The sequence below is a fragment of the Olea europaea genome, chromosome 22 (assembly GCF_002742605.1).
Source record: "Olea europaea var. sylvestris chromosome 22, O_europaea_v1, whole genome shotgun sequence".
Taxonomy (NCBI): domain Eukaryota; kingdom Viridiplantae; phylum Streptophyta; class Magnoliopsida; order Lamiales; family Oleaceae; genus Olea; species Olea europaea.
Genome location: NC_036258.1, coordinates 6,737,892 through 6,804,640, shown reverse-complemented (window position 1 = coordinate 6,804,640; position 66,749 = coordinate 6,737,892). Strand labels below are relative to the sequence as shown.

Sequence of the window (66,749 nt, the reverse complement as noted above, 5' to 3'; positions counted from 1 at the left end):
TATATATATATATATATATATATTTAACTTCTTATAAAAAGGGAAAGGAGAGTCTATTAATCCAATTTTACTATGCATCATGTCATTTTTTATTTTCCATTTTGTTTATGTCAAACAAATGTTCTTCCACACATCATGCTACTAGCATTAAAAAAATAATAATAATTTTAAGAAATATAAACTGCCATGAGCAAAAAAAAAAAAATTCTCTCCGCATAATGCAGAGAGATGGCAAACCATGTGCGCAGAGTTGGCAAACTCTCTGTACAGTGAAAAGTGTAAAAAAAATTACAATATATATATTTTTTTTACAAATAACATAAAAAAATCATTTTTATCTTAAAAAAAACACATTTAAAAATTAGCAATTTCATAATCACTTTTTTTTATTCCCGAAAATACAATTATAAAAAAAAACAATATTGAATTACAAAAATCAATATCTGCCAAATACGGTATCTAAAGACAATATGTGTAAATACGGTATGCTGTAAATATGGTATGATGCAAATACTGTATACTGTATATATGGTATGATACAAATACGATATGCTGTAAATACGGTGTGCTGCATATACGGTATAATGCAAATACAGTATGATGTAAATACGGTGTGCTGCATATACGGTATGATGCAAATACAGTATGCTGCATATACGATAAGCTGTAAATACGGTATGCGTAAATACGGTATGTTGCATATACGGTATGAATGAATCTGGTTTCGTCCACTACAATAAATTTCAATACTGTATATGCTGTCTACCGTATTTGCAGTTTATCATATATGCAGCCTACCGTATTTGCAGGCAACTTACCGTATATGCTACTTACTGTATGTATAGCTTACCGTATATACCAATTTTTGCACTTATAAATACCGATAGTGCAAAACACCATACATTCACTTATCAAACCGAATGTCAGAAAAAAAAAATTTCAGATTTTTATTTTTTCAACATAAGCATAAAATAAATATTAAAATATATGAATGACAAAATATAAAACACATATGAATATGCAAGTCGATTTATAATTATGCAGTGGCACATATTATACATTTGAAATTTCTTATGTCGGTGCAAAATAACTTTGAAGTCATTCTAAAGCGAATTAAATCACTGCAATGTCTATACTAGAAATACAATTGTGCAAATTAATATGAATTAAATCTACATTACATGGGACTTGGATTTATTTATAACAAATGTTGGTGATTAGTCTAAATACAATATGTGCAAATATAGTATGCTATAATACTATATGTTATAATTAAGATATAACATACTATACATATATATTATAATTCAATGTTTATAATGATAAATTATTGCTGTACAATTTTTTTTTGTTATATTATAGCAATATGCATATTACAATATATAACTTACCGTATATGCTATAATACAATCTGTGCGGTCATGCAGCGACTTTTTATTTATTTTTTTAATTTAATCATGCAACCTGATATTTGTTTAGTTTATTATTTTATTAGTTAAAAATATGCATTAAATCTAATAAAAAAATATAATTACAAGAATAAGTTTAATTTCAATATAATACAAAAAAAAAAAAAACTCAAAGAAATAATCATTGTTAACAACAAAAGAATCTAAAAAAACGAAGAAGAGAAAAACGAAAAAAGTAAAATTTGTGAAAAGAAGAAAATGAAAGCATGATGCCAAAAAGTTTGATATTATTGTTTGAATGGGAAATGTTTTATTGATACACAAAAGACTTTTGCAGTCACCGAGTTAAAAATATGGATTTATTGTGTTGTGATTTTTTTTTTTAAATAATCGTGGTAAATCTTCTTATTACGATAATAAAATTACAATAATTTTTTTTTTTACAAATAGTATAAAAAAATTATTTTTATCTTCAACAAAAAACACATTTAAAAATTAGCAATTTCATAATCATCTTTTTTTTAAAAAAAAATTCCCCGAAATAAAATTATAAAAAAGAAAACAATCTTGAATTACAAAAACCAATATCTGCCAAATACAGTATCTAAAGACAATATGTACAAATATGGTATGCTGTAAATACGGTGTGCTGCATATACGGTGTGCTATAAATACGGTATGAATATGCTATAATTACAGTCTGATACAAATACAGTATGCTGCATATATGGTAAGCTGCAAATACGGTATGCGTAAATACAGTATGTTGCATATATGATATGTAAAGTGCATATACGGTATGAACAAATCCGATTTCGTCCACTACGATAAATTTTAATACCGTATATACTGTTTACCGTATTTCTAGTTTACCGTATATGTAGCCTATTGTATTTGTAGGCAACTTACCATATATGTTACCTACCGTATTGCAGCTTACCGTATATACTGATTTTTGCACTTACAAATACCGAGAATGCAGAACACCATACATTCACTTACCAAACCGAATGTCTGAAAAAAAAATTCAGATTTTTATTTTTTCAACATAAGCATAAAATAAATATTAAAATATATGAAGGACAAAATATAAAATGCATATGAATATGCAAGTCGATTTATAATTTTATGCTCAATCTTCAATTTTTCAATATTGAATTACACAAAATTTAGAAACATAATCATCACATTCAATTCAATCATATCAACACTATCAAAGAATACAAGCAAAATAGTTTGTATAATCTCGTATATTTCTTATTTAAGTATGAAATATACAAGCATTTTTTTTAAGATAACACAATACTTTTGCAATTGTAAAAATAATTTGCAATCATTTTCTTATATCATGGAAATATTTTTATATATTACTTCAAAAACTTTCCAAAAAACTAAAATTCATACGCTAATAAAAATATGATATATACAAAATTCGTGCAACGCACGTGATAGCGACTAGTTTTCTTAATTTATGTGAAAATGAAATCATATCTTTATGGAATACAAAGAGTATAATAAATTATAAATTTTGAAGTAATAATCTCATCTTTTCATTTTGGAGTTATAATTTGAATTTTTCTTTTAAATTTCATGTTTATGTGCCCCCGTTTGAGCCCCATTAAATTAATAATATATTGAGAAAATTACACACATCCATACTTTTAAAGATCCAATTTCAAAAATCATATCCAAAGTTTGTTTTAAAAAAATGAGATATTGATTCAAATTTTTAATATTAATAATATTCAATTGAATATTAAATATAATAACACAAATTTCAAACAACAACTCCCCAAACCCTAGTCAATTTCATCTTCTCCTATTTCTCTCACAATCGTTAGAAGCAACGGCTGGAGACCATCGTAGTAGCGAAGCAGGTTGCGACGATGACGTAGTTCCAATGACTTGAGCATCGTTGCACTGTGTGGATGGCGTAGGAGCGATGAAGTCACTACGGGAAGAGTGAGCGTCACTCCGCTATTTGAGGAAAACATGGTGGGGGCACGATCTAGGAAGAATATGATTTTTTGGGTTTTTGAAAAGGTTTGGGATGGTGATCGTCGTTGCATGAATCAGGTAGTGGCGAAGATGGTGCGATGGTGGAGTTTAGATGAAACGGGGTGGTGATGTTTTGTGTGGTTAGTACGATGATGGTGTTTACAATTGTTTATGGTGATGGTTGTAGTGAGGGCAGTGATCGTCGCTGCACGAATCAGGTTGTGGTGATGGCGTCGCGCGCGACGAAGATGGTGCGGTGGTGGAGTTTAGATGACACGGTGTGGTGGTGTGCTATGTGGTCAATACGATGATGGTGTTTGCAGTTGGTGGTGGTGGTGGTGGTGATTGTGGAGGTGTAGGTGTATGTGGTGGTGGTAATGGAGTAGTGGTTGGGTGATATGTGGCTCGTTGTTCAGTTGGTGCAGTGGTGTTTGATGGCGGTGAAGCATTGGTTTTGGTTGTTGGAGTGGTGGTGGTGATAGCTTCCATATTTTGGCGATGGCGGGCAATTGACGATGGTAAAATTTCAGCCCGATGACAGTGATGATGTGGTGGTCATAAGTGTTGGATGTGGTCATAAATGACTTGATTGACTATGATCATTCAATTGGTTAATCTGTAACCAATGAAAATGAAAATTGTGACAAAAAAATAATGTGTGCCTAAAAAATTGTTAATTTGTGACCAATAATTTGATAATTTGTGATTGTATAATAAGTTGTGACTTATTATATTTTGATTTGTGATCGATTAATAAATCATGACTTATAAATGTTTGACTTGTGACCGATGAACAAATTGTGACATATAAAATTTTTGAATTATGGCCGTAAAATAATTTGTAACATAAAAATATTGATTTGTGATCGAAAAATAATATGTGACTAACTAAATCGTTAATTTGTGACCAAATTACGTAGATCCATGACCTTAATATATTTAATTAGTTAATTAAATCATAAATAAATATTAATAAAAATATGATTTTTGAAGTTTGAAACTTGTTTTCTTGAATTTGAAATGTGCGATATTTAAACTCTTACTTATGAATTTTTTTCATATTATATTTTTCTCTCTTTTTTTTAACCACATATTTTTCAATAAAATAATATTGTACATAAACCAAAATTTTTTTCTTCTTTTTCAACCACTATTCTCCAAAAAACACTATTCCCAAAATTATAATATCAAATAATCAGGCCAAATGGGGAAGTTTAACATTCTTAAATTCATAGATAATAACAAAAGATGAGTTTCTTAAACTCTCTGGCCTCATGAATGTGAAAAAATAAGTAGGCGTATTCAATTGAGATTTTTAAGGACTTACATAGATTTTTTAAAGTTGGTGACTTTTGTAAATTTTTTGGAATTTTAATTGACTTCTATGAATTTGTTAAGAATTAACTAAAGTCTTTCATGGAATTCTGTAGACTTTGTTTAAAGATTTTTCATTTTGCAAATTCATTATATATCTGAAATATTACAATCTTGCTTACTATATTTTGGAGAACCATGATGCCCACAAATTTTCTTGGGTAAAGTGATTAGTCACGGTTCAATCATTCAATTTTGGAGCAAAAAAATAATAATAATAAAAATTTACAACAATTTCTAATAACATAAACAAATTTTTTCACGAAATTAACATAATTTCTAATAACACAAATTATATGGGGCCGGCCCTAGCCCAATGCGAACTAGGCAGCCGCCTTGAGCCTCATCATTTGTAGGGGCCTCTTAAAAAAATTCAGCCCAAAACTTACCTTAAGAACCTGTCCAAAATTCACCCATTTACTCAAAATAAGCCCTAGGCTGGAAGAGAAGACGTCAGAAATTCAATTCAATCCGACTAATACTTGCAGCAAAATCCTGCTTTCTTTTTGTAATTTTGTCTTCCGAATAATGGAATTTTCATCCGATTTTGGCATATGCAAAAATGCTTTTGGCTAATTTCTACTTCTGCATATGTTTGCAATTTAAGGGCACACTTTTGGCTCATTATTAGGCTATTATTTTTCCCTTTTGCATTGGTATGAGTTTCTTGATTTATTGAATATTATGTGTGCTTGTTTGTTTATCTTTTGTTTGATATTATTTGGTTTTGTTATGTGAAACTTCATTGGAATAGCATTTTCTTTGATGAAATGAATTAATTTGTGTACCAGACTTTCCTGTTATACTTAGAAATTTGAAGAAAATGGACATTTGGGCAAATCTCTGAATTCTTGAAAGAATTATTTGTAACTGGAAAGATAGAAAACTATATCTAGTTTCAAGGTTTTTAAGCCTTGTAGCGATGCTCACATAATTGGTTTTGGTTTGTAATTAAAGATTTTTCTTCGACTACTTGAAATGATTAATGTTATATTACATGAATATGGGATTGGTGATATATACTTTATGCCCTTTGTTTGGTAATGTTATAAAGGGTAGGAAGAATACAACGAAAACCTGGTTCATTCAAACTGTATGGTCAAGAAAATAGGTTTTAATAATTGATGAATTATCACTAGTAGGTGCATTTTAAAGATGGGCTTGAAATCTAAGACAAGGGTAGAGAGGTAATAGAATTAATATAGGCATTTGGGAGTTTTTGGACAGTTTGAATGAAGAGAGGGAAGTAAAAGTGGCTGCCAAGTTTTTATTTTGCAATTATAGATTTTAGATTACAAAAGTCTTTTGTATATATATACACACACTTGTAAAAAATAAAAAATAAAAAATAATAAAAAATAAAAAAATAAAAAATAAAAATTATAGGGCTTCATAATAATTAGCCGGCACTGATTATACTTTACCAAAATAATAATAATAATAATAATCATGATGATGATGATGATAATAGATCGATTACATGAAATTCTCCATTTTATAATAATTGCATATAATTTTAATTCAAAAGTAATTATATACATATAGAATAATCATAAGTTGGTTAAAACAAATAAACTAAAGAGATATGAGAAAATCCTAAAATTGAAAGATAAGGGACGCTTTTTTTTTTTTGGGATCTGAAATTTTCACAAATTTCATAGTATATGAAAATTGTGGTGTTTTTTTTTTTTTTTTTGGGTGCCTTTGAAATTTGCTATTTATATTTTTCATTAAAAGCTCTCCAAAATCCAGTAAGTAGAAAATTTTCCAAAATTTACAATTTATTTGAATACTTCATGACTTACACAGACTTCTAAAAAGTTTCAATTGAATACCTGTGACTTTTAGAGACTTTTTAAAAGTATATAAAAGTCCTAAATGAATATACCTAAACTTTTAGAGAATTTTTAAAAATCTCAATTAAATACTTTTTAAACCACTTTGGCACAATAGTCACAATACTCTCCAAAGTGACACGTGTACATTCGAAGTGTTTCCAAAGTGATAACAATTCCTGACGACCTCAACATGGTGCGCTGCCAAGTGAAGAGTAGATCCAATGAAGCAACTGAAGTGCCCCTCACACCGAAGCGTTTAAGGATCCGAGGCACTTCCTTAACAGATCATTCCACCGCCACTATCAAAAAGATATCTTTTTGGATCTTAAAGTGACGTATCCATGGGTCTAGTTGATATGACATATCGACTTTATGTCAACTCAAATCAGAAGAATTAATTGCCCGCCTACACTAAACACGGCTGATTGACGCTTATGAGCAGACACCTCACACAGTCAGATGCATGCACATGTCCCACATCCAACGGTACTCTACATCTATAAATACCTAAGGTTTAGTAAGAGACAAAGGTAATGAGACTCTTTTAACTTAGTTTTCCATACCAAGAAGTATATATTCTCCTCCGTGCATAACTTGAACACTGTTCCAATCACCCAATACTGACTTGACCGTCGGAGTGTATGAGACTGTCACCACCACTGTTGGTTTCGGCCGTGTTCTTCTGACCGTGCGTTGTTGTGCGCAGGGAGAATTACATGGAATAGCTATCCGTTGGCCACGTGGAATGACCAATTCCTGAGGTCGACAGATTGTCATCATCTGTGGGAAAGTTCCGTCCAAAAGTTCCACATTGTCTACCGGAAAATCATCGAGCACGTTCTTGAAAAAGAACAAAGTCAACCTACAAAGTTCTAAACACCCTTGAAAAGGTAGACAAAATGAGTTATAGTAATGAAATGCCTCTGAAGAAGAGGTAATTATGATCAATGTCACGCATCAGAGACCCCATCACCGACGTCACCGAGGTAACAGGACAGCAGCGCTCATTGAAAGAATGACTCAAATAGCTGCTAGAATGAGGGACATTGCTGCCCAGAATGTGGCGACGCATGAATTCTTCATGTAGGCTCGAGGTCATCAGGGCTTCCAGATACCTCAAACATCATATCCAACTCAAATTCCTGTGCTTCACGGCTGAGGCCATTCGAGCCAGTATCGGGAGCACCCCCTTGAAAGAGAAGTGGGTATGGATGTCACATCCTACGCGTAGGAGAGCCAACCAGGAGAACCACCGCTAGGAGAGAACTTCCAATTGGAATATAAACCCCAAAGGTCTGTCAATGTCTTTGATAGATTAGGGCAGAACCCTAGCAATAGGGTCCGCTCCGTACAAAGATTAGTTCAACAAAAGCAGAAACAAGGACAAGTACCTCCTCTACCTAGAAATAGAAACCTAGTGGATTGGGATATTTGAGAAGAGGCACCTTCACATCTCCAAAATGAATTAAAGGGGGAGGCTTACGAAGGGCCATGTCACTCCTACGAAATTGATGACGATGATGACAACCTCCCATTCTTCAAAGAAATCCGAAGCTTCCCGATGCCTGCAAACTTCATGCCCCCTAAAATCCCAAAATATGAAGGAAAGAGGGACCCATAGAAACACTTGACTAAGTACATGACGCAGATGAGCCTCAAAGGAGCCTTGCCGGCACTGAAATGTGGGGCCTTCCATCTAACCCTCACCGGAGCCGCTGAAGTGTGGTATAGCAGATTACCACCTTTAAGCATCAGAAGCTGGCCAGACTAGAAAAAGGCATTTCTAAACCAATACCTTTCACGAAGGAAATGAGAGGCCCCAATGCAACGCCTGCAAGATATGAGACAAGCTCCTGACGAGGCACTGAAAAGCTATCTCGCCAGATTCATCGATGAAATCACATAGTGCGAGTAAGTCACTGACAGAGAAGCTCTTTCAGCTTTGAAAGATGGCCTCAACATGAACACTTTGTTCTGGAGAGATGTACGCAGCAAGAATCCTAACACCTACGACAAGCTAGTTGAAATGATGAGGGTGAAAATCGTCAACGAGGAGATGATTGACCATCGAAAATGTGCGGCTTAGGGATTTCCCTCACCTCAGAGGCAAATGGGTCAAGGACCAGCCGCACACCTCGTCACCCAGCAATGGACCTAGGCCGGTCACACAGTAGCCCCATATCTGGACGGGCATTGGCTTTAGCCACTCTAAATGCAGTGCCAGTGCTGGCATATGAAAATGCTACTACCGAAGCAGGACCATTCGGGAGAACAAACAATCGAAAGAAGAAGAATAAGCGATCAAACAGGCCATTGGAAGGGGCAAGGTTCTTCACCTTTCACCAACTTTACGGACACGACACCAGCGAATGTAGGGATGCTCCTCGATCCTCGAACCGAAATAACCCACACTCATCAAGGAGTGAATACACACGCAGGTCCACCTCTCCGAATAGGGAAGATAGGCGATATAGAGACCAATGCCCCCGGAGAAGAGAATCCAGGGACAGAGAAGAATTCAGGCGTAGGGATCAGGCCCCGTTTGGAGGCCAAGTTATCAAGGAAATTGATACAATCATTGTAGAACCTAACATCGGGGGCAACACCAGGAACACCCAGAAGAACTACACAAAGGAAGCAAAGGATCCTCCAATGATTACTTACATAGTCAATCAGACCCAAAAGGCCAATAGGATGACCCCGATCACTTTCTCTCAAGAAGATGCACAAGGAGTTCACCACCCCCATTGTGACGCGTTGGTAGTAAGAGCCGTAGTGGCTCGAGACGGACTCAAACGCATACTCGTCGACAATGGAAGCTCGGTGAATATACTGTTTGGATCCACATTTGATAAAATGCATATTGAACATGAGTTGATCCCCATGACTGACCCGCTATTTGGATTTACTGGTGACAGCATCATCCCAAGAAGGCGAATTACCCTACCTATCGAGATGGGGTCATCCCTCCTAGTGGCCCACCACTTGATGGAGTTCCTGGTGGTGGACCACAGATTAGCTTACCATGAAGTATTGGGTCGACCTGCCTTGAAAGATTTTTGGGCAGTTACATCTATCCATTACTTGTGTATGAAGTTCCCAGCTGAGCATGTGATTGCTACAGTGCGAGGCGATCAAATGGGCTCAAGGGTATGTTACTTCAACTCTCTGCGAAAATTCGAGCCCCGCACTGTTAATGTCATTATAACAGAAGTCGCCAACGACGCCGACATGAACGTGGAAATGCTCGACGCCCCTGAACAAGGGTGTACCTCCGAACAGGAGGGAGACGTCAACATGGTAGAGGCCCCTGAAGAAAGGCACCCTCTTAATGAGTTGGATCCTCAAATTATCGAATCAGAACCAAATACAACTCCAATGGAAGAACTGAAAACTTTCCCCATCAACCCTGAAGACTCAACTCAGGTCTTGCGAATAGGGAAAGCATTACCCCCCGAGGTGAAAGAAGAGGTGATGAACTTCCTGAAAAGGAACCTAGATGTCTTTGCCTGGAAACACGAAGACATGGCAGGAATAGACCCCAAGGATCAATTGCCACTACCTTAACATCAACTCCTCATGTACCCCACATTGGTAGAAAAGACGAGCCCTCAACTCGGAGCGATATGATGAGCTCAAAGAAGAAGTTGATAAACTCAGCCGTAGTGGCTTCATCAGAGAAGCTTTCTACCCAAAGTGGATATCCAACCCTGTCCTCGTAAAAAAACCAAGTGGAAGATGGAGGCTGTGCGTAGACTTCACAAATCCAAATAAGGCATGTCCTAAGGACAACTTCTCTCTCCCAAGAATTAACCAACTGGTAGACTCCATTGCTAGACATGAGCTCTTGAGTTTCATGAATGCATACTCAGGGTACAACCAGATACCCATGTTCCGACCTGATGAAGAATCCACATCGTTCATCACAGACAGGGGATTGTATTACTATAAGGTGATGCCATTCGGATTAAAAAATGCTAAAGCCACTAATTAGAGGTTGGTTAACATGATGTTTGCCGAGCTCATTGGCAAAACTATGGAAGTCTCCGTGGACGACATGCTAGTTAAAAGCCTCCAGGCGAAAGAACATGTAAGTCACCTCGAACAAACCTTTCAGATTTTTAGGAAGTACAACATAAAATTGAACCCCCTCAAGTGCACATTTGGAGTTGCTTCGGGTCAGTTTCTAGGATATATTGTGAACCGGAGAGGAATCGAGGTGAATCCGAAAAAGATAAGGGCCCTACTAGAAATGAGGTCACCTCAGAAGCTAAAGGAGGTACAAAGCCTCAACGGTCGAATAGCCGCGCTCAGCTACTTCGTTTCCAGGGCCATGATAAGAGCTTACCCTTCTTCAAAGTCTTGAAATAAGGGAAGAAATTCTAATGGACGAGGGAATGCGAGGAAGCCTTCCAAGCACTGAAGAAGCACCTCTACTATCCTAGCCACAACCACAAGAGTCACTGCTGCTGTACTTGACGGTTTCAGACCAGACCATTAGTGTAGTCCTTGTCAAAGAGGAAAGCGCGCATCAACTGTCGGTGTATTATATTAGCAAGGCACTCCTCCCAACAAAGGCGCGCTACCCAGATATGATGAAACTTGTACTCTTCCTAGTTACAGCGTCGAGGAAATTGAGGTCGTACTTTCAAGCCCATTCAATTGAGGTTTTCACCTACTTCCCCTTGAAACAAGTATTGCAGAGAACAGATGCTTTGGGACGTTTGCTAAAATGGGCAATCAAACTTAGCGAGTTCGACCTACTGTTCCGACTTCGAAACGCCATCAAAGGCCAAGCCCTCGTAGATTTTGTGGTTGAGTTTGTCAAAGCCCCAGAAATGGAGGCGACAATAGAACCAGCCGAGCCCCTAACATGGAACCTATTTGTGAATGAAACGTCAGGAGAGACTGGCTCTGGAGCAGAAGTTATTTTAGAAAGCCCAGAGGGCCATAAATTAAACTGCGTAGTCAGGTTCGACTTTAAAGCATCGAACAACGCTGCGGAATATGAGGCCCTCCTAGCAGGCCTTATACTAGCAAAATAGATGTAAGTGAAAATGCTCCTAGCAAGTAGCAACTCGAATCTTGTAGTAAGTCAGGTCAACGGAAAGTTTGTAGCCAAAGACAATAGCATAGCTGCGTATTTGAAATTGGTTATGAATCTAATCCCTCACTTCAAGAGATTTGAATTAGTTCAAGTCCCACGCCTCGAAAATACACACGTCGGCGCCCTGTCCAAACTAGCCAGCAGTAAGGATTCGGAGCTACTAATTATTGTTCCAATTGAGCGTTTACCGAAGCCCTCTATCTCTAGAGGCGAATAGGTACTATGGACTGAAGGCACCCCACTTTGGATGCAACCCATCGTGGCCTACCTCAAAGATCAATCACTGTCAACCTCGAAAAGTGAGTCGAAGAAATTGAGGAGGAGGGCTGCTCACTTTGTTCTCCAGGATGGTATGCTCTACAAAAGGGGTTTCGCTTCCCCACTTCTCCGATGTGTGGGAGGGGAAGAAGCCATGTATATATTCAGGGAGATTCATGAGGGCGTCTATGGTAACCAGTTTGTTCAAAGATGTGACAAGTGCCAGCGCTTCTCAAACATTCAAAGGCACCCTTCTTAAAGCCTCTCCGTGGTCACCAACCTGTGGCCGTTCGTCAAGTGGGACATAGAATTTATCGGTCCACTCCCAAAAGGAAGAGGAAGCGCCACTTTTGCCATTGACTACTTCACCAAGTGGGTTGAAGCTGAACCTCTAGCAAAAATCACTGAAGCGAACACCACAAAGTTCATTTGAAAAAATATCATTTGCAGGTTCGACATTCCCCACTCTTTAGTGTCTGACAACGGAAGGTAGTTCGACAACAAAAAGATGCGAGACTTATGTGACGAACTCTGCATAAGGAAGGACTTCTCAACATCCCACCACCCCCAAGCAAATGGGCAGGTCGAGGCAGTAAACAAAACTATCAAGCATACCCTGAAAAGAAAGTTTGACGCCTTGAAAGGGGCGTGGGTCGATGAACTCCCCCATCTCCTATGGGCCATTCGAACAACCAGCCAAACTGCAATAGGTGAGACACCCTTCTCCATGACCTATGGATCCGAAGCCATGAGTCTTATCAAGGTGGGTATTCCCTCTTATCGTCGGATACATTTCAATGAGATCACCAACGACGAAGCTCGAGTGCATGAACTTCACCTCTTTGAAGAAAGGATGGATTTCTCTCAAATAAAATTGGCAAAGTATCAAAGAAAGATGACCTGTTATTACAACTCTAAGGTCAGAAATCAAACTCTTTATCTGGGGGATCTCGTCCTTAGAAGGGTCTTCCAATCATCGAAGCCAATTGGGTCTGGAGTGCTTGGACCGAACTGGGAAGGTCCTTTTCACATCTGCGAAGAGTCTCGACCCGGCACTTATGAAATAGAAGACATGGCATGGAAGGTATTGCCTCATCAGTGGAATATTGAACACTTGAGGAAGTACTATCAATAATATGTCCTGATCCGATCTATATTTTGTCTGTTATTGTAACATTCCTATCTTATAAGTGTTGAACTGCCTTGGTAAAAAGATAATGTAAGTTATAATACATCAGTTCTCTATTATGTTATACGGGTTAATCAATTGGTACCTCAGTTTTCCAATATTTTACGTGGATCAGATCTGTCATCGACTAGTTGGTAAACAATGTTTAAGATTTACTTAAGTCCGTAACTCATCAAGATACACAGTTAAGCATAAAAGTAAGAAACAAAAACACTTAAGTCCGCTGTTATTTCTAATTTATTAATGATTTTTAAAAAAAAATCAGTTATAACGTGTGGGCACTTGCATGGTATACTTTATGATTATTTTCATTTCTTCTGTATGTCTATTGTGTAAGTCTTATTTCTGATTCATTCACTAATTAAGGCCTCAAAATAGGGAGAATTATTTTATCTTTTGTACAATAATACCATATGGTACCAAAAATACTATGGATTTCGTATGGTATATTGCATTAGTTTTAAACCAAAACACGTCGAACTTGAATGATTTAGACAATACAATGCACAATATTTCAAAATTTTTCTCCTTTAATACTCCAACTAGTAGTTTGTGAATCTACATAACTTAAGTGCTTGTTTGGTAGTACTCTTAAATGCTTATAAGTTGTGGGTTCAACAAATTCCCGAATATGGGGTTGGTTGACGAATGAGACACCTACAGGGTACGGTTGGGCCCACCGACCATTTTACACCCCTAGTCATGCCACATGTAATTCACTTCATGACCAACTTCCTGAGCAAAAATTCAATCCCAAGCAGAATTTGGGCAAAATACTGTACACACTATTACAGTAATGCAGGAGTCAAAAGATTGGTTTCACAATAGACCAGACGCTACGCACTTGGCGTGTATACCTTTTTGGTCCGTAAACATACTAATTTCCTGTGTGCTCACCATTGCTTCTTTCCCTTTTTCTTTCTCTTGTTGCCTACGCTGCTACTATTGCCACCCCCGGTTTTGGGAACATTTCGGTTAGGTGGGCTCTCAGATGTACTAGTACTACCAGAAAAATTTTCAAACATGCCAGATTGCATAGCATTTTGGAACCACTCGAAGAATTCCTCCTCTGTCATCGCCTCTTCCATATTATGTGTCGGAATCCCACCTCTGCTTTGTCCCGAACTTGATCCCTTCCCATTGCTATTCTTTGACATAACACTTGTGTTTACATGAAAACTAGGCTTGTGAGTGTTGACTGGGCATCTCATCCCCTGCAACCACCACCAAGGAGCACATATAAGTAGCATTTTTTGCTTGAAGTGTGTGTACATACATGTATATATAAACATGTACCGAATTAAAGTCTCTTAATCGGGACTTTTACTTCCGTAAAAGCTTAGCCCAGCATGCTTCTCTTTGGGTGTATTAAAGTCTTTTTTTTTCTTTTTTAAAAGCCGAACAGGAACGGGGTCCATCTCTTTGGTTACTGCTGGGCATACCATTAACGTTGTTTCATGCCTACTACATTTTACCTTCACATCTAACCTGTACTCTTGATTAGTGACAACTTTTATCTTCTGTTTCTTTTGTTATATCAGGAAGTTACTAACAATTTTCCATCTTTCAACTCTCGATTCAATGTGGAAAATGCTATTTCTATCAAAATTAGACTGCCAATACCTTCACCAAATTTTACACACTTCAAACAAGTGGTCTACATTCAATATTTCTATACTACTCAATTATAGTGACAGCAAAAAATGCAACAAGTCATTATCTTTATACAGTCAAGCGAGAAAACCGTACCTGACATATATACCATTCAGTTGCATCGTAAATTTTGCCATCAGCACAGACATATGCAGCAGGAGGTTCTACCTGCACATATAATAAGGAGTTAGAAGCAAATAAACCAAGAAGCTGAAAAATTGAACCTTTATGGCTCTTCTTCTGGTACATACCTTCTGCAGTATTCCGAAGAAGAGAGGCTGTAAGGACTGTTCGACCCATCCGTCCCCATCTTTAGCTTGATGAAAATCTTTACAATCCTTGGGAACAGAAAATACAGAAATCAAAATGCATGTAAAAATATATCTTTGGCAATGACCCCGATGAAGTTTCTTTAAATGCCTTTTCCCATGGAAAACTAAATCCACAAATCTAAATTAGAGAATGGAAAACCTGGCACCATCTTGCTCTAGATTTTGGTTTCTTGGTGTGAACCCAGACATGAAAGTAGCCACACTTCCTGCACGCAATTCTTCTCAACTCCCCAAGCGGGTCCTCCCCTTCTGCTTCTGGGCGTGCAAAGCTAGAGGTAGTGAAGCCCCGCCCCTGGAAAAGCAACATGAGAAAGCATGAGGCAATTGAAAAGAATGATAAGTCTGCAACTAATTAAAGTAAAACTAACAATATATAAGTTCATAGATGCTGGAGACAAGGGCAAGCATGCTAAGTCAGCTATAGAAGGATTCTTTCCACGCTGCATAGAAACCTCATTTTCTTTTCTATTTGTGTGGTTGTGAACATTGAAATAAAAAATAATTAAAAAATGGTTCAATCAACAGAAACTAAATCCATAACTACTATTGCTGCTGAAGGTGTAGATTGAAACCAGAAACTCTAATTGTGAAATCTCAATTAAAATGTGGCCAAGTAAGACTGGGAACAGAAAATATGATGTTTGGTACAACGGAATCGCTATGTTTGGCATAATGGAATGACCATTCAATGCTTTTATTCTCTGAATTATTTTATCAACAGCATATCTTGACAGGGATAAAAGATTGTCAGCTGGTGATGACGAAAAGAAGGGCATTAAAAGTCTCGTATCTAAGTAATAACAGCATGGAACATTGAAGTCAATATGCAAAACTACAGTTTTTTTTAAATGATTAGGTTTATGTATCATTAACCACCAGATGCATGCAAGGCACTGGGTGCCGTAAGGGTTCCTGGGAATTTAAAAGTCATTTCAGGAAAGTGGAATAGGTTATAGCTCAAACCTCTTGAGAACCATTCTGGATATTTCGGAAAAAATTCAGCAGCTCTTCCCTCTTCAATTCATCATCATATTCTTTTCGCTTGGCGGAATCCAGCAAAACCTTGGAAAACAAGATGTAAGATGTATTCAGGCACAACAATTCAGTTAATAGAAACAATCTAACGAAAGAGAACAAAATTAAGAAAAAGAGATACCTCATAAGCATTTTGAAGTTTCTTGAAAGCTTCTGCAGCCTTCTCGTTTCCCATATTTTTATCTGGATGGACAAGCATTGCCTAATAACCACAAACAAATGTGCAATTAAAAAGCCAAAAGAAAAGAAAGACTCTTGATTCTTTTGATTTCTTTCTTTTTTCTGAAGAATTTCCATTAGACTTGAGTTATTGCAACAGAACGAGATCCATACTTGTAGATCATGTTTTGCGAACTGTAATGGACGATATCAAATAAGAAAAAGAAGTTAAAATCTTGTTTAGAGAACACTCTAGCCTTGTCTTACCAAACATGGTGGTAGAGCACTCAACTGGACCACACTGTAAATTTCTCAGGTAAATTACCCGATAATAAAAGTGAAATATTAAGACATTCACCTTTTTCCTGTATTCCCGCTTGATTATGGAGAGGTCTACGTTCTGAAACCGGAACAAGCCCAATGCAGCATAATGATCTTTACAGTTCAACAACCTAACAACTTCATCTTCAGATGTCACTTCAGAATCAGATCCACTAGTTGAAGGTATTCCAGGATTACGATCATCTGGTACATCTGTACCAGTTCCACTGGATGAAGCATGCATCGACTCATGGGAAAAAAAGGATGGTTCACCTTGCATTCCAGCTGCTTGTTCTTCATGAATGTTGGGCCTTCTTTGTTCTAAAGTATTCCTTAGGACGTATAGAAGAATATCACTTGAAATAAATGATAAATTCAGGCCAATAAGCACGCCAAGCCATCCAACATATGTCCATGCACAATACATTGAATACACGGTCATAATAGACAATGCAATGCGATCATGGCTCAGTATGAATGCCAATCCTGCAGTTCCATAAACCACCAATATCAGTGCCAATAGTAATTAAACATCATGCCAAGTGATTTTATGTATAGGAGATAAGGGTACGAATCTAGATGGTGAAAATTGCCAAGTATTCTGAGATAAATGTTCACCTGCTGCGAAAGTCATAATAAGTCCACTTGTCCAAAAGCTTCCATATAACCACAAGAAAGTCGCTCCAGAGAAGAAAATAAACACACTTGCAAGGGCAAAACCAGTGAACAATCCAATTACAGCAGTGATTACCTGAACAGTCCATAAAAAGCAAATAAGAAACATACTTGATAGATAATTCACAATTAAACCTTCAATTAGCAGCTATTCCCAACATAATAGAAAATTGAAGCAGAAAACTAGGCAACTTCTAGTCCACATCTTTTCTGAGGTTTTTCCTTCCAAAAAGATATAAGTATAGGTCATTTTTAAAGATTACCGCTTACCAGTATTATGAGAAACTTCGTCATTCCGACCATTGCAACTGTTGAGAGGACACCAAACCAAATGATAGAGAAAACTGATGTTGTCCCCATGCGGAGCAAGGATTCCATGCCTCTGATAAAACAGTCCAACCAAGCCATCAACAGAAGAAGCATTGTATTACCAAAATACATAATCAATCTGAAGACAATTGGTTGCACAAGCTCAATCATCCTTCGACCATAATCATGTGCCCTTAGTACTTCAGTTTTGAGAGTGACAAACATTGGTTTGTACCTCTCTGCCCATTCAATAGATGCCTTTGATACGGCAAAAGCACATGTCCTCATCCACTTAAAAAGCTCAGTATCCAGAAACTCTGCATTACCCATTCTGTTTTCTGCATGCAATTCATTCTGTGAATCAACAAAACTATTCAAATTCTGAGGGCTGCGATTACTCTCAGGAGCAATTTCATTTTTGTCTCTCACATCAGAAACTTCAACTGTAGGCATACAAGTCTTGCCTTCTTCAGGTGCCGGCTTTTCATTCTGTGCTGCATCAATGCTTCTGTTTTCCCTTCTAAAAGATTTCTTAAATTTTTTCTTACTTCTCTTCTCGTCTGGTACGTGACTTGTATCAATCCTGCTCTTTGTTTGAGGCATGACTGTGTGGTTACTATTTGGAAGTGCCTCTCCTAGTGTATCCTTCTCATTGACTCTTCCTTCTGTATTTTTCACTGCAGGTCCAGTATCTGAAATTCCTTTCTTACCTTCGGATGATCAACAATCCAACCCATTCTTTTGTTGGTTCCCTTTCTAACCATTAAGCTTATTGCTTTCAGTTAACATAGAAGTAGGTGTAAAAGTGAATTCATTGCTAAAGCATTATCAGATAGACACCTGTTCCCATAAACGCATGGACAAGTCAATTCAATGCATGGCACTAAAGTATACATGATGACCAAAATGGAAATGAATCTTATCGTCAAAATGTGATCTACTTTGAAAATTCGGACACGCATTATATAGTTTTGCAAGAAAAAGAAAAATCAGCCAAATCAAATTGGCCAACCAGGAGCTATAGTCTCAAGGTTTCACACCCCTAAACAGTACGAATAGCGTTTCAAGACACTTCAAAGAGAATGGTTAGGTTCTTTAGGGGTGGTACTCCTCAGTCCTCAACACTGGCCTAACACTTGGATGCAACTGCAAGGTTGGTGACGAATACCTAAAACAAGGATCGAAGAATTGCAGTCTTTATCTATTCAACCGAAAAACTTTACATAACCATTTAATTGATTTCTTAATCACCTTACACTTGCTGAAGTTTTTGTAAAAGCACTCAAGAACTCAAAGATCACAATTTAAGAGGAACTTAGTCAGCATTATGTTATGGAAACTGTGATAAAATCTTTCCGACATATACTTTACGTCGATATCTAACTTAGCCTCTGTTTGAGCCCCATTTTTTTGGGGGAAATATGTTTTGCAATAGTGAATTTTTATTTTTTTTTTTGAGAATGTGTGGTTAAAAATTAGGGAAAGACTTTGGGTTTGGGAGAACGTGCGGTTGAAAATGAGTTTTTGGAAAAAAGAGTTTTAGAAAAAAGGAGGCTCGAACAGGGCTTAAGATAGCAGAAATTATGGGCATACTAAATTGTAGTTATACATTTGAATTTAGTAAGACGAAAAAATAAAAAGTGAGGCAGAGAACTTGCTTCTTTAGCTGCAAGTCGTGCCTAATTTGGAAAGAAAATAAACAGTTGCATGCCTTTAAACAAAAAATGCATTTTCGCACCAAGAAATTTAATAAAATTATATAGAAAATCTACAAAATTACCAGATGAACTGCTTCAGAGGTAAAACATCTTGAAGCAAAACTTAAGTTGCATATTTCGTATAGAAAAACATAGTAACATCAATCAGTACAATTGTGCATTTCAATATATGTGTGTTTATCTATGCATCAAGAGATGTATAAAATCATACAGAAAATCAACAAAATTATCCATACCCAAACCCAAGCTGGTAAAACAATAACTGTGTATCTGTGCATTTCTATCAATATGTGTATTTATGCATCAAGCAATACACAAAATTAGATAGAAAATTAACAAAATTATACATACATTTGAAACAAAAAAATGCAGAAAATAACCAAATGAACTGCCTCACTAATAAAATATTTTGATGCAAAATTTTAGCCGCATATAGAACAATTATACCTTGTTGCCAAAGCCCTAAAAACCTAATTTTTGGGTACTTCACAAGACTAATAAAAAGCCTAAATATTTCACCAATTTTCAGAAAATTGATAAAAATAAAGAAATCCGTTTGCCGACATCAAAACATTGGATGCCACAGATACATAATTACAAGTGTTTAGAGAGAGAATAACAATAATATCGTAAAAAAAGAAAATAATAATAATAATAAACAGAAAAAAGAAGCTTACCATCAAAAAGTGAAGAGGTGTAATCACAATTTTGGTCACTGTGTCAATAAAATGAGTTTTTTTTTTTTTTTGGAACAGAAACTAATTTTCAGATGAAAACTGAAACGAAAAGCAGCCCACAAAGCAGTAGTCAATGAATGCTCTCTCTCCCTCTCTCTAGCTTGGTTTCAGTGGGCCCATGCGAGCAAGAACAGTCAGCATAGTGAGTCGAGGCAGCCACAATATTGTTCGAAGTTCGAACCGACCCCATGTTCGTGCGTAACCGTTGTCGAGTTTTTGTGAAGTGAATATCTGCTTTTCGTTCCCTCAACTTTTGTTTAATAGCACTTTAATCCCACTTAGTAGTAACTGTGTACATTTAGTACTGCACACTAAATATGATTGGACGGTTCGACTAGCAAAATCTAGTGTTGTTCGATTTTCATACGTAGTATTTACAACTCTTCTATACGTTCTAACGTAGCATTTACAACTCTTCTTTTAAAGACATGTAATAATTTATTGCCAAACGTGCTCAAAGGAACAAGATCTTTGCAAATTGAGTAGTTAAGATTTCAAAATTTGTTACTTATTAAGCAGTGCTTATAAGTTGAGAATCATATGACATGTCTGAATAGCTAATGAGTAATAAATTGTGAATCTTACGAAATGTAATTATAAATAATATTTTTGAACAATTTAAATGGGTACTTTCTTAGTAGACTATGTATGAGCTCATACCCATAAGATCAATGATCAACACATCACTATATCCCTAAACACAATGAACTAAACAAGTAATCTTAGATAAGGCCATGAATCTATAATGTCTTTTATATCCGTCGAAATATTATCCATTAATGTGTTAGATGAATTGTCAAAAATACTGTCCGACACATTTCGAGTTTCCTATTATCCGCGGACGATTTTTTTTATTAATCAAAAATAGAGATTGCTCCCATTTTGATCTTACCATTTCTTGTATTTTTTCAAATATTTTGTTCAAGACTCACTTTCCGCATAATCTTCATAATGTGCCAAGTATTTATCGCCAAATTCCTGACAAACACTAGTTAAAATCGAGAACTTTAATTCGAGAGGAACCCATTGGTGAATTGGAAAGCTTAGAAGGGGATATTGGAATTCGATTTTTATTCCCATTTTGGCTTCGATTTTCAGGTGGTATGGAGTTGCCCGTGGCGATAAAAATGGGATGTTAGCGGTGGGATGGCAGATGAAATCAGTTGGACTTTGTGTTTCATTTTCTTTTTGTTTCATATTCTATGTTATTGCATTGACATATTTTTTGTCTTCTTGACGTGAAGCAAGGGTATAATAGTCATTTTAAAACAAAGTTTAACTTTTTAACTTTCAATTAACAATTTATTTTTAGTGATGGTTAAAAAACCAGCCCAAAAGGATTGGCCGAAAAGAGAAAAAAATAATAATAAAAATAATTTTATTTTTAGACAATTCAATCGTTAAAATCCCATTTTGAATTTGTATTTTATTCTCTAATAATAGCATAACTCGAAATTTTGAAAATGTATAATAATAATAAATGAAAAAAAAAATTAAACAAGACAACAAACAGAAGAAGGGTGGGGCGCCCCGAACCTGCCCATTGCCATCCCTAACGATTTTCATCCCTATGGATCTCTACTAACATTGTCAAGTAGGTTGAAGACCCGCGACCTCTCTTTTGAAGATTGGAAATCATTATCCACGCTACTACAAATAATATTGTCCCAAAATTTGTTTATACAAATAAAATTTGCTGAATAATTTGAATACAAGCTCAGTGAGAGTCAGTTTAAATTATCAAGTATCTGCAATTTTTCATTTACAAGACTAAGAGCATCCAATTGATTTCTAAACCAGTAAGTGCATGTTCGGTACAAAGTTTAAAGTACGACTAGAGAATTAATAAACAAGATTTTAGCTCATTTCTCTTCCTTAACACTGTCCAATATTAACTCATTTATCCCTAAAAACATGTCATAATGAGCTAGTATAATAAATAAGGATTTGTGTACCTCATTTCTTCGCCTTTGCGAACCTAAGGCAACGATACTTCTCGCCGCTTACTGTTATTTCAAGAGCTCCATCTTGATTATCTTGATTTGACGCGGTTCCCATAAGCACACTTTTCTCTTTCTCGAGATTCTCTCTTTCAATCTTTAGCCGTGTTTCTTGCCTAGCAATCTCACCCTAGAGTACAACAATGTCACACTCAGATATCATATCAAAACTAAAAATTTGTAACAAATAGATAACATCAACCTACACGTCGAAAACAAGGACTCAGAACAATTCCAATCATCATCTTTTTGACAAATAATAGCCATTGAAAATAAAACACACAAAAAGAGCTAATTATAATTTGTCTACTGATTTTCATCAGAAGCAAAACACCTTTATGAGGAAGGCGTTTATGTATTTCTTCAACAGCCTTCCACAACCATGTGACCATGGGTAAGCCCAAATGTGGGAAGATAAATTAGGTGGTTTAATACATAGAAATAGGTATTAAAGCGTGTTTGACTAAGCTTAACTGTTACTATTAAGTAACTATTTTCAAAACATGTTTAGCCAAACATGCTCTTAGTTCCGAGTTCTGCCAGTAGCACCAAATGGAGCTATAAAAAGAAAGTGAAGAAATTCGCTAACCAAAAGACATGGATTGCAAACAGAAACTGAAGAATTATGGTTCGGGAAGTCCAATGCAGGAAAGATATATTTGGTAACATGAATCATTAAACATGGCAATGTTACTTTCGGACCTACCCAAATGAGTTATTGAAAGCAAAAAGAAGAAATCCCCAAGCATACTTGGAGGCGAAAGGCCAATCTACCTTCCATATTGTACAATCAAACGAAGTCAACTAAATCTTAAAAAAGCTGCTACATTCAGAACTCAAGATACAAGTTCAAGGTCTAGGTATAACACAAGTTTCATTTTGCACCACAGAGGATAATCTCTTATTCCGTTATTCTCCAGTGCGAAGAAATTGTATCCTCATAATGTAATGCTCAGGTCTAGAAAATTGTTAGAACAGCGTCAAAAAGCATGCTGATGGTCAAATTTATGTAGACAAGTTTGATGAGTCTATAAATGATGCGTGTAGAGATGTGCAAAATATTATCAAGTTTTCCAGTTTCAGTGTATCATGGCTCTTCCACCTGCTCCAATATGCATTTAAGATTTTCCTTAATACTTCCCCCTTTCCCACCCAAATGTACCATGAAAAGCGAAGGTTCTACCCACAATTATGGAAGATACCCATAATGATCTATGCAAGTCTATATTGTCATTGCATGTCTAGTATGCACCGGTGGACAATCGAAAATACAACGAACAAGACTTTAACCTTTTTTCTTCCTCAATAATGTCCAATACTATCCAATCCTCTCGAACATACCATCACTCTGTTACATTTTCTATCCATCCCAGTATGCCCAAGAAACGAATACCAAGCCTTTAAATATAAGGTGGTGACTATGCATTTATTTTCTTAACGTGGTTCTCTGCACCTTCTTCAAAACAAAACACAACATTATAGCAGGTCTAGAACAAATAGATATCCCACTTAAGCAGACTTTGAAACTGAATAAAAATTTTGTCAATCGTGGCTGTCTATTAATAATAAACATATCAAACCAGTTACATGAAGAATGGTACCTACGCTAATGATCTAGAAAAAGAAAGGTGCACAACAAATTCTCAGGACGAAGGACGAACTAGTTGAAAAAAGTAAATTGAAAACTACTAGCAGCATCCCCACGGTCAGATGCCCAAAAACTTTTCCATGTAAAAATATCTCAACCAACTCTTCAACTAAACACTTAATTTGCTATACTTACACTCTCTTTTGCAAAAGATGGATTTGCAAAGCGTCATAGAGGTGGATTATAAGGATGTTACTTATTATATCATAGCATCAGGCAATGACTTACAACCAGCAATCAGAAAATCTTCTGTGAATATATTATATTACATAGTCAAATTATATATAAATATTAACAGCTTATCTCCTCTTTTAAAGATAATAAAAATATTTATACGTTAGTGATACTTTGATATTTTTCATACTTCGTTTGTTTTAATTGTGTAACTAGTATAACATTTTTCCCCATTATGGTTATTTGTATCATTGGGTAAGCATGGGGATCGGGTTTGGTTTCTTGTTCCAGTTCTGATACTATAAATTGGATCATTTTCTTTGTAATTCTTACAGGGAAAATTTATATAAGTTTTCAAATTCCTTTCATCGTTCTATCTCAACTACTTCAGTTCACAGTTCTTAACATCCTCAAAACTCGTATTTCAATTTCATTAATACACCTGTAACTTGGGTACCTCACGACGAGAGAGTTCAGCCTTCCAGGCTGCTTCGCGCTCAGCAACTTCACGCTCACGCTCCTCAATGTAACTCTGCATCTCCCTCTCCTTCATAATTCTGTCCTGTATGTCAGCATCCAGGGCCTCCTTCAGCTCCTGCACAAAATTATCTACAACCATCTTTATTCTCAGCGACATCAATCCGTTTCCTCCACAAATCAATAATGAATTTCTTGAAGCCGTAAAATCACTCGCTCACTCCTCCTCCTCCACAAATGATGCTACCTGCAGCCCAATAACTTCACTTAAATCATGTTTGGTCAAGCTTAGAAAAGCAAAAAAATGGTTTCTTTTTTGTTTTCTATAAAAAAAGCAAGACCAAACATGATCTTAGTTTTTAATAGTATTAGAATTATTTTTGAAGTGGGCTGTCAAAAAAAACAATCAAATCATGAAAAAGGTTTCCAGATTGGTAATCATAATAACCCAGAAAATAATGCAACAAAAAAGACAAAAAATTCCGGAAATTATAAAGAAGTGACTAAAAATTTGAATCAGAGTTTATGCAATTTTTTAGGCAGGTTAATATTCTTTCCAATCCTTGCTTCTTAAAGTCAAAATTAAACAATAATATCTCACTTTCAACAGGAAAAATATAAGCAGATTAATTTTGCAATCAAATTTTTACGCAAACAGTCCCCTATAATATAATAAAGAAAGAGCATACCAGCACGAGATTAATTGGTAAATCAAAGAAGGTAATTGTAGCTGCCCACAGAAGGACATGGTTCTTGCAAAATGGTAATTGGGGACCAAAATTGAGGAATATTGGAGGAGGTGAGGGGACGTGGGATGGAGTGGGGAAGTGCAATCCGCAAAGTCCACAAACCCAAGAGCGAACGCAACCACGGGCATATTCTTTTCTTTTGTGGATGTCATTTACATATTTTTAGCGACCCAAAAATTATTCAAATTAGCTTAACGAGTTCACTTATAAGTAAATTTACGTATTTTTTAATTTATATCAAAGTTTGACATTCAAAAGTTAATTATTTTAGCAATAAAATATAAAATTATTATCTAAACTCTGTTTCCCATTTTTCCTCCATTTTTAGAAGAAAAAGAATCGTTATTGAGCCCCACCTGACATGACATGACATGACAAGTTTGACTTGCTTCTCACAATTTGTCTAGAGAGGTGAGCCCAACGATTGAAAATGCCATTCTTATTTTTGGAAAAATGTCCCTCAAACAAGCACTAAATAAGTATATCTTTTGAGTTTTAACTCAAATATGTGAAAAAAAAAATGTAAAAAGGAATTATATGAAGATGGTAAGCTTTTTATTACTAATTAGAGTTGAACATGCAATACACGTTGTTCTGAAACACTTTATAATTGTTATAAAAGTAATATTTGATACCAATTTGTTGTAATGATTTGACAAGTCTCAAAAGAATTAAAGAAAATAAAATTTAGGATAAAAGTTTAAGATAGTAAAATTTTATTCTCAAAACTAAACTTTTATAATTCAAATTTTTTTTTTTTATGGTGAAAAACTACAAATGAGCAACATTTTAATACTACATTTGGTACATAAAAATTAACTGACAATACTTGAATTTAAATATCAATTAAAATTTCTAAATTGCATGAATAAAAATAAATCCATCTATAAAATTTAGCAACCTTTTTAAACTACATTTGGTACGTAAAAATTAATTGCTAATAACATAATACATGAATTTAAACACCCATTAAAACTTCTAAATACATGATAGAAAAAATTCATCCACTAACTTTAGATTTATATAGATCAAAATTCATCAAGTTAAGATTCATTAAATCTAGATTAATGAAAATGTTAATTAATTGAAAATTAATAACACGAAATTCATATATTACAAGAATTTTGTAGTATTTATTATATATTAAAAATGAAAAGCAAGGTATTATTAATATAATTGAATTATAGTATGATTAAAATCGTTCAAAAAAAATGATTCTCACTTGAAGTGACATAATATTTAATATATCATAGATATATATTGAAAAACGAAAAGTAAGGTATTATTGAAATAATTGAATTCTAGTAAGATTAAAATCGTCCAAAAAATGATTTTCACTTGAAGTGATTAATATATTATAAATATTGATTATAGATGTATCAACTCATTTTACATTGAACATAATATTTCTAAAGGTTTTGAGTTCCAAGGACCAATAATTTCAAAGATGAAAACTTTCGTTGTCCCAAATTTATTGTTTTCTTGATTAACTTTAAATGTATTTTGACACTTTTGACCCATCACATCTTAAAAAGTAGGAAGACAATATGTTGTAATAGCCCACAATGTCAAAAAATACAAAACAAAAGCAAAACAAAAATTTCCAATATCCGTTCTCTCTTCAAAAAAATCAGCTACAATTACAAAATCTACATCTTCAGATTCATCAACAATCAAACAAAAGTTTTAAGTATTACAATACTTTTGAAGAACTGGCAAATCTGCACACAACTTCAATGTCTTGATCAGAATATTATTCGTTAACGTATTAGTCGAATTCTGATTCTTATCTTCTTAAGTATCAAGATTCCATCCTCCAAGGTCAATATGATGAAATGATAACGAACCTATATATACTTGATTTATGTAGGATAAATAGAATCCTTTACAAAGTAAATAATGCTCCATCACAACACAACACAACACATTATTCTCACACTTTTGACCCAATTTCAAGAAGGATTACTAGCATATCATCACTTTGCTAGTGTTGATCATAGCAATGTGCGGCCCGAAGCTCATCTCCTGCTCTTAGCCGAATTCTCTGTCATTTTCTGTAATATTAAGTGTTTTAAGATGTTGTAATAAATGTTCTAGTTGAAAGAAATTCCACCTCCTCTCATCCCTTAGCTCTTTGATGAACTCTTCGAGAGTAATGGTATAGGCGTAGGCTCATGACTCTTGAAAGTGAATATCGCTCGCAAGGGCCGCCCTGATAGTGGAACCCTTCAACGGAAAATTTCGTATGCTAGCTCCAATGATAGTAGAAAGGGCAATTATATTCTGCAACTTAAACACTCAACTAATTGTTGTACAACACTATCTTTTAATATCCAATTCTCATGTCGAACATGCATCAAAAGTACTAATTTAACAAAAATAAGGTACAGTCCCAGAGAAGAAAATCTAGAGATGTTGACAAACTCTTATAGGAAGCAGCAACGAAGAATTTTCTTCAATGATTGAAAGTTAATGGAGTAAAGCCGCGTGGATTTAAAAGGCCCAGGGATCATAAACTCCTCTTCATGGAGAAGCAGCAATGACGGTATGTAGTGAATAAAAATCGGTTAACTCGGTGTCAGCAGGTGCAACAAGACAATAGATGCAAACATTATCCGAAATATATTGGTCAAATCTTATTTCTTACAACCGAAAAACTTCTACATATAGATAATAAAAGTTCAAAAAATCATTCTTTACAATGTTTCAAGAACCTTTATTTTTTATTATTTAGAAGCCAAATTTGAAAATAGAAAAGAAACAATTTCTATTATTTTGTTCTTTGAATTTTTTACACCAGTTAAAAATCATTCACCGGACAAGTACGGTTGATGAGAGCTTCATCTATGAGTACGGAGATTGTCACCGGACAAGAAGGAACGGATTAAGGTGAGGGCCTCGTTGGGCTTGTTCAGAGGTACAAGATGACCGGCCCCTCTAACTGTTACAAAAGTCAAGCCCTCGTATTCCACTATCCTCCCTGCTACCTGCATTTTACAAAACAGAATAACATAAATTCTTAGGACTTCTTGTATTTGTTAGTAGAGAAAATCTCGTTCATTGTACATTAGCAAAATATTGAGGTACAATTTTTGGACTGAAGAAAAAGGGCAAAACATGCTAGTTTCTTGGAACCTTGCATGCTAGAGTTAGAATCTACTGCAAAACCCGTTGGAAGACGTTAAAACTCTGGGGCATGGTTGGTACGCAAACAATGTGATTCCTACTACTACTTTTTTTTTTCCTCTCTCTCTCTCCCTTTAATAGTGATCGATTCTTCCAATCCTCCTAACCAAACACGTCTCTTAAGGTATTTTGACAAAACCAGTAAAGCAACCATTGCTACAGACATAATTTCCAATTTCACATTGTTCTACAAGAAAACATGTTTGATGACAAGAAAACGTCAATGAAAACGGGTCATAAGCGACCACAGGCAACGTCACAAATTGAGTTCTGCAACTATGAATTGGCAATAATACTTACACATGTCTCAAGTACCCGGCCACTTGTATTTTTCATTTTTCATAACATTTTCCTCTTTATTCTCTAAATACTTGAACACATAGAACCAAGCTTCTTGTCAAGTCTGGCTAAGTTTTAGGGAAAAATTATTGCAATATAGACTCAAGTAGAGACTATATTGAAGATAAACAGCATAAAATAGTTTTTGAAAAAACAAAAAATTGTGTTCTAACCGAGTCACAGTTTATCAAGACAAACCTGATGGTTGTGGAACCAAGAAGTCCACGGAGTCTTGAGGGGCAGTTTTAGAGCTTCAACACAGTATCTTGAACCTATGACCGGCACTCGGCCATCTGCATCTCCACTGTTACAAAAACACCAAATAGTCCATGAACGTGTTGATACCATTACAATTAATTGCTATATTTTACGAAAAAATGAATGAAATAAGAGTAATATTTCTTTATAAGATCAACCTTTCCCATTCATAAGGATCTAGATGCCTTGGATTTTGGAAAATGTAGCAATGAACTGAACGGACCAAATTTATTGACAATAAGATTTTAGTTTACCCAAAGATAGGCTTAGTTTGTCGTCGTTGGATTTGCACAAACTATATACTTGTTTACCCGATTTCTATAATGTTTCAAGAAGTTATGTTAACCAAAAAAGATGCTTTAAATGAACACAAAAATGCAAATGAATTAAGAAGTAAAAACTACTGATAGTAATAGTAATAGAGGAAAACAGGTACCTGTAAATCCAAATCCTCATTCCACCTCTGATAAGCTTTTTGTATATAGGAAAGATGGAAAATACAGTATAATTATAAGCCCTAAATATAGAATCACTGCAGTGAACAATTTAAAATGGAAAGGTTATCGAGAATAACAGTCAACGAAAGATAATATGTCAAGTAGAAGTGAATAATCTATTGATGAACGAAAAAGTGCCAGAAAGCTAACTTACCTGCAGACTGTCCATTTTACGCTAGCGCCCTCTCCCACGGAGTTCACATTGAGGGCAACTTGAACATCCTTCCTGTTGAAATATGCTTCAGCATATGTAGAATAGCAGGGTTCATACCCTCCCGGGATCCGTTTCATCCTCCTGAACCCATAATTTTGTGCCTGATAATATATCAGCCTTCAAAAAGTGCTTCTAGCTAGCTTGTAACGCGACATATGATTAACATAAAGGCTATGTTTGGTATGCAATACTAGATAACATTTTAACTTATTTTTCTTCCTCAATACTGTCGAATACTATTCAATCTAACCTATGATGCACCAACACGGACACGTGTCCGACACGATACGTGTCAAATATGTCGACTCGTGATTTTTCAAAAAAGTACTGGTATGACACATCGTCGACACGTTTATTAAATTCTTTAAATTCTTCATTTATATGGTTTAAATTTAATTTTATACTTATTATTGATTTTTCTTGTTGAAATTTTTTAAATATGAGTGCTTATTTATTATTTACTAATAACATAATGGTTATCGTAAAAAGGAAAAATGATTATTGTAGAGTGTCCGAAAAATGTATGTATTGACAAGTGTCGGACACGGACACGTTACTCTAATTAGAGTGTCCGTGCCACAGAAAATCTAACTTATCAAACATGCCAAAAAATGCCTAGTTTCAAGAATCACCTGAGCATTTGAAAATTCAGTCCCACCAGTAATACCATAAGCAGAAGATGATGTCTTGTTGAGAACACACGATGGGACATAGATATTGTAAATGTCGATCTCGTTGTATCTATTGAAGACTGGAGACATGGCGATGTTACATTTGCTTGACCAGTTCTCGAGATGGAAGTTACAATCTCGTCTAGCTTTATTGTACTCTTGATCTGAAATTATAGTGTGGCTCCACGCATACTCAAGAAGTCCTTTATAATCATAATAGTCATTTGTTTCCGGATTTCCTACCTGAAAATCATCAAATACTTTAGTACCAAGTATTTACTACTTCCAACAAATCATGCTCAAATTTCCTGGCGTAATCACACAATTTGTAAAATGTAACTGAAAAGACCAAGGATGAAAGTCAAACGTACTATGAAACCTTTTAGATTAATGAATGGATATGTCTTTCTTCTCTTATTCCTGTCGTATACAAGTTCTGCCAGTTGAGGAACATAATGGCCTGCAAATAACACAATAAATGTAGCCTCAGGTAAGAGACATAGTCGATCAATATTGATTTGTGCCAGAAACAAAGTTCAGGATAATGTTCATCTAACCTGCATAACTCTCCCCCGATATGAAAAATTCATGACTTTTGAATTGTGGGAATTTTTTCAGCCAATTCACCAAAAAGTTGTAGGCATCCTCAGCTGAAGGGAGACTCAAAATGCATATATAACACAACATATATCCCAATGACAATTCAAGATATTATGTCAACATGTTTGGCTAAGCTTAAAACGTTTGCTTATAAGTAAATAGTAATTCTTAAAATAAGTATTTTTTTGAATCAAAATTGAAAATAAGTCAATTATTCAGTTACGAGTTACTTTGAAAGAAGTAAATTTTTTAACTTAAAAGCAAGAAAAATGATCAAAAAACTGATACTACTTTTTTTGAGCTTAGCCAAACATGCTCACACAATTTTTATCGACTTTCATTGACAATGAATTACCTACAAATCCATCGTCTAATTTTGTGTAATCAGAAGATGTATTGGAATATGAGAACCCAACTCCAATAGGAGATTCCAGAAAAAGCAAATTGGCTTCTGCAAGAAAAATAAATCCTTGAATACCAGTCTAATTACAATCAGTTAAGACCTCAATATTCAGTTTCGTTTCTTGCTCTGCTTATAATCCTTTTCTTTCTCTTTTACTTATTTCTACTCATTTTACTGTTACCTAAAAGTCTAGAAAATTAGAACAAATTACTCCTCGACAGTATTAAATAAGAAAAAGAAACTACTATAATAGGAGATTTTACAAAAAGCAAGTTGGCTTCTGCCAGATATTTAATCCTTGAATACCAGTCTAATTACAGTCAGTTAAGACCTCTAATTGATCAGTTTCTTTTCTTTCTCTACGCTTAATCTTTTTCTTTCCCTTTTACTTATTTCTTCTCATTTTGCCGTTAACTAAATGTCTAAAAAATTAGAATAAATTACTCGACAGTATTAAATAAGAAAAAGAAACTACTATAACGTTCATAATATGAAAACTTTCGAGTCCTGCACGAGACCTTTAATCCATGAGTGGTTATTGAAGTCAAGACCAGTTCCCTTCTTGCTAACTACAAGAGGACCCAACTCCACAGCTGCCCCATATCCAATTGATGAACAACCAGGCCCTTCAAAAATATCACACACACAAATCAAAAACTACTGATAAATAATCCAATTAATAATAATAAATTATATTTGCCTAAGAAAATAATTAATTACCTCCATTAAGCCATAATAGAAGAGGCTTTTTGGTAGGCTCGAACTGAGCTTCAAAAAACCAGTAGAAAAGGGCCCTCCCATGAGCTTCATTTACAGTGATGTGCCCTGAAAACTGAGATACTGGTGGATTTGATGGTTGCCCAGGTAGCTTAATTACTCTGTGTTCCTGGGAACCGGGATTTTCTGCATTAATGCATGCAATAAATGCAACAAGAAAACCAGTTAAAAAATATAAGAATTCATTTGGGTTTGTTCCTGCAAGTACCATGTTTAGTTTATTGCGTTTACTGTGGAGAGAAGTATAGAGTGAGAGAGATGATGGAGAGTTTGACCGATATTTAGGCATACATACAAGAATCCAAGCTGTCAATGGGTTACGTTCAAAGGAAAGATTGGCAGTGCAAGTGGAATTTGGACTGTTGTTCAATTTGCTGTTGCTCAATTACACGTCATTTTACATTAAAATGTCACATAATTTTAAGCAAAGTGATAGTGAGAAAATAGTTGGATATGCTAATTTATAAAAGTAATGTTTTTAACCCAACTGAAATTACAGCCCCAATTTATGTGACATTAATGTGTTATTAAATAATAGATAAAATTAAATAAATCATTTAATTTCACCTTTCATTCAACCTATCATCTAACGCCACTAGAGTTAAATTATTTAATTTCACCTTTCATTCAACCTATCATCTAACGTATGTATTGGAATATGAGAACCCAACTCCAATAGGAGATTCCAGAAAAAGCAAATTGGCTTCTGCAAGAAAAATAAATCCTTGAATACCAGTCTAATTACAATCAGTTAAGACCTCAATATTCAGTTTCGTTTCTTGCTCTGCTTATAATCCTTTTCTTTCTCTTTTACTTATTTCTACTCATTTTACTGTTACCTAAAAGTCTAGAAAATTAGAACAAATTACTCCTCGACAGTATTAAATAAGAAAAAGAAACTACTATAATAGGAGATTTTACAAAAAGCAAGTTGGCTTCTGCCAGATATTTAATCCTTGAATACCAGTCTAATTACAGTCAGTTAAGACCTCTAATTGATCAGTTTCTTTTCTTTCTCTACGCTTAATCTTTTTCTTTCCCTTTTACTTATTTCTTCTCATTTTGCCGTTAACTAAATGTCTAAAAAATTAGAATAAATTACTCGACAGTATTAAATAAGAAAAAGAAACTACTATAACGTTCATAATATGAAAACTTTCGAGTCCTGCACGAGACCTTTAATCCATGAGTGGTTATTGAAGTCAAGACCAGTTCCCTTCTTGCTAACTACAAGAGGACCCAACTCCACAGCTGCCCCATATCCAATTGATGAACAACCAGGCCCTTCAAAAATATCACACACACAAATCAAAAACTACTGATAAATAATCCAATTAATAATAATAAATTATATTTGCCTAAGAAAATAATTAATTACCTCCATTAAGCCATAATAGAAGAGGCTTTTTGGTAGGCTCGAACTGAGCTTCAAAAAACCAGTAGAAAAGGGCCCTCCCATGAGCTTCATTTACAGTGATGTGCCCTGAAAACTGAGATACTGGTGGATTTGATGGTTGCCCAGGTAGCTTAATTACTCTGTGTTCCTGGGAACCGGGATTTTCTGCATTAATGCATGCAATAAATGCAACAAGAAAACCAGTTAAAAAATATAAGAATTCATTTGGGTTTGTTCCTGCAAGTACCATGTTTAGTTTATTGCGTTTACTGTGGAGAGAAGTATAGAGTGAGAGAGATGATGGAGAGTTTGACCGATATTTAGGCATACATACAAGAATCCAAGCTGTCAATGGGTTACGTTCAAAGGAAAGATTGGCAGTGCAAGTGGAATTTGGACTGTTGTTCAATTTGCTGTTGCTCAATTACACGTCATTTTACATTAAAATGTCACATAATTTTAAGCAAAGTGATAGTGAGAAAATAGTTGGATATGCTAATTTATAAAAGTAATGTTTTTAACCCAACTGAAATTACAGCCCCAATTTATGTGACATTAATGTGTTATTAAATAATAGATAAAATTAAATAAATCATTTAATTTCACCTTTCATTCAACCTATCATCTAACGCCACTAGAGTTAAATTATTTAATTTCACCTTTCATTCAACCTATCATCTAACGTCACTAAAGTTAAATAGCATTACTCGATACATAATGATGTGTCAATCATTTATTGGATGGACAACAAATTTTGAATAGCAGATCTCAACTCATTTGTGTAATACAAATGACCATTTGATTGAGTCTTGAGTGCAATTTTAGCACATGTTTGACTACTATTTATCATCAATCGAGTAATTTTTTTATCTACATATATCGTGATTTGTAAAACCTACAAATATAATCTCTTACTCATCACTCATTTTTTATCAATTTATAATTTAAGCCACTTATAAATAACTCTCAAATATATCCATCAACTTATATAATCAAGATTCATGTCACTGGTCTAGTCAAAATAATAAACATTTAAAAGTCACTTTAGGTTTCTGAAATATATCCATCAACTTATATAATCAAGATTCATGTGACTGGTCGAGTCAAAATAAACATGTAAAAGTCACTTTAGGTTTCTGCTTGTCACCCTACTAGAGTGTTCAAATTGGATTCTATTGGTTTGGTCCACATCAATATTGTATTTTTTTCATACTGTAGTAATTGTTGCGTCTATGAGTTGGCATCTTTACTCGATCTTTTGATTATAGTCCTTTCAACTCTTCTACACAACTCGGGATTAAATCCCGAGTTGGGCTCCAGGCCACCTCAGCCCTCGATCTTGCATCACATGTGGCCTACCACTATCAAATCAAGAGCCAAGGTCACGCCACCTCGGCCCTTGGATTCAATCTCGGGATGAGCAACTTTATTCTAATCCTTTATTTGTGCGTGCTCAACAATTTGATTAAATAATTATAAAAGTACTTCAAGATAGTTAATGAGAATGTAGCCCTCGACGGCTGAATATTAAAATCAATTTTTTAGTAAATTTTGATTAAAAAAAATGATAAAACGTGTAATTGAAAAATTGTTAATCCCATTAAATACATGATTAAAATTAATTATTATTATTATTATTTTTTTTATTATAATTATTTTTTTTTTTTTTGGCAGGTTGATGCCACCCTATGAAGAACTATGTTGTCCAAACAGACCCTTAAATTATGTAAAAGACGAAAAAGTAGTAATATATGGCCTCCCGTGATGACCGGTACATTTGTCTTGCATTATAAAAGCATAAACAGCATTTGAGTGGCTCCATATCGACAGCTTTCCTGCTCATATTTAATGCACATTTGCACAAAGACAAACAAAGAAACAAATTAGAATAGAAGAAACTTTTTATAAAAGATGGAAATGATTGATTTTGCCAATAATAAACGTACTTCTCGATTTTTTTAAGCAATATTCGACCGTTAGTGGGCTGACTCAATGTTAATAGACTGAAGGAAGTTGAATAATATTTGAGAATTCCAATTGAGCACGAATTGAAATATTTAATTTGCTATTCACCAATTATTGACATATTATTTTACATTAAAATGTCGCCTATTTTTAAGCAAAAGGAGTAGTTAGAGAAAAATTGAACGTTAGCAAAAATTGAACAACATATCTCAACTCGTTGAACACCAGTTCAAATATCTACCTATCGTAGGTCCAATTAAATAGATTATAATTCCTTGTATTTAACAGAATATATAATTTAATATCACTGGTGTTGCCACCTAGATTGAAGTTAAACATCAGTGGTGCTAAATAATATTATTCAATACTTGAACAAGCCCAGGTTTGTGTAGTTTGGAGCTTGGATTATAAGGGTGGTACGAGATTTGTAACAAATTTTCTCGAGTGTAAATACAAGTCTGTGTCTACAATTACATAAAACAGCAAATCATTCGACTTTACATAATCAAAATAAGGGTAGAACATGGTGAAACTATTATTAACAACTTAAATCAAAGCCTTCAAAAGCCATATGGAGATCTCCTTTCTAGATCTGCAATAACCACAAAATTCTCAGAGCAACAAGAAATTTTAAACCTCATTATTCATAATTAATGCATTCAGACAGTTAAAAAAAATCCAATCCAATACTCAGATTCCAAAGTGCAGTCACAGAGTAAAACGTGGTAACAATTATCAAGACTTAAGAGCATATATGGTCGAAGTATTGGACAAGATAGCATAGGCCTGTACAATTTTAATTTCTTTTTGTTCCTTAATACATGCCAAACATGCAGCGACCACGAAACAGAACAGAAGGTTTAACAAGCTTACCTCACTGTACAGTCCTTATTATCACACACTTAGTTCAAGCTGCTCAAGAACCAAATCCTCGATATCTGTCTGAGGGTATGCCTTCTTCCGAAGGGACAAAGGTCGCAAAATGGTTCGCGAAAAACGGCTTAATGGATCCTGAAGACCTTCCATTTCATAGTGTCCAAATCGCCAGTCTCTTTCTATATAAGGCCGCATTATTGGTTTGTCAAGGCCTCCTGTTGAAAGAACATATAGACAGAGATAGCTATGAGGAGGCACAAAATGCTGTGGAATAAAAATTACTAAATTAATCAAATGAGAAAAAATTTATAAACGTTAATTTGATTGTTCTATCTAGAAACATGTCCAACAGCAGCCCACATTAGTGGTGGCCATGAGATAAATAAACAGGGTACTAGCTTTTTTTTCCCCTCCTTGATACTTTTCAGAACTATCTAATCCTTCCTGCTCAAACGTGTCAATAAGTTCTCTATCTTCCAAGTAAAAAGAAACGACATCCTTTTGAGGCTTTGAAAAATTATTTCCAAGTAAAAAGGAGACAAACTATCTAGGAGCAAGTTTACAACATCCATAATTATAGTTAGTTATAATTTAAAGGTTTTTCAAAGGGGTTTCAACAAATACTAATGATTTAAGCGCTCTTCTAGAAAGAGACTCCCCTTCATATGCTTACAAGTTCACTGGCAGTTCTTTTAGTCAAAAAACTGGACTGCCATAAAATAACCTCGATTTATTCTCCTTGTACTCGCCTACTGTACTGAAACTCTCGGATCAGTTAATGAAGCCAATCACTCTAGCAAATCTAGAAGAATATGCTCAAGGGTCTCTATTTTACTGATTGAAGAAGGTAGTCAACTAAATGAAGGTAAGAACAAGTGAGAAACAATTACACGTCCAAAATAGTCAAGTTCTGAAAATATTACCAGCGTACATCAAACCATTTTTATTAACTGCTCGATAAAATGGCCTTGTTTTTTTATCTTTAGCAGCTCTTAGAAGTTCATGCCATGCACATGCTCTATCTAGGCGTGTAATCTTCCCCGAGGTCACCACCTGTCATGAGGGTGTCAGTAACTACTTTACTAGCCAGATACAGTCTTGATTTGACTGATGAAAAGATAAATTGTTACTTTCGAAAATAAATGATATGATGGACGTGGAAGCCGCGCAAGATTATTGGAACGATCAACTGCAACCAATCCAAATTTTGGACCATAGCCATCAGCCCATTCCCAGTTGTCAGATATAGTCCAGAACAGGTATCCAAGGACAGGAACGCCCTATAATGACACCAAGAAGAGGTCTATGTAAAAAAATTCAACATAAAGTTCTTGAAGGTAGAGTATTTATAAGCAAAGTTCACAATCAAAACCATGATCATTGCAGCATAAGTTGCCAATAGATGTTCCAGCAGATAAGGTCTCCTGATCAAATCTGTCTCGTCAGATACACCATTTTCAGTAATTATAAATGGCACACCAAGATGTTCATATCTTTCATGAAAATGTAGCAGCACACGGTACAAGCCATCAGGATACACCCCACGTCCAGATTCACTATATTCATCAGTCTCCACAAGTTTCAATCCAGCACCAGAAACCACTTCCTGACCACAAAAAGGAATTCAATTTGAACCAAACGTAAATGCCAAGATGATAAAAGTACGATGACCAGTTTCATTTTTTGGTTAGAGAAGTAAAAAAACCTGTCCATAGTAGTTTATCCCGATGTAATCCATCTTGTCAGAAATACTATCCAGGAAAGGAAAAAGAGTTAATGAATTAGCCACTGACACAGCAGCAATGTCGAAGAGGCCATATGGTCGCATAAATGATACGTGGTGTGCCACTCCAATAAGTGTGCTCGGGAGTGTGCTGAAACAAAACAAAAGTATAAATAACTTACAAGACTCATGATCGATAAAATAAAGGATGGTGAACAAAATCTCAGGGAAGCCAGAAATCAGATCCCTTTGTGCTATGCTCACAAAGTAATGATTTCTAAGTAAAATGGAAGTCGGGTTTTTTCATCTCATCAGATACATGTGAATATTTCGGTAAAATATCTCCAAGATTACAAAATGAAGCAATATATTTAGTGCAAAGACTCAGAAACCTCTCCTCAATCCAACATGGAGTGTAACATGAAGAGAAGGAAAAATGGTTAATACCTTTTTGCATGGATATAATTGTAAGCCTCTGAGTGTGCAATTGCAATCCAATGCATGGCCTGGTTAAAGACACCAGTAGGTAAAGCTGAAGTGGCAACCTCAAGCATATCAGGATTACCACCAGGCCATGCACCGGCACAGTAAGTGAGCATACAAAAAACATGAGGCTCATTAAACGTCACCCAATAGTCCACCAGATCTGATACAGTGTCCACAACGAGCCTGCAAAATGGATGAGAAAGAATGCTTTCATAACATGATAAGCACTGCACATTGTGGGTTTCATACTAAGCCCCTGTTTTGCCCCCATTTCTTAAAACTCATTTTTCCCTTTCAAACACACATTTCATGGGACCCACAACTTTTTAACCACACAATTCATCAAATTTTATCAAAATCTACTAAAAATTTAATTTTTATCCAAACCAAACTGGGGTTAAGTGCTCAGGTCAGAATTAACCAAAAGCACAAGGTTATGGTTCAACATAACACCCCCTTGTCAGACGTTTTTGTTTTGACTTTTGATAACATCAAAAGTTATATGACTCTGACTGATTGAATCAAACATTAGACATTTTTTAACTTTGAGTCATAAGAAAATCAAACCATACAAGCATTTTCAGACAACTGCACATAACTTGCAATTTGGTAGCTCACAGTTTACTTTAGAGTTGCATTATGAAGATTCATGAGAAAAAGTTATGATGTTATCAGAAACACATATAATAATAACCAGACCAGCAAAAAAAGTAATGACTCTGCTACTTATGAAGCTTGACCTGGTAAACTCCAAAAAATAGTCAACAGTCTTTTCCAGCTTCCACCCTCCATACTCTGCTGCCCATGGTGGCAAAGAATGATGAAACAATGTCAGCATTACTTTCATCCCATATGACTGAACTCTTCTGATTATCCATTTATATCGCTCCAATGCTGCAAAGTTGACCTAAAGGAGCTGGTCAGATAAATCCATATGTCTCATCATTATATAATGGAGAAGTCAATATATCACATCAGTGATAAACAAAAATATTACAGGTCATCAAATTTGAATTTCTATTTTTCGAGTGAAGCATATGGCATTGTGAACATACAAGATGAACACACATTTTCTATATTTTACGGCATGACCCTCAATGTAACCACATATAGGGAACTCTATTATGCAAGCATTTCTATTTTCATATATTAGGCTCATGGTAATTCAGAAGGAGATACTTACAGTTGCTTTTGAACCACTCACTGGCTCCTCGGGCATGACCCTTGTCCAATCTATTCCCATTCTAAAGACTTGCACACCTGTATCTTTAGCCAATTTTAGTTCTGTATCAGGATCAGACCAAAACCTTAATCTCTCTTCCCTGAAAATGATTACAGTCCATGCATTGGTTCCTAGGCCAAACAGATAATTTTTACAAAGAAATGTAGCATCCACAAGATCTCATGAGAAAAAAATGTCAAAGTGAAAAATGTCAATCCAGATTATTATCAGATAGGCCTGAGAGGGTTTCTGAGTATAACTGCTCAAGATTAATCAGCACTTAGTTTTTCAGAAATTATGCAAGAAATATGGGGCGTACGGGTGTGGAACATTATGCCAGGAGGCGACAGTATGATGACATTCTTCATCTGAGGCCGGTTCTTCTATTTCTACGAATTTCTCAATTCCTCTAATTCTTGCTTCCATAGATACCTTAATCGACTTCTTTCTTTTGATGGTCTTACTAGCTTCTCCTTCAGGTGGAAAAGCTTGCTGAGAACCACCATCCCCAGCAGCTGAAGCCAATATTGGATCCACTGGTCTAGAGCCTTCCTGAGACTCTGGTTGGTCACAGGGCTTTTCTTCTGCAAACTGAAGCCAAGCATCATCGAGCCTGTCTTCCACATGAGCTGGGGCTGTTGCTAATCCAAAAAAGAACCCTGTGTCTCCCTCTACAGAAAATCACATAATATTTCTCATGTCATATTCATGTGAATGGAAGTTATAATCCAAGAAAAGATTACATAATAAACCGACAAATTATATTCAAAAAATAACTAGGGGAATATACTAAAATTTTAAGCTGCGAAAATTCTCTAGTGAAGATATGACTCCCCACAATGGGTTAAGACCCTGTTTTTATGGCCATTATTTGGCCAAAATAATGTTTTGAATAATGATTTTTAGGAAAATTTGTGGTTAAAATATAGAAAAAAGTTTTCGTTTTATGTGCAGAATATTTTATTGTGTAAATGTGATTGAAAATGAGTGTGTAGAAAAAGGAGTTTTCAAATAATGGTTGTCAAACTAGGGCATCATAGCAAATACTAACTCGATCAACATTCAACATTGTCTGTTCCTCCTAAAAAATTGTTGCAAAAATTACATTTAGATTACAAAATAATAATATGATATTGAGAAACAAACACGGAAACAATTAGTTAGAGATATAGATATCACGTTCAGTTTGAGGAAATTCAAGTCCCCTTTCAAGGGACTAATGCAAGAAAAATCTCATGACTTGTCCTTCCAAAATACAACCACCCAACTAAAACAATGTGTAGCTCAAATCAATTTGTACTGAAGATTGAACTAAAATTTCGCCATAAATCACAAAAATTATAATGTGAATGTACATGAAGCCAAGGGTCACAAAAAGATCTTTTATACTGGCTGGTACATAGAAAAAAAAAATTGCATAAAAACTTTTTTACCTAGGTTTTTTTTTTTTTTTTTTTTTTAAAACCTAAATAAAAACTAATGGAGCTTTTAGAACAATAGTTAAGGGTAATCTAGGTCCAACAAAATTTATTAGGGAATAATACGTGATACTATAATGATTCCAAAATAATGATCTTGTCCACTCTTCGTCTCTCAGGAATAAATAATTTTATATTAGAATGTAAGCATTGACACTGTTAATTTATATTGTTTCTAAGCTAACAAAAATTATGTGTTATCATATATGCTCGGTGCCTTGAACATTGCCCCAAAAACTTTGACTTCTTTCAGAACTTTTGCATCCACTACTGGAATCAGGAAGCATTAACCGTAATAGAATACTAACAAAGGACGTTTATTCAAAAAATATTTCTAAGCTAACAGTGATAGAATCCTATCTTATTAACTAATACATTAACAATTCAAATTATGCAAAATTGAGAAAAAAATTTGCTACTTGTATTAAATCCTCAAAAGTACTAGTGGAATAATATCTAATGAATACTGTCATTGTTCTCATTGCAAGTTATGAGACAAAAATCCTACATCAAAAGTATGAACTTTCCGTGTGTGGTTTATATAGATTTTGGTTCTCCAGCTTCAACAGCTATTTAACATATGGCTCTTCCAAGATCTATATCAATGGTATCAGAGCATGCATCATGTCTACCAGTTTCAATTAAGCGACACTAATGGTGATGTCCGCATGGCAATGTTCGTCCAAGACTAGTCATAAACTAGTGCAAAGTCAGTCCGATGTGGGCATTGCGATCACAGAGCGTGGTAGATTATCATGGTTCTCATTACATGATATGGGACTTGAATCCCACATAAAAATATATGGACTTTCGGTGAGTAATTTATATAGATTTGGGCTCATCGACTACAACAGCTAACTTAGCTAACTTTTTGAGGTAGGACTCTCCCAAATCTATATCAAATACATATATTTTAACTTACCTTTTCTTCCATTTGTGAGGTTTCTTTCCATTTCTTGCTGAGAAACATGTTTGAAATTAAAGAAACATATGCATTTCCTGCAAACAGTTAAATCGAACCCGAATACTTATGGACCTGCAAACAAATTTATTTTATATAATCCTGCCAACAGGCTGGGTTTAAGCCAGTTGCAGTAACTCAGACCCAATTAAGAACCGACACGTGGCTGTTCTTAAATGGGTCAGGTCGTCTCAGGGGCGGAAGGACATGGGGGCCGGGGCGGTCAACTTTTTAAAAAAAAATTCCGGTTTATGCAGAATTTTTTATTTTTTTTAAATATATACTTAATATTCTAGAAAACCCATTTAACATTAAAAGATAAAGAAAAAAATTGAAATTACCGGCGGTCGGATTGACGTTGAATACGGCGAGAATATCGGAAGACTCATCGATGGGAGAACGAAAAGGCTTCAAGTTCCTTTTTCGGAACCGGGAGAAGGAAAAGGCATTGGCGGCGACTGTGACGGAAACTAGAATTCCGGCGAGTTTCGTCGCCGTTACAAAGAGTGTCACAAGTGTCATTTCTGTAAATATCCGATTTCTAGACTGAATCAGTGGACGGGAGTAGATTAAATAAAAAATTATATATTTTATTTTTTTCTTTTTTTGTATTTGACGGGCTGCATTGATACACGTGTCCGACATGGAAGTCAAATCCCTTCTTCTGAACAGAATAGTCTCTCTCTCTTTTTTTTTGGGGTAAATATAAATTTTATAGATCAAAACATCCTGTACAAGTATACCAAATACATCCGGACAAAACAAACATCAAGAGTCAATTACAAATACACCGAACATACTGAAGTAGTAAAAAGAAATGGCATACAAACTATAATAGCTAAGAGGCCAAAGCTAATGATTCATGATGAATTAAAGCATTCGGATACGAAGTGAACATAACTTTATATATGTGCATTTTAATCCTACCTACAGCACAATCAACGTGTGGCACAAGATCTTCAAAAATTTTCTTGTTCCTAGCTATCCAAATGTAATAAACTGAAGTAGTAAGTGCAATTTTCTTAACTTTGCTTTACCAAGTCATTCCCTGTGCCTCCTTTCTCATCCATTTCATTGCACTCGGCAAGGTGGACATTGTACATGTAATGGCCAACCACCTTCGAATTATTCCCCAAATAGAACTACTGAAAGGACGGGAGAAAAATGGATGTTGTACTGTCTCCTCCGTTAATCCACAAAGTTCACATCTACGGTCTAAATCCAAATACTGAATTTTTTCCTTGGTAAGGAGTTTGGTCTGAACAGCCAACCAAAGAATGAAGGCATGCTTAGGAGTAATGGATGTATTCCAAATAGTCGCTACCCATACAACCTTAGTGCCCTTCGGCTTGAAGAAACCATAGGCAGTCGAGATGCAAAAATTCCCAGTCTCCGTCCAACAAAGCAGTTTGTCCATATCGGCCTGGAGCATGCCTTCAACTCCCAAGATACTATCCCTAATTTCCAACACCTTTTTAAGTAAGAGAGAGTAATCTTTATTCACCTTGCATTCCCAAATGTCCTTCCCTTGAAGGAAAAAATGATTGACCCATTCAATCCAAAGGGAATCCTTTTTGCTATGTACATTCCAAAGAGTTTTGTAGAAAAGTGCAAAATTTCAGCTTTTAACGTCTCTAAAATCGAGCCCACCTTCATGCTTAGGAAGGCAAATGTTTCTCCAAGCCATCAATGGTTTTTTGATCCCCATAGGAAATTTCGGCATAAGCTAATAAGTTTAGAGGTAATCGCAGCTGGAATGGGAAAAATTGATAACAAAAAACATTCCACTCTTTGAAGAACTGCTCTTATAAGCTCCACTCTCCTCGCATAAGATATAGAGGCACAAGACCAACCACCAATTTAAGATGAGATTTTATTGATGATGGATTCATATGAGCTTACTTTCAATTTTCTCGCCGCAAGTGGAATCCCCAAGTATTGGAATGGCATGGAACCTTTGGGAATGTTAGTAAGAGCAAGAATATCCCCCAACTCTTGTCCATGCATACCAACGGTATATAAGCAAGACTTGTCAACATTTATTTTAAGTCCCGACATATCACCAAAGCTAGATAAGCAATTCAACAAAATTTTAATCGACATAACTTCCCCTCTAGCAAAGAGCATTAATTCATCCGCAAATGCCAAGTGAGTAACCTTTAACGATGCACATTTAGGATGAAAATTGAACTCACTATTCAAGATAGCTCCCTTCAACATCCTAGAAAAATATTAAAGAATGGAGAAAAGAGGATCACCTTAACAAAGGCCTTTTCTTCCCTTAATGAAACCATCACGGCTACCATTAAGTGTAATAGAGTATGTAGGAGTAGTAATAAACCGCTTTACCCAATCAATGAATGTAGTAGGGAACTGCAACCCCTCAAGGACCTTTTAAGAAAATTCCAGTTTATCGAATCATAAACTTTCTTCAAATCAATTTTGAGAAGGCACCTAGGAGATACTCTCTTTCGGTTATATTACCTTAAGAGCTCTTGGGCCAAGTGAATATTTTCCACCATGCTTCTACCCTCCACAAATGTGGCTTGAGCTTGATCAACAATTGAACCAAGTATAGACCTCAAACGAGAAGATAGAATTTCAGTGGTAACTTTATAAAACACATTGCAACAAGCAATCGGTCTGTACTCTTCCACGGTATGCGAATGATTAGTCTTTGGAACTAATGTAATAATTGTGTGGTTGATTTGCTTGAAGAGAGACCTCGAAGTAAAGAATTCTCCAATTGGCTCCATGAACTCTTCACCGACAATATTCGAAGTCTTCTTAAAAAACATAAAGTGTACTCATCCGGTCCTCGTGACTTATCATCCCGGATACTAAATAGGGTATCTTTGATTTCATGTCTCATGACTTCTTGATCAAGTAACATGGCATTTTCCTCCGATAATATTGGCCCAATATTCATAATTTTAGCATTGAAGGGCTGTCCAAAGCTGTCTTTTTCCAACAATTCACTGTAGAAATGGATGAATTCCTCTGCTACTTCTCTTTGAGAAGTAGAGTAAGTGATATCCCTTTTTATAAAAATTGGAACATATTTTCTCTTCATGTTTCTCTTAGCCATAGAGTGAAAAAAAAACTTTGTAAATTTGTCGCTCTCCCTCAAGTAGAAACATTTTGCTTATTGATAGTAGAAGCTCATTCTCGCTTCACAAAGATTCATAGCTTCTTTTCTCAATCTTGTCACATCATTTTGTAATTGAAGGTTCGTGGGATCATTTTGTAAGTCAACTTGCATAAATTCCAATCTCCTCAAAACAACTTTAGCCCTTGATTAGATATGTGAGAAATGTTTGTTATTGAGCTTCTTAAGCACACCTTTAAGATGTTGCATCTTCTTACAAAGTGAGAATTGCTTCGTTCCACATATATCTTGATTCCATCCATTACATACCAATTCATAAAAATCATCATGGTTTGTCCACATTTTGAAGAATCGAAATGGAATGTTCTTCCTTTCAACTTCTCCAAAAATAGAAACAATGCAAGACGAGTGATTGGATAGGCAAACCGAGGGTAGGAAATTTGCAAAGCTATTAAAACCTCCTTGCATCCAAGTTTCATTCACCATGGCCCTATCTAGCTTACTCCAAGTCGAGCCGTTAGTCCAAGTAAAAAAGCATCCAATAGACCTCACATCGGAGAGCCCAACACTTAGACAACAATATTCAAAATCCTTCACCTCATAGGGAGTAACATCTGCTCCATTAATTTCTTCATCAAACTTAAGCACATTATTAAAATCTCCCAAGAGCAACCAAAGTAAAGAACAATTTAAACCATGCTCCATAATGTTATTCCAAAGAGGCCTGCGACTCACAATAGTGTGGTAAGTATAAACAAAGCTAACAAGAAAGGTAAGTAACCTTACAAGTAATGGAGCAATGTATGACTTGCGGCGAAATCTCCAGTACTTCCACTTCAACTTTCATGGAATTCCACAAGACCATAATCCGGCCATGTTGGTGGGTATGGAAATTGTTAATTTGCAAATATTCACAAATTTATTCCGCATAATCCTACTTAACTTTACCTCAACGAACTTTGTTTCCAAATTACCCATAATATAAATATCATGTTGTTTTATGAAGCTCTCAACCCCATTTTGGAGTTCAATCCCCTGATGTTCCAAGTAGCAATCTTCATGTTGTTGAAGCAAGGGAAGATCCCTTCTTATTATTGATTATACCAACCTTCCTTTGCTCCTCTATTTTATCTTTGAGCTATTCATTACTCATCACCATATATGTGACGTTCAATGCTAATGGCTAGCACCATGGCAATTTATTTTGTATCAAAATCTCTTTTCTTCAACTTGACTTGAGCGTAATGCTCCATGGAGTACGTATTCGTAAAGCACCAGAAAACATATGCACATAGAGAATTGGGCTGCCACTTGCACTTTGTGGAGCAATCACATGATATTATTCACACAATAAAAGGAGAAATAGCAAAAGAAATGATGTTGTTTAAGAAAATGAGGGGAAAAGGAGAATTCAAACTCTTAAACCCCAACTGAGAGTTGTAGATAGGGATGTAGTCGAGCCGAGCCGAGCCAGCTCGTGAGCTGAAATTTTCGACTCGGGCTCGACTCGAGTAAATCGTAGCGGGCTTTTTTTGGGCCCGAGCCGAGCTGAGCCAAAGCTCGACCAAAAAAATAAGCTCGGGCTTTTTACGAGCCGAGCCTGCTCGATTTTTTTTTTTTTTTTATTTTATAATTTTTAATGACATTTTTTTTCACATGCCAATTGTTGTGGTGCAATTTGTTTAGTATAGAAAGCAAAGATATTGTTTAATGATATTTTTTAGAAAGAATTTAAAAATTGCATCATTTATTATTTATACAAATTACAAATTAAATAAAAGTACAATTTTCAAAATTATGTAATTTATACGAATAACAAAATAAATAAAAGTTACAAATTACAACCCTCCTCCTTTTTTCGGGCTTGGGACCGGTTTCAATTAATGTAGGCGGAGTTAAGATTGTACACGAATAGAATATTTCGTGTACAATTTTCTTGAATCAAATAAATTTAAAAAATATATTTCTTAAAGAAAAATAATCAATTTAAAAACTTACAACATCCTATATTTGGATATGCTGCAACTCTTCGACCATTATACTATCAACATATTATTGAACACCTAATTCTGCACATTCTCAATCCTTCAAACATATCAAAGCCTCCAATATATCTTCTTTTAGTTTTGATCGTTCATCTGATAAAATTCGATCACCTAAACTGAATGCAGCCTCCGATGCTACCGTAAACACCAGAGGTGTTAGTAGATCACGTGCAATTTTTGATACAATTGGATATTGTCTTTCATTACATCTCCACCAATTTAAAAGACTAAATTCTTGTAATACGTTCGGTTGCAACACACTACGAACATCCACGCACATATATCTAGCTAACTCAGAAGGAATTTCAAGATTTGTACCACCAATATTGATCACTCTAGATGTTGATGAGCTAGAACTAGAACTAAATGAAGGAACACTTGTATTGCTATCTAAATAATTCCATAAATTTTCGAAATTTGTTGAAATATTTCTTGAAAAAGAATTTTGGGAAGTAAAACTACGCTGACCTTCCTTTTCAACATAATAATTATACATTTCACATAAAAAAGATTCTATATGCACGTGTGATAATTCTATATTCAAAAAATCAGATATCCCCTTTACAGTAGTTTTTGTACCAGTTAAATTAAGTCGAGGGTCCATTACTGAAGCTAAAAGAAATAAAGAAGGCAACTCTTCCCAATATTTACAAAATTTTAATTTCATAGAGCGGACTACATCAGCAAAAAGTGACAAATTCCTATAGTTATGAAATGCTTGTGAAATGTAAAAAAAATATTGTAAAATAAGAGAAGATGTAGGGTAATAAACACCGCTACATTCCTTTGTAGCATCGAAAAGAGGTTGTAAGAATTTTTTCACGTAAAATACAATAGTCCATTCCCAATCTTCCAAATTATGTTCGAGTCCGAGTGTATGCCTACCATTATAATATAGTGAAATCACTTTATCGTAATTTTCACACGAATGTAACAGAAGATATGTAGAGTTCCACTTATGTGTTACATCAGTAGCAAATGATTTCTCCTATAATCGATACTCTGCACACAAACTATTAAATGTTTGTTTTCTTGCTGGTGACACAATAATAAAATTTATTACTTGTCTAATTTTATCTAAAGGTGAACTTATATGTTCTAATCCAACTTTTACAATCAAATTAATAATATGACATACACAATGTTGATGAAAACGGGGTTAAGATCAGCAATAAATCTTTCAATAACAACTTTGTTCACTGAAGTATTATCAAAAGTAAAATTTCGAACCCTATCTTGTATACCATATTCCTATATGATATCTTTTAAAACCATGTATATGTTAGTGACATTATGGGGAAATTTTACACATCTGAATGCAATAATTCTTTTATGTAGAAGCCACAGGTGATCAATATAATGAGCCGTAGCAGCAATATAAACTTTTCTATTACAACCAGTCCATAAATCAGAAGTAAACGATATAACACTATTAAAACTTTTTAGACCTTCAATAGTAATTTTTTTCCTTCTGTTATATAATTTTATGCTATCTGAACGAAGAGTATTTTTAGAATAAGAAGAATACCTGGGTTGGAGATATTTTTGCACGAGTCGGATAAAGTGTATTGAGTCTATCATCGTAAGCGGCATCTCTGCTGCAGCCACGTATGCAGCCATTCCTTCACGAAATCTTTCCTGTGAATATACAAAGATGGAAAGAGTAGAATTAGAACCGTCAAACACTAGTTCAATCTGTTTCGAGTCCAGATCGGTTGGTTTCGCTTTGCAACTCCTTAATACGTGTCTATTCAAATGCGTTGTGATTGAGCCAGGCTTCCAACTAAGTTCTTTGCCACAGTAATTGCAACATGCTTTCCAAATATCTATTCCATTTTGAACACTAATTTTTTTTCGTGTCATAAGTTGCCAACAGTCCAATGATTCTTTTTTGACCTTTTTGTCTCGAGTACTTGAACTTTTTCCTCTTCAATATCCTCCAAATTAATTGAAACATTTTCATATGCATCGTAGTTAAATGGAGTACTCGAGCTACCGCCAAACTGATTAACTTCATCACTTGTAAAATCTATAATAACTAGTATAATAAAAAATATTGAATATTAGACTGTAGAGTGAAAGAAATTGAATATATTAATTGTTATATGAGAAGTGAGAAAGAAGAAATTGAAACTTGAATGATTGAATCTGAATCTATAATATAAAAATAATGCGAATTAAAATCGATAGCAAAGTGATTTAAAACTTCAAAAATCATCCCGTATTTCTAGATAAAAAAAACCCGTGTTATTTTTCAAATTTGAATTTCAAAATCTATACGATTAAAGGTAACAGTGTAACAATACGTAAAAAATTGCAGCTATAACTGCCTTAGGCAGTAGGTCACACCTACTGCCGTGCAGCAGCTCAAATTTTTTAAAAAAAAAATTTTGTCCTTTAATTTGCTCGGGCTGAGCATTATTGTCACGGGCCATTTTTGGCCCGTGACACGAGCCGGCCCGTGTGACTCAGAATGGCCTGTGACACGAGCCGGCCCGTGTGACTCAGCGAGCCACACGGGCTTGCTCAGGCTCGGGCGGACCTCTTATTTTGAGGCTCGGTCACTACGAGCCACGAGCCAGGCGGGCTCTAGCTTTTCCAGAGCAAAGTTACGAGCCGCCCGAGCCACCGAATCTTTTTGACACCCCTAACTACACTTTACCTGGCAACATGAAAAGAAGAAATTAGACTTTAGATGTAGTGTAATTGAAGCTAACAATAAACTTGAAAGAGAAGATGAACGGAAGAAAGAGATGAAAAAATCTAATAATAACTTTAAATAGATGAAGAAGAAATTAATAAATTATTAAATATGATTGAATAGAAGATGAGCACAAATAAAAACAAATCTTTTTTAAATTTATTTCTTCTTCACTAAGGTAGCAACTTCATTTGATTTTATTTGTAACCAGTTTAGTTATAGAGTTCACACACACACATATAATTGAATAAATCAGTTAATAAAAATATGCAATGGTAGAGAACAACTAACTTATGTAAGTAAAACAATTATTACAAGAAGAATTAACAATAAGGTAAAGCTGACAATAGATAATGACTAATTTATCATTAATTAAATAAAATATTGAAAGAAGTATTTATACAACCATTCAAAATCACCTAAAGCTAACAATATGTATTATGTAATTTGATTTTATAAGGTATCTGAATTTTAGAAGAAAAGTACTTCGTAAAAGAAACTAAAAAACATATAATAGATATTAATTGAAATTTCAGCCTAAACTTATACATAAGTAGAATCTAAGATATACAAAATATTAACTGTGACAAAATATACTTGAAGGATAAATAGGTTATCTTTAATATCTTTTCTATAACTAAATTGTTTTGAGGAATATTGCAATAGTTATTATAATTTGTATCATGCGAATTTTCAGTTGCATCTATTGAAGTGTCAAAGGAACTTATAGTCATTTTATCAATAGCCCTTTATTTGAAGCAAGATATTGCATTTTTGTTACCTATAATAATCATGGAAAATATGATTCCAAAATGATGCTGGGAAAAAAGACAGAGAATTAAAAAAATAAATTAGTTTAACACATTTTGATTCAGATATAAAAGGATGAACCATCGAATCCTTAACGGAAGTCGAATATTTCCTTCCATATCTATTTCTTTCTTTGCAATTGAAGGTGGCAACGTAAGTAACAATAGTATCTGGGAACAACTAAACAAACAATTTAGCGTAAGAACCATGAAAGAAATGAGCTGAAGTCTTTTTCTTTTGCCTTTTTATTGGATTCTTCCATCTATGTAATTAACTTGCTCATTTTATTAGACAAAGCATAAATACCAATAATTCCTTATGAGAGTTCAATAGTGAAACTTTAGAACACCATTAGGCAAATAATATATGATATTATGTAGTAACTTGCAAATCTATTTTTAAAGAAACTATACAGCTAGCAAACAAATTAAACTACATATAAAACCCCTACGAATATAGAAAAAGAATTATTCAACCACAAAAAATAAAAATAAAAATCTTCAACTGCAATAAAATGAAAATAGTCTAGACAGTTTAAGAGAAGAAAAAATACTAATTGAAAAACTCGAAGTTTTTTGAAAAAACATAAACAGTCAACTAAAATAAAGAATATATTTTATAAACCTTACCCGACAGAGATCTCATCACTACAATCTTTGATTCTACAAGTCAGTTAATGTAATGGAGCCCTATACACATAAGCAATATGATACAAAATGAGTTCAAAAAAGAAAATATTTAGAGGTAAAATTGTCTAAAATGAACAAATTTTAATAAATATAAATTATTTTAAAAATAACGTTACCTAAAAGAAAGAAATATGAAATATACATACTTTAGGTTATCAACGTCCAGTTTCTCCACAACTTTGTTGGTAATTTTTATACAATTATCCAGTGTATCTGTTTTCGCACAGTAGAAGCAACGGAGGTTAAGAATATAAAAGAGAATAAAAAAGATTAGAATAAAAAAGTTTTCAAATTCATTTTTACAAATAAGAAGAAATGGAGGTGAAAAAGGTAGAAAAAATGAAAAACATGAGAACAATGAATCTTTAGAACCACGTTACGGTCTACATTTAGAGGTAATCTTTTTACAGATACATTCAAAGCTAGAAGATGATTATGCCCACCTTCTAATAATGGATTTGCCAAAATTACCGTTAATTTATAGCTCATATCATTTTTCATAATTGTTAATGCTAAGGATGAAATAGGAATTCAAAAAAAATATAATCTACTCTTACTACAACCAAAGTCAACTTTCAATTTTGAAAAGCTAAAATGTGCCACTTGCCAACCCACGAGGCCCAACATCTTTACAAAATTGAAAGCAATTACGTATTCGCTGTTGCTGTCTCTATCTCTCTTCTTACAGCAGAAGAATTGCTACAATAATTACACGTGCTATTGCTTTTTTTTTTTTTTTTATGACAAGATTGCTACAGTAAGTACACACATGGAGTAGCTGCATTTCTTATACATACTTTGATTCTCACACCTAGGGAAGTTGCTACAGTACACACCTAGATTTGTATTCTCAATAACACTTCTACAACCCATTTGCACGCGCGAAAAAGAAGAAGAAGAAGACAGAAACCAAATAAGTGTGAAATTGATGAACCACAATGAACAGTGATGGAGTGATCCTCTCTTTTATATAGTAGAGGAGAGTCATGAAAACAAATTAAATAAAAAAAGAAGTGCAAGCAAAAATAGGAAAAAAAAGTTATTATAGAGTTTTTTTAATTAAATTGAAATAATTAAAATTAAAAATAAATATTATTTTTTAATTAGAATTGAAAAATTTACGTCTTATCATAAAACAAAAAGAATTAAAAAAATTTTAAATCGAACAAAAAATATTTATAATATTAAGAAAAAAGAAATTTGAAAACAATTTTCAAAAAATATATAATAAAAAAACAAATTAAACAAGAGAAAATTACGAAAATTAAATAAATAATATATAAATATTACTTAATTAAAATAAAAATGAAGTTTTATCATATAGAGAAAATAATTAAAAAGAATTTTAATTTTTTTTTACTAAAATATCGTGGGAGCAAAAACGATGTCATGTTATCTTCAATCATTTCTCCACCTCTACTGCAATATTTTTCCATTTTCACACACCAATTTACTTCATTCAATCCAATACTAATAAAGAAAAGAAACTAAATAATTTAACAAATTAAAGAAAAAAAGAATTGTAAGCAAAAAAAAAAAAAAGGTTATTATAAAGTTTTTTAGTTAAATTGATATAATTAAAATTAAAGTTAAATAATTTAATTAAAATTGAAAAATTACGTTTTATCATAAAACGAAAAAGAATTTAAATCGAAAAAAATATTTATAATATGAAGAAAAAAGAAATTTTAAAACAATTTTTAAAAAATATATAATAAATTAAACAAAAAAAGTTACAAATATTAAATAAAAAATACATAAATAATATTTAATTAAAATTAAAAAAAAGTAAGTTTTATCATAAAGAAAAAAGAGTTAAAAAAATTTTAAATCGAAAAAAAATAATTTATAACATGAACAAAATAAATTGAAAAAGAAAAAATAATGTGATGGAGAGAATCTCTCCATAAGATTCTCTCCGTGTAATGGAGAGAAACTTTTCATTTTTTTAAATTTGTTTTGTTTATCATATAAATATTTTTTTAATTTTTTTAATATATATATATATTTTTTTTTTTTAAATTCTTTTAAAATTTCTTTTTCTTTATATTATAAATAAGTTTTTGTACGATTCAAAATTCTTTTTAATTCTTTTTGTTTTATGATTAAACGTAATTTTTTCAATTTTAATTAAATAATATTTATTTTTAATTTTAATTATTTCAATTTAATTAAAATCTTTATATAACTTTTTTTTTTGCCTGCAATTCTTTTTTTTATTCTTTGATTTGTTAAATTATTTAGTTTCTTTATTAGTATATTGGTGTAAAATGATAGTTACAATTTGGTTCACTTAATTTATTGAAATTATTCTTTATTCTATTATCTCTTGTTCAATGTTCTATCATTTGAATTTTGGCAGGATGCAATACCATCTAGATGCAGTAACTACGCACGTCTCCATAGAAACAATGCCACAAAAAGTGTCTCTTTTATTTTAGTTAGAAAATAGATAGTCAAAATAAAGGAAATGATAATGGGATAAATGGATGAACAGTACAAACCTAGTTTGGGAATAGAGTGTGAAAATGAGTGCGACAAAAATGAATAGTACTCCCCCAAATCTCTCTTTTAAGAGAAAGTAGATAATCAAAAATTGTTTTATACAAAAAAACATGTCTTTTCATTTTTTTCTGCATTTTCTTTTCCCTTTTTTTATTTTTTGGATAATTAGCACAAAATGTCATTATCTTTCAAAATTATTGTGCAAAACTTCCACACCTTTTATTTTTTGACACTTTTATCCTTACTTTCACATTTTATTGTGGATCATTTTCATTAATTTTTTTTTTGTGTAAAATAAGAAATATACCCCCTATTTAAATAAAACTATAAAAAAGAAAAGAAAAATTAAAAGACAAATTGCAATCATACTCCCAATTTTTAAAAAAAAAGTACAAATGAATCCAAATAAATTATTAAAAGGATAATTAGCACAAAACGTCCATTCCTTTCGTTATTATCGTGCAAAACGTCTATATCTTTTATTTTTTGACATTTTCACCCTTATTTTTATATTTCATTGCAAAATTCATTATTTTCATCAATTTTCTCAATTTAAAGCGTAAAATGATAAATATACCCTCCTCTTTAATTAAACAAAAATAAAGAAAAGAAAAATAAAAAAACAAATTGCAACTATACTCCTAATTTTTTTTGAAAAATACAAATATATTTCAAATAAATAATTAAAAAATTTATTCGTGCTATTTACCCTTTTAATACTTTATTTGGACTCATTTGCATTTTTAAAAAAGTTTGGGAGTATGATTGCAATTTATTCTTTAACTTTTCTTTTCTTTTTTATTGTTTTATTTAAATATGGGTATATTTGTCATTTTACACAAGAATTTTGATGAAAAGTATGGTTTTCGCAATAAAATGTTAATGTAAGGATAAAAGTGTCAAAAAATGAAAGGCATGAACGTTTTACACAATAACATTGAAAGGTAACGATGTTTTGTTCTAATTACTTTTTTTTTTTATTTGACCCTAGCCATTTTCAATAGATTTTAATAAAATTTAATAAACTATATAATTTAAAATCTGATAAAAGTTACGATTCTCATAAAATGTATTATCAAAATTAATTATTGACCTTGACTTAAAATTTTATCAATATTTCGAGTCATACCAAACAAGGACTTAATGTTTAAGGACAATATTGTCTTTTTACATATAAGAATAAGATTTGGACAGAAAATATTGGTAAGAATAGATACAACTAACTAATAATATGTTTGATCGAAACATTTTTAAAAAATTAAAACAATCTAATAAAGAAATTCTTCAAGTAAACTTCATTTTACCAAAATTTGCTTCAAACTAGTCACCAATAAAGAAATTTATAAATCAAACATTTGCTGTTTAATATTGCAAAATATGTGCTTGTAGGAACATAATTATCATGTATTTCTTTCGTTTCAAGTTGTTTGGCAAAGAGTCAAAGAAACTTCAACTTTAAAGAGTTTGTTATTTTAGAGTGTATTATATTCTTGTTATTTGAAGAAAATCGATTTTTTGAAAAAGTAAACTCTAAATAAATCAAATAAATTTGGATGGATAGAAATAATAAGTTCTTGAACATGTACCTTACCAATTTCATCCCGTTACTTTGTCAAGAAACTCATTAAAACTCAATTATGATGCAAGGGAAAAAAAAAAAAAAAACCTATTTTGGAACTTTGATAATGCATAAATGTGATGTGGGTCCATGACAAGTCGAGAAATGGTATTGATGAAGGTATAAATGGTGGCTTGTCGGTCTACTAAATGGTCTGAATTTTCACATGCAATTTAATCAAAATTTCCTCATTTCAAAATTCAAAATATCACATTTTGATTAAAAAATTATTTTAGTATCAAGACCAGAAGTGAGCTTAAGAAAATAAGATACGACTTCGACTTTGTAGCGAATTGAACTTAGCAACACGTTGTCCCTAACTGCTTGTAATAGACTTCAAAAATATTAATAAATTTATTGTTTTAGTTGGAAATTAAGGATTTTAAAGTGGATCATTTTCAATGAGCAAATCATCTACATTAGAGAACTTATTTATATGGCAGTGATCAGTGTTTTAAAACGTGTAATACGTGATGATGAGTGGAGACCAAGTTTCAGTTCATGGCGCGCCTAAGGGAGATTTATGCGTAAAAAAGCTTTTTTATTTTATTATTATTTTAAATTTTTAATCAATTTAAAAACCATTTAATAATATATACAATTATAGTACCAAATGCAGTTTTAAGAACTTAATAAAATAATATATTTTCAAACAATAAACAAAATATATTATAATAGTGTTAATTGAAATATATGGAGAGTTTTTAATTTTATTAATTAGTAGAAGATAGAAAAATGATTAATTTGTTGTAAAACTATAAAATAAATATTGATGACTATGTAGTCTTATCATTTTGCATAGATAAATTTATCTAGTTTGAAGAGTGTATTCAATTATAACTCTTATTTTGAATCATTTCTTCTTCTTTTTTTTTTAACACATTATTAGCACGATTCTCTAAAAATTATAGCAAATTAGTTTGAAGGTAGTTTATAGCCAATTTCAAATTATACACATTATTTTTTTTATTGTAGCGTACATGCATAATTAATTTTCATTGTCGCGCAGCGAATTAGTTTCTACCTAATTTTATTTGTGTTCCAAATTTTTGAAATTTAATCACTAAATTGTGTATTAAAAAGTGTTGGAACTCAAAGTATGACAATTGAAAGGAATTCATGTGTTGAAGGGAAGTCAATTAAGGTTTGTCCCACATAGGAGAATTATAAAAGCAAATACCACTTTATATAGGATTATACTTTGGAAGAGTGTGATCATGTATAATATAGTGGCTCTCTCTATGTATGCGCACAAAGGACAAATCCAAATCGAATTGAAATAGGCTTCGAACGTGGAAATTGGCCCTTTAGAAGAGCCTACGTTTATGTTATTTTTTCCAATTGACCGTTTAAATTCCAAAACTGTCGAAACTCAAATATTCATTAATGGCATTCATGCAAAACATATTTTTTGCCTAAATTTCCATACAACATATAGTCTCGTATTTGTCTGAAATTTGTTTGGTGATATTGTTGCGACACAAGTTATGTTCGCTCGAGTAGTACTTGAGGTGCTCAAATTCTACTGTTCTGTCGTATCCTTGGAGACAGACATCCGAATTGATTCTCAAGCATCTATGTTGAGGGGCAAATCTATTTTAATGAAACTGGATCTATACTGGCCTCGGTTCAAATTTATTTTTTTGATTATTTGCTTTTGGCTAATTAGTTTCACTCGTTATATTTTATTGGAATTTAATCTGCTATATTGTAGCTAACTAGATTAATTTGTTCAGCTTATTGTAAGTTAATCTACTATATTTGGGTAGTATCCAAGTTTACTACATATAGGGTATATGCAAAATTGGTATGTGCAAATTCGGTATCTAAATTCACTGTATATATGGTATGTGCATATACGGTAATCTATATATTCGATATGTGTCAATATGGTAAATTGTAAATCCAATATATGTCCATCTGATATTACTTAATCCAATATTTTTTCACTAATATTTAGTCCAACAGACATTTCCCTTTTAGAGGGATTTTTGGTATGTCATTCTCGATTAATGGAGAAAGACGTTATAAAATAAAATTGATCAAGAGTTAAATAAATAAAGAGATAAATGATTGAATGTAAAAGAAGTTAAAGTGTAGAAGAAAAGCAAGTAGACGCTAAGTCGTTTCTCTCAACAATTCCTTCCATAGACATGAAATCATAATTTCTAAACAAAAACATTACTTACGATTTTTCTCCGCAGCCTTTGCAACTAGAACGAACAAGAGGTTCGATCAGGATGCACAAGTCCATTAGAAAATAATAGTAACATATACTGTTATAAAAAATATTTTAGTTCAATTGCAACATTTTATGCATTGATTCAATTACAACGATTGTAATACTGTAATCTTAATAAGTGTAATTTTTGTAATATCATATTTCAATCACAACAAATTTCTTATAATTATCACAAGGAGAGACAAGACTTCAAATCAATCATAATAAGTGGAGTTTTCATAATTAAATTTGCATATTGAATAAAAAAACCCTGTAATTTCTTCAAATTCACATCCTTCCCGAATTCAAAACCTGAAGAAATTTTTCTTACGGTTGTGGTGAATCCATTTTGATTTGTTTTTTGTTTTTTTTTCCCTTCCAGTATATCTATGAAGATTTTGAATTTGGTACATGCTTGTTCCGGGCAAATTTTGTTGGGTCGATCAGTATAACAGTTTTAATCTCATGTATATATCTACAAAATCGGAATCTTTAATGGGGAAAATTGTATGTAACCAAGAAAATGAAAATAATTCTAGAAATGCTACATTATTAATTATATATTATTTATTCTACTTAAAATACACAAGAAAATGAAAATAATTCTTGAAATACCACATTATTATTTGTATATTATTTATACTACATAATATACACAAGAAGATGAAAGTTACTAATTCCAATAATTGCTATTAATCGTGTAACTGAAATACAACAAGAAGTCAACAACTAATAACCTGCCCACCATTAAATCTAACTCGGTATGAAAAGTTTTTTGGTTTTGTTAGAAACGGGACAAAAGTTATAAAGCACGATATGAAGTATTGATCACAACAATATAAAGACAAGAATTTAATTTGGTAAAGAAATTACAAATTTTATTTAACAACTATAATGAAGAGAAAATAAAATAATTGTGTTTCTACACATTGACTCTAACTTTTAGTAATAATTTAATTGCAAAGAAGAATCTATTATTTATAGAGTTACCTGTCAAACTCTTAATAACAGCTTAAAAGATGGAAACTAGATCATAAATGCATGTAAAACAAAAAATAAGTAAAAACTAGGACGATGCGATGCTCGAGTACCAATGCGAGCGTTAGGTGTGCCACTCGAGTGCCAGTTCAATGGCTATATGTTAAAAATTTTGCTTCATCACTCAAGTGTCCAGTTAGCATTAGGCTAGCGCTGTTAACTCCTATTTTTCTCATTGGACCCTATTTAGAACTCTTCGACCAATACACCAAACCACGCAAACCCTAAATGAATTTGGATCACAAAACCCAACAATCTCCATCCGACACAAATTCCACTGCAACGAACAAAGCTCCAAGATTTCTCCACCTTGAGAAAATTCAACTATAAGGAATGAACTGAACTCTTTAACAATGACCAAACTAACGTCTCCAATAAACCAAAAATTCTTCACTTCTTCTATAATATCCAACTAGGATAAGTGAATTCAAGCATTGGTCCTCAGAATTACCTTGGGTTCCCAAAAATTACAAATGATTTAAAATTTACCAACCGGAGCTGAAATACACCTTGAAACAGAATCAACACACGTTTTTGTAGAAGGTCCCTTACTAGATTGAACACCTTCAAATACACTTAAAGCATGCGCAACAAAATTAGTTTTCCTGTACCTTTTTCCAATGGGTCTGTCATTAGTAGTTGAATACGATGGCACCATATGTGATGGTATCCTATGAACTCGATTGAACTGTATTATTCAACACGGACCCCAAACTAAATCCAACGGTATTGTACCAAATTGAATATTTTTCACGGTACTAAACCTTTGTTGATTAATCTTCACTGATTTTGCATGACCTTGTAAGACGTATATTTGAGACCTTTTCGCCTCTCTAATACAACCTGAACAACTTTACAAACCTTCAAAACTCCATCTCCACTAATGGACCTATACCCTGTTGAATCAATAGTAGCTAATGAGATGAGATTCTTTTTCAAATTTGAAACATGTTGAACCTGGCCAATTGTTCTAACTGTCTTATCCAAGAGCTTCAATCTGACTTTACCAATATCAACTACCAGACAAGATACGTTGTTTTCCATAACTACGTTACCTTTCAAAACTATTTTATATGTTGTAAGAAAATCCTAATTAGGACACATGAAAAGCAAAAGTTGAATCCTGAATCCAATACTCATCAGGATTGAAGTCATCGTTAAAAATAGCCAAAACATCTCCATCACTCAAATAGTCCTCTGTGACATCAACTTTGCTTGAAATATCTTGATTGCCTTCCCTTCTGATTTGTAGTTAAGAGGGTGTTTGACATCCATTTTTTTGGAAAAATGAATTTTAGAACAGTAGATTGATGGAGAATGTGTGGATGAAAATGAGGAAAAGTTTTTGATTTACGTATAATATTATTTTAATAAATAATGTGTGGTTAAATAGAAGAGAGGGAAAAATGTATTTATATAGAAAAGAGAATTAAAAGGGGCCTATATTTTCTTTGTTCTACAACTTATTACAATCACTATTGATATATGATTTCTTCTTGGAATAAAAAAACCTGATTACTGAAATTGTATTTTACCTACCCCTTCCGTGACCACTATGAACAACAAGGTCTTCTCCATCTCTTGCTTTAGATTCGGTAAGATGTTTCATCTTCTCATTTGAAAATAAAGCATCATACGCGTCTTCAATGATGAGAGTGTCACGACTATATAAAATAATGTCTCTAGACGAAGTGGGCAATGAGCACAAAAGAATTAAGACCAAATATTCTTTATCATACTTTACCTCTAAAGTCTCCAAATCAACGATGATGTCCTTAAAAAAAGCTAGGTGGCTTTTCAAGGATCCGCCTTTTGTCATGTGACGAGAATAAAACCACTGTTGCAATTTGATTTTCAGACTCTTTCTCATGTATAATTGCTCCAACTTCAACCATAATACAGCTACCGTTTTCTCCTTCAAAACATCTGGAAGAAATTATTTGAAAGGTGAAGATGAATTTGTGAAAATGCATTTTGATCCTTTTGTTGTTTCTCCTTTCTTGTCTAAGTTGTGGATATCTTATCAAATTCTAATAATGCAATATTTAAATTGATTTGAGCGAGTACTGTTCGTATCTTCATCTACCACAACGAGAATCCAGCTATGCAATAATCTAATTGTAGAGAAGAGTTCATTATTTATAGGGATATATATCAAACTCTAATAATAGTCCAAAAGATGAAAGCTAGGTACAATACACGTGTAGAATGAAAAACAAGTAAACTAGGATGACGCGGCACTCGAGCGCTAGTCAACGGCAGGTGAGTGGCAACAATCTGTTGAAAATTATGTCTCGTCACTCGAGCGTCCAGCTAGGGGTAAGTTAGTGTCGTCAAATCCTATTTTTTCTCTTTGGACCCTATTTAGACGTCTTCAAAACCCAATACACCAAACCATGTGAACCCTATATGAATTTGAGTCAGAAAATCCAACAGGTTTACATGGAAAATGGAAGCTACAACATGGCGCAGGGAAAATTGAGTGGTTTACAAATAATGTGTTTTTTTAATCATAAATAAAGGTTCACATACGCTATCTGAGATTTAATAATGGGTGAAAAGTTCAAAGTAGTTATTGGTTCACAAATTATAGTCTGTGAATGTGCTGAAGATATCTGCACTTCAAATATGTAGTTAGTAAGTATATTAGAAAATTATTTGAAATATGTAATGGGGATCAATTAGAACATTTTATACTGATTTATGTATATCTTAAACTTGATTCAATTATTTTTCTAAAATATCATATAAAATATGTAGATCTAGTTGAAATGATAGTTGTCGAATTAAAAGTAGATAAGATGAAGACGGTGTCAAAATCGGTTGATGTTAAAATGGATCCATATACGTATTACAAGGATCATCATGTTTTTTCCCCATGATTTTGGTTATGCGAATTGAAAAGTATCACAATATTCTTTGATTTGGAAAGGGTTTTCAATGAATCACTGCGATTAATCAATTGGGTATAATAATGAAATCAATATGTATGTTGAATGAAATATCATAAAACGGATTATATAAATTTTATTGTTAAAATAAATGGAATGAAGATTTTGAGCCTTAAATTATGCAGTGAAGGGGTAATTATGTGCTAAATAGTGGGAATAGAAAGAGATTTGAGATTGGACGAGTGGTTCTACTAAAGTTGGATTTGGCTCAAATGGGTTTGATATGATTGGATGATCAGGTTCACCAAAGTTGGAATTGGCCCAAACTCATCCTATTTTAGTAAGAGAAATTTCACCAAAATAACACTATAAGTTAGATAACTAACTCTACCAACTAGGGACCAGGAGATTGGATCTATGCTTTTCTTCTAGTATTCAAGGCTCTTTATTTTGGGGACATATATGATACAACTTTGCATAGATCTTACAAATTCCTTGCTAAATATTTACCTTAACAATATAGCTTTAGCTTATTCTCATCTATTTATATAATGATCGACATTTATAAAACATAGATAATAATAAAATAGCGAAATCATTTTTCCCATTCATAAAGTTGACACGCTTATTTGACAAATAATCGTGACTTGTAATTTGAGTCAATCCAACGCTTATTATCTTATGGATCTCAAGTAGTTATAACAAAATCTCCATGATCATGGTGAAATACATATTGAGTGTTAAATCGACTTAAATTAAATATTACGATTATTTGTCAAATAAATGTGTCAAATTTATGAGCTGGAGGAACAATCTCGATAAAATAGATATATAAATCAATGTCTTGAAAATCAAAGTGGACAACCAGTTAAACTGCAAAACAATAAGAAAAATAAGTCATTTTAAATAGTTAAAAAACTGATAGTGTCACACAAAAATCTCCGAGTTTGATAAGTTAATTTTTGTAACGTCATATTTCAATCACAACAAATCTTATAATTAACTAACAGGGAAAGAGTGGAGACTTCAAATGAGTCATATTAAGTGCAAATTTTATATTTAAATATGCATATTGAATAAAAAAAACAAATTCAAAATGAAAGTTGTTATGCTTGGCATCCAAAGTTTCCAATGGAAGCCACTCGCTGCCTTTAAAGTTAGAGTAGCAGAGTATTTGTAGGAATGGTTCAAGGATGCCAGTGGGGCGGGCTCGGAGCGGGGTGCCCTGCGACGCCCCACCCACGCCCCGCTCCGCCCCGTGACCTGTCGCCCCGTTTATTATAATTTTTTTAAAATATAAATTTATTTTTTTGCCATCACTAGAATGGTTGACATTTGTATTAATGAATGTTAGAAACGTCAATCTAGAGTGTAGGACGGTTGATCCCTTGTCAATTTATTTAATATATGGTGGAATGATGTGAGAATTCTGTTAATGACATGAAGTCATGTGATTTTGATCCAACGGCCATCATGTTAGTTAGAACGTTGTAAATAGCAGCTCTTGTAATATTTCAAAGGATGGAAAAATACTATATGCAAACGTCATATATATAAAATTACAAGGCTGTTGCTTTACGTCTTGAGTCTGCAAGTTCTTATATTTTTCGGTGGAGTTGTTTATGAATGATTATTTTGTTCGTGATCATTCTTGAGCACATCGTTGATATCCAAACGTTTTCATCTCGTGTTGTAAAGTATCTTCCACGTCCATTAAAGTTGTAATTCTCTGACCGTGTCTCCGATAAAAAAAGTGCTGGAATTTTCTTGAATAAACACAAGTGGATCCGACATCTATTGTTCACGCTGTCATTGCAAAAAAGGAATCAACAGAAGTATTTTTTCCTATGGTCACGGTGAATCCATTTTGAATTATTATTTTTTATTTCTTCTAGTAATATCGTTTAAGATCTTGGATTTGGTATTTGGGTCAATCAATTTAATAGTTTTAATCTCGTGTATGTTACAAAATGAGAAACTTCAATGAGGAAATTACATGTAATAACAATATTTTCATAACTTATCATATTCTCCTTACATATTTTTTTACCATTTATACTGCAACTTTAAAGTAAAAAATGAAAACAAAAAACGCTTCTAAAACATTTAGTAGCTTACTGGAATTTGGATAGCACATACCAACACTTAACAAACGTGCTTTAATTACTACAAAATAAATGAAGAAATCCCATAATTGCAGTCCATTACCTCGAAAATCCCAATTTATTGTGAACCATTTTCGTCAAAAATCAAAACCTCAAATCTTGGATTAAAATAAATAAATAAACAAAATCCCAAATCATCACAAAGATCACTCACATTCAACACCCATTTTGCGAGATTTGTAGTTGATATTTAAAGAAGTGGTCTTTTCCATTCAATTTGTATGTATCATTTTCGAATAAGACCAAAATTCCCAAATCGCATATTACAAAAAAACCTCAAATCATCATACAAATCAATCACCTTCAACCTCAAATCATGACAAGCATGAATATACATTATTGGTTGTTATATAATGGGCTTTTTTATTCCCACACTAATCTCTGACTTTTATCTCAAATGCAAGATACAAAAATGGACCAAATGGGTGAATCTCTAAAACCAGGACACCCACTCAAGCCTTTTGGATTGGGCGCATCAGAAACATCTGGGTTTTTCCACCCCTGAAATTCTTAAAAGGGACACCGAAAAGCATGATGTGTAGTTGAAAGTATTTTATGACACAGTTTGACAAAGAATCTGTAGGTACAGTAATTGGCCCTAGGTGTTTGTGCATTGTATCCCAATGTAGTTAATTTGGACCATGCTACACAAATATAATTGTTGACATGCAGAATGATCGAACACTCACACCTCAAGGTCAGACATTATTTTATTTACGCGGGGTCCACGCTCGATGTGAGGGTCTGTCACTCATTCGGTCACCAAAATTCGGACACTTTGGCATTTTCCAGTTAATTTTTACCTAGAAGTGAAGCTTTTAAAATGTTGTGTTGCCACAACCACATGCAGTTGAACTCACACTAGAAAAAGTAGCCAATTAAGCAATTGTGACTAGAAAAAGCTCTCTTACTTGCTGGCTTTCAATTTTCCTAACTTCTTACTTCCTAACATTTGTAAGACTCCTCTAATGCAAATAGAAAAAAGGCAACTAGCCCCTCGGGGCACAGTTCAACTGGTGGATTAATCAACATTGTTTTGCTTCCAACGGTAGGGTGGAGATTCGAATCCTGGTGGGAACTTGCGGTCAGATTTATTTGGTATGGAGCAATTATTTTGGAGGAGGATCTCTTGTACTCAGAAGTGTACAGACGGTGGAGGAAACCTGTGATTCAATTGAGGCTTAACCCGAGATTTACCCCCTCCAAGGTTCTAGGGGCAAGAGTTTTGGGGGTCCAGGATTTAATTTAGTGTAAGTCGGGATACCTGGATATAAAAAAAAATAAAATAATAAATAAATAAATAAAGAGGCAACTAGATGTCCTCGGGAATCCCACTTTCAACCTCACTTGCATATTGCCTAAAATCCATGAGACTGCTATATTGCATTGTACTATTTTTGGTTATAATTACGAGAGCAAGAATTACTTATTTATATTATTCTTTCTTATCTTGCATTATCTAGCCACTTGTGAGGCGCGGGCACATGCAAAATTGAACGAGGCATTATCAGGACCAGTTGAAGCTCTATTAGATGGAGCCAGCGATGATACATGGCTTGCAATAATAAAACTGTTAGGTAATTTGTTGTCAAACGACCTCTCCGAGCTATGATGTAACCTCGATTTTATTATCAATCGGCCTTGGCCATATGATTGATTAATACATCGACACAATTATCGAGACAACACAATCTACATTTTTATGGATCGTTCGAAGCAACCAATTTTAAACAGTGTTGCTCACAGTTCGTCTCATTTCTTTGGAAGGCTATATTATTAATTTGAAGCCCACTTAAATTGAGTCGAGCCTTGTTTTGGTCCACAATTTAACCCTAACCTAACTTACCTATTTTGGACATTTACTTGGCATATAATCCCATCTTCCTCTCGGCCTCCATGGAGTGTGCCTATTTTTCTCTCTTTGTGAGACTTTCTTCTTGGCTTCTTGCTTCACTTCACTGTGACCTTTGTGGTTAATCTTTAGTGGGCATATCATTGGAATTCTTCTTCCCAACCTATAGCAACCGGAAGTGGGGCGGTTTTGGTGGTGGTTTTGGAGTTGTCTCAACCTTGGTGGTGTCGATGAAATTGGTAAACTGAGCCCGGTTTTAAACTTGGAGTTTGCTGGAAATCATCCCTACATCTGGTATCAGAGCCGGAGTAACCTTCTCCGGCCAGAAAATCACCAAAACCGGCTGTGGAGTGCGCGAGTTTCATAGGAAGCCGAACCTGCAATCCCATTTTCCGGCCAAACCAGTGACTTTTCGACGAAATCGATCCCATATTCGGAACCAGCGGGCTGAGGCGCCCCTTCGTGTGCGGTGCGTGGGATTCCGACTGTGGCGCGTGGCGGCGATTCCGGGCAAACTTCCTTCAGGCAGTTTGCTCATTTCAATCCCCTGAACGTACTGACACTGTTTATTTTCTGTTTCAGGTTACACAGAAAAAGTTGGACAATTTTGCCCCCGGTGGATCGACGGTTGAAACTGCATATATCTACTGAATTACATTAGGCCAAGATTGCGGCCCTAAAGCAGTAGATTCACATCTCTCTCGATTATTCGGACTCAGACACGTCCGCTCTGGTAAATTGACTTAACCCGTTAATTTTTCAGAGTTAGCGCGTCACCGTGTGGGGTGACAATAGGTTGGGGTTATCATTGCTTGGCAACCATTGCTTGTGCTAGAATTAGGGTTACGTGCTCTTGATTGATCTTTTTGATTGAGTATTTGTTTTTGGTTTAA

At 34.0% G+C, this 66,749-nt stretch overlaps 5 protein-coding genes across 12 annotated transcripts; all 5 read right to left on the bottom strand.

Annotated features, from left to right (window-relative positions):
• Positions 1-13,685: 13,685 nt before the first annotated feature.
• Positions 13,686-20,484, bottom strand: LOC111371569. 2 transcript variants are annotated; one of them, XM_022993627.1, is made up of 10 exons: positions 20,053-20,484; positions 17,619-18,497; positions 17,292-17,424; positions 16,711-17,159; positions 16,315-16,395; positions 16,122-16,220; positions 15,298-15,450; positions 15,078-15,164; positions 14,923-14,994; positions 13,686-14,387 (listed from the first exon to the last, which is right to left on the bottom strand). In XM_022993627.1, the coding sequence occupies exons 2-10, from the start codon at positions 18,258-18,260 to the stop codon at positions 14,067-14,069; spliced, it is 2,037 nt and encodes a 678-aa protein (XP_022849395.1). In that variant the 5' UTR covers positions 18,261-18,497; positions 20,053-20,484; the 3' UTR covers positions 13,686-14,066. The 2 variants fall into 2 exon arrangements, with proteins under 2 accessions (XP_022849395.1, XP_022849396.1); XM_022993628.1 differs by lacking the exon at positions 20,053-20,484 and adding an exon at positions 19,823-19,971.
• A 1,329-nt stretch (positions 20,485-21,813) lies between these two features.
• On the bottom strand, positions 21,814-25,294 carry LOC111371567. 2 transcript variants are annotated; one of them, XM_022993626.1, is made up of 3 exons: positions 25,101-25,294; positions 24,392-24,762; positions 21,814-22,242 (listed from the first exon to the last, which is right to left on the bottom strand). In XM_022993626.1, the coding sequence occupies exons 2-3, from the start codon at positions 24,569-24,571 to the stop codon at positions 22,069-22,071; spliced, it is 354 nt and encodes a 117-aa protein (XP_022849394.1). In that variant the 5' UTR covers positions 24,572-24,762; positions 25,101-25,294; the 3' UTR covers positions 21,814-22,068. The 2 variants fall into 2 exon arrangements, with proteins under 2 accessions (XP_022849394.1, XP_022849393.1); XM_022993625.1 differs by having other exon boundaries at positions 24,392-24,658; positions 25,101-25,293.
• Positions 25,295-27,759: 2,465 nt separating this feature from the next.
• On the bottom strand, positions 27,760-33,864 carry LOC111371566 (serine carboxypeptidase-like 26). Of its 5 annotated transcripts, XM_022993624.1 has the most exons (12): positions 33,749-33,862; positions 33,484-33,649; positions 33,282-33,389; positions 32,754-32,811; positions 31,281-31,318; positions 30,883-30,975; positions 30,697-30,785; positions 30,287-30,568; positions 29,595-29,755; positions 29,380-29,475; positions 28,884-28,989; positions 27,760-28,147 (listed from the first exon to the last, which is right to left on the bottom strand). In XM_022993624.1, exons 1-12 carry the CDS (start codon positions 33,827-33,829, stop codon positions 28,001-28,003), a joined length of 1,425 nt encoding a protein of 474 aa, XP_022849392.1. In that variant the 5' UTR covers positions 33,830-33,862; the 3' UTR covers positions 27,760-28,000. The 5 variants fall into 5 exon arrangements, with proteins under 5 accessions (XP_022849392.1, XP_022849389.1, XP_022849391.1 ...); XM_022993621.1 differs by having other exon boundaries at positions 33,484-33,864; XM_022993623.1 differs by lacking the exons at positions 32,754-32,811; positions 33,282-33,389; positions 33,484-33,649; positions 33,749-33,862 and adding exons at positions 31,847-31,954; positions 32,049-32,214; positions 32,314-32,425 and having other exon boundaries at positions 31,281-31,376.
• Positions 33,865-35,797: 1,933 nt separating this feature from the next.
• LOC111371565 (beta-glucosidase-like SFR2, chloroplastic) lies at positions 35,798-42,775 on the bottom strand. Of its 2 annotated transcripts, none has more exons than XM_022993618.1 (11): positions 42,554-42,775; positions 40,093-40,444; positions 39,735-39,873; positions 39,292-39,458; positions 38,513-38,734; positions 38,048-38,216; positions 37,715-37,948; positions 37,473-37,622; positions 37,266-37,395; positions 36,340-36,557; positions 35,798-36,058 (listed from the first exon to the last, which is right to left on the bottom strand). In XM_022993618.1, exons 1-10 carry the CDS (start codon positions 42,732-42,734, stop codon positions 36,361-36,363), a joined length of 1,941 nt encoding a protein of 646 aa, XP_022849386.1. In that variant the 5' UTR covers positions 42,735-42,775; the 3' UTR covers positions 35,798-36,058; positions 36,340-36,360. The 2 variants fall into 2 exon arrangements, with proteins under 2 accessions (XP_022849386.1, XP_022849387.1); XM_022993619.1 differs by having other exon boundaries at positions 40,206-40,444.
• A 470-nt stretch (positions 42,776-43,245) lies between these two features.
• On the bottom strand, positions 43,246-43,899 carry LOC111371100. The gene is made up of 2 exons (XM_022993010.1): positions 43,863-43,899; positions 43,246-43,739 (listed from the first exon to the last, which is right to left on the bottom strand). Exons 1-2 carry the CDS (start codon positions 43,897-43,899, stop codon positions 43,246-43,248), a joined length of 531 nt encoding a protein of 176 aa, XP_022848778.1.
• Positions 43,900-66,749: the final 22,850 nt, after the last annotated feature.

Bases quoted from the DNA above. Each gene is read 5' to 3' on its own strand.
- LOC111371569 (XM_022993627.1), bottom strand. From the start codon at position 18,260: ATGCCTCAAACAAAGAGCAGGATTGATACAAGTCACGTACCAGACGAG. The intron at 17,160-17,291 runs GTGAACATTTAT...ATGGAACTGCAG, and splicing joins TATTATGACTTTCGCAGCAG to GATTGGCATTCATACTGAGC. The intron at 14,995-15,077 runs GTATGTACCAGA...TTATATGTGCAG, and splicing joins TCTTCGGAATACTGCAGAAG to GTAGAACCTCCTGCTGCATA.
- LOC111371567 (XM_022993626.1), bottom strand. From the start codon at position 24,571: ATGTCGCTGAGAATAAAGATGGTTGTAGATAATTTTGTGCAGGAGCTG. The intron at 22,243-24,391 runs GTACCCAAGTTA...GTTGTACTCTAG, and splicing joins CTGAACTCTCTCGTCGTGAG to GGTGAGATTGCTAGGCAAGA.
- LOC111371566 (XM_022993621.1), bottom strand. From the start codon at position 33,829: ATGCCTAAATATCGGTCAAACTCTCCATCATCTCTCTCACTCTATACT. The intron at 30,976-31,280 runs GTAATTCATTGT...GTCTCCCTTCAG, and splicing joins ATTAGACGATGGATTTGTAG to CTGAGGATGCCTACAACTTT. The intron at 30,786-30,882 runs GTTAGATGAACA...TGTTATTTGCAG, and splicing joins ATCGGGGGAGAGTTATGCAG to GCCATTATGTTCCTCAACTG.
- LOC111371565 (XM_022993618.1), bottom strand. From the start codon at position 42,734: ATGACACTTGTGACACTCTTTGTAACGGCGACGAAACTCGCCGGAATT. The intron at 40,445-42,553 runs GTAATTTCAATT...GATTTTCTGTAG, and splicing joins CAACGTCAATCCGACCGCCG to AGGGAGACACAGGGTTCTTT. The intron at 39,459-39,734 runs GTAAGTATCTCC...CAGCTCCTTTAG, and splicing joins TGAGTGGTTCAAAAGCAACT to GTCAACTTTGCAGCATTGGA.
- LOC111371100 (XM_022993010.1), bottom strand. From the start codon at position 43,899: ATGGCTTGGAGAAACATTTGCCTTCCTAAGCATGAAG. The intron at 43,740-43,862 runs GTGGGCTCGATT...TTTTCCTTCAAG, and splicing joins TTGCCTTCCTAAGCATGAAG to GGAAGGACATTTGGGAATGC.